At 36.9% G+C, this 72,089-nt stretch overlaps 1 long non-coding RNA gene across 1 annotated transcript; it reads left to right on the forward strand.

The window, feature by feature from the left end:
• Positions 1-14,509: 14,509 nt before the first annotated feature.
• Positions 14,510-54,952, forward strand: LOC145539503 (uncharacterized). Its single transcript, XR_014077864.1, has 5 exons — positions 14,510-15,983; positions 21,128-21,184; positions 44,740-44,778; positions 50,825-50,987; positions 52,195-54,952. It is a non-coding gene; the product is annotated as an uncharacterized LOC145539503 (long non-coding RNA).
• The last annotated feature ends 17,137 nt before the right edge of the window (positions 54,953-72,089 follow it).

The following is a 72,089-nucleotide window of genomic DNA, read 5'->3' on the forward strand; positions in this document are numbered from 1 at the left end:
AGACATTAAAACAATACAGAAGGCAATGTGTTTATTACGATAGTGGCTAAAGGAAGATTCTCGTAAAGATACTATTTCTCTTGTTGCAAAGAGGCTCTCAGGCAGAAACAGAAACCTTCTCAGAAAGGTATATCATACCTGTTCCTGTTTTCAACAACCAGGGACCCGAGGCCAAAGAACAGAAATAAATTTCATAAGGTCACAGAGCTAGTCACACAGAGAGCCTGTGTTTGAGGCCAGATATACTTTTTTTTCCCAAGGCCACACTCCTTATATGATTTGTTGCCCTCTAGTATTTCTCAAACCTTTAAATACAAGTGAGTTTCAAAGCTGTGATACAGGCAACAGCACCATATAGGGACAGGCTCCTTTGTGTCATTAACAATATGCTTATTTACCTTTACATTAGAGCCCGCTAATGGGAAATAGGGCACAATAAACTCCTTCAGATTATACACATAGGTCTGCTATGATCTTTGTAATAATCTAAATAACCCCACTGCTTCTCACTGTGTTGTCCTACATCCCAATAAATAATATTCAAGGTAAGCCTTCGAACATTTTTCCTTCAAGCTAAGAATTATTAAGCTAAATAAATAATTATGTTAAGTTGTTTACAAAATATATTTCCACTCTGTACCTTGTCAATTTTTACTCTAGAATCTCTTGCAAAGTAGCAACATCCATTAAGTCAATTGGGAAAAATTAATTTCAAATCATGTAGTAGTTTTCAGAACTGTATCATTGTGCTTACAATGGCATTGATATTAATATTATGTAATACAATCTAATGTATAATTTATATAATATAATTTATATGTATATGCATGCATGATATACATTTATTGTAAACATATGTATTTATAATTATTATCACCATCCTTGGTTTTATCATATATTTTATATATTATGTTTGTAAAACAACATTATATATTAGCATGCGTTTTATTGGAGAAGGAAATGGCAACCCATTCCAGTATCCTTGCCTAGAAAATCCTATTGACAGAGGAACCTGGGGGCTTCAGTCCATGGGGTTGCAAAGAGTCAGACAAAACTTAGTGACTGAGCATGGTATTTTATATATACTAATATAAAGCTTAAAATCATACTAATTCTAACAATTACTAGAAATTATAATAGATAGAGCTGCATAAGTTCACTAACAAAGACTATTGTTTGAGATCACAAAGGGAAGAATCTAGAGAAGAGACACAGATAAAAAAGCAAGACTGGCAGGCCTAAAAAAGCATGCCTGCATTTATCTGCCTAGGGAAAGGGGGCTAAAATAATGGAGTTAAGTAAAAGGTACAGCTTCCAAAATCAGATTTTTCTTTTATTTGAAAAAGATAAATCTCTACACAGTTAAACTGATACCTATCATAAAATTATTTTCACATAAATACCATGGAAGATGCATGTGCTTTCTCTCTATACAAATAACTGTTAGTGCCAAGAGTAACATGTACCAAAATAAGCAAGCCTCAATGGGTTTACTTATGCAAACTGACATTATAAGACTGCCAAGATGACTACACTCTTGTGTTATCAGAATTCATGAAATTCAGCCTTGTCTCAAGCTCCAGAGAACTCCTTCTACAGTTCCAAATTAGATTCTACTATTCTACTATGTAGATGCTTTGTTGAGCAAAATCTAAATTTACATTGTATCCAGTTTATAACCTTTCTTCTTCTTAAGAAAAATAAATGTTTTGCTAACTTATTCTTAAATCTTATTGAAAATATTGCATTACCTTTTTTTAAATTAATTTAGCATCAGCCTGATGGAATAGTCTAAGAACGTTACAGAATTTAATTGGGCTTGGGCTGCTATAATCTAATTCTGCTCAGCAATATAATATGCATCAAATCATAGGTTTCTGATAGGAGCAGTGAATCTAAATTCTCAGCTTATCCTCATTTGCATTACTCTGCACACTAAATTTTTAGGCTCTTTTTTTTTTTTCTTTTTAGACATCCACAATATCAATAAAGATGTCGAACACATACAGAACACTTCAGAAACAGAATACAGCTGGCATTTCAGCCAGAAAGACAATTTTCCTTAGGGGCTCTTTCATTGCTTTAACACTAATCTGTGACAAAAAGGTCTTGTCAGATTCTTATTGCGTTTAAGAAGCTTTTGGTGAGATTTGTATTGATCTGGAATAAAGCAACTGACAACATTGCAATAAATTTTTACTACTTAGTACTGATCAATATGTGTTTTCCCCTCAAACTTTTTCAGAAGATTGCCTTGAATTTCTTTTTTTTTTTTTTCAGATATGGCTAGAATACTTCTGAGATAATAATATTAAAAAGGTTGTACACCTTTTGAACCAGAAGAATCCATTACAGTAAGATCTTCATTTCTCTGGGATGAATTATATCTGATATGATGCAAATAAAATACACACACAGAGGAACACACACACACTCTACTAGGTACAGATAACACAGGAACCTATATATACTCTTTTTCAAACTGATCACATTATGTATGTATAAATTGTCTGCAGGCCATATCAAGATCATAGGGATTATCAGTATATGACACTGAGTTTCCGTCCCTAAGTATATGGTGTATAATTGAAATGAATGAATATACATACATAATAATTTTACTTAAACATAGATTTGAAAATGAATCCCTTCTCTCACGTACCTTAAATACTAGAGGTTTTGAACAAAGATCATGTGTTTTAATTATTGATTTTAACTATTTTCAGAAGCTTTTTTTTTGCACTTCCCTTTTCCTTTTGTTAGCTTGATTTTTATAGAACTTTTCAAACTCAATTCTCTATCAAATCAGATGCCAAACTATACAGATTCTTAGGCTAAACTCGAAGCAGGAGAAAGGTGAAAATAATTTTCTTCAACAATGTAGTGAGATAACTGACAGGGAGAAAATAACCATGATATGAAATTTAACCTTTAAATAATATATTTTTTAAGGATTTCTATTGCATATACAAACACCTTCCGGAATGTAATGCTTCAGTAAGAACTGTTTTGTTTGAGATGAATTACCTAGGTGTAAACCTTTAGAACAATAGTCTTTATAATTGTGGACACTGAAATCTCAGTGGAAAAAAAGCTATCAAATCCAATTAATTTCTTGAGAATGTATAAATGTAATCTATGTTTGAGCTCTATAGAGCAATCAAATATATTCCTATTTCTTACATATCCTAAAGAATGCTTTATCTAGTAAATCTCATATAAACCAAAATATTAAACTGAGCATTTTAATCACACTTTTTAAAAAGTTATTATATATTTCATGTATCTTTCATCTGTACATAGGAAAATCTTCAACTTAGGAAATTCTCTGTTTTTTTGTTTTTGTTTTTTAAAGTTTAACTCTGGCTCTGAGATATTTTTTCCTCTGTCCACTTTGTTTTGGTAGGAACAGTAGTCTTGGTTTCAGGCTGATGACTTACATATGAGACAGGATAGTCTTCAGTTAGCACTGCATTTACTTAGCTGTTAGTCATGTATGAATGTGAGAGTTGGACCATAAAGAAGACTGAACACTGAAGAACTGATGCTTTTGAACTGTGGTGTTAGAGAAGACTATTGAGAGACTCTTGGACTGCAAGAAGATCAAACCAGTCCATCCTAAAGGAAATCAGTCCTGAATATTCATTAGAAGGACTGATGCTGAAGCTGAAGCTCCAATACTCTGGCCTCCTGATGCAAAAAACTGACTCATTAGAAAAGATCCTGATGCTAGGAAAGATTGAAGGGAGGAGGAGAAGGGAACAACAGACGATGAGATAGTTGGATGGCATCACTGACTCAATGGACATGAATTTGAGCAAGCCCTGGGAGATGGTGAAGGACAGGAAAGCCTGGTGTGTTGGCAGTCCATGGAAAAGAGTCAGACACGACTGAGCAACTGAACAACAAGGAATGATTTGGAGCAAGAAATAACGTGGCACATACAGCAATATTATAGTAGCAATTTCATGACTGCCAGATACAAATTCTGATGTCAAAATTCCTCTACACTGGGTTGTACCCTGTCAAAAATATGGGACTGACCTGGCACAGGCCATTAAGTTCAGGAATGCTACGGCTCTTGGACATTTTTAGACATAGCTAATCCTGTACCCCTTACCCAGGGAAAGGATTTGCTCCCATTCTCAAACGCAGCTGATTCTCATCAAGGCCAGGTACTTGTTATTGAAAGTGCAAACTTGCTAACGAGAAAAAAGTGATTAGTCTAGAGATACTCCTTATCTGAGTTTTATTTAATTTCAGTCTGGTTACATGTATCTTCTTAGCAATTGTTTGAGTTAATGCCACAAGAAAGATTCAGACAAGGCTCAAAGCATCTGACCTATCTGAGGCTATAGAAATATTCTCAAAATTAGCTTATAACCCTAACTTTCTTTCAGCAATTCAATTTAAGTATCCTAATATTAATATAGAAAACATTATTGACCCTCTGAAATATAGAATTTATGATAATTATGCTCTAATAATAAAACACTGTGTCTTTATGTTGTGTCATTAGGCTTGCTAGATTTTTTGTTTATTTGTTTGTTTTTGCTTTAGAACTAAAACATGAAGCCATAATTTGTAGGCTTTTCTAAAAAGTCAAATGATTATATTCCTATGTGGAAATAGGCTATAACATTTTCTTGAATTGTTATAATGTATCTTTTCAAAAAGTTTATAAATATTTTACAAAAGAAAGTTCCTTTAATTAAATCTTCACATGGAGTTGTATTTAACTAAGTCATGATGGAAATGTTTGTAATTGTTTTTTAGATTCTGACAAAACTCTATGTATTTAGCACACCAAACATTTTTGGTTAAAATATGATTTAAACCATATTAAAGATCACATCCTGACCAGAAAAAAAAGAAAGAAAATTCAATAGAAACAAAAAAAAAAGAAAGAAAGAAAGAGAAAAAGAATCCTAAAGTCTACAGAATGAAGAAACAATGAGGTTGGAATTTGCCCTCAGTTAACTGCCGGTCTTGCTGGCGTATTGCATGGATTTTAACGAGTCACATGTCAGAAGTGGGAGGCAGTTTTGGAGTGATCGTGAAGGGTGAAAAACAGGATCTGAAAGTACTAAAGAAAGCCAGACTCCAAAACTGTGACATATTAAGCCTGAACTGGAGAGGACAGAAGAATCACCCAGTAGAAAAAGACACTGAGGAAACTTACTCTGTTAGAGCTTTGATATAGAGGGGTTTGAGGAAAAAGCAATTTTTAAAAAGTATTTCATGGTAATTCTTCAGTTCAGTTCAGTCGCTCAGTCGTGTCTGACTCTGCAACCACATGGTATGCAGCATGCCAGGTTTCCCTGTCTATCACCAACTCCCAGAGCTTACTCAAACTCATGTACACTGAGTCGGTGATACCATCCAACCATCTCATCCTCTGACGTCCCCTTCTCTTCCCACCTTCAATCTTTCCCAGCACCAAGGTCTTTTCAAATGAGTCAGCTCTTCGTATCAGGTGGCCAAAGTATTGGAGTTTCAGCTTCAACATCAGTCCTTCCAATGAACACCCAGGACTGATCTCCTTTAGGATGGACAGGTTGGATTTCCTTGCAGTCCAAGGGACTCTCAAGAGACTTCTCCAACACCACAGTTCAAAGGCATCAATTCTTCTGTGCTCAGCTTTCTTTATTGTCCAGATATCACATGCATACACATGACTACTGGAAAAAACAGAGCTTTGACTAGATGGAAATTTGTTGGCAAAGTAACGTCTCTGCTTTTTAATATGCTATCTAAGTTGGTCATAACTTTCCTTCCAAGGATTAAGCGTCTTTTAATTTCATGGCTGCAATTACCATCTGCAGTGATTTTGGAGCCCCCCAAAATAAAGTCAGCCACTGTTTCCACTGTTTCCCCATCTATTTGCCATAAAGTGATGGGATCAGATGCCATGATCTTAGTTTTCTGAATGTTGAACTTTAAGCCAACTTTTTCACTCTCCTCTTCCACTTTCATCAACAGGCTCTTTAGTTCTTCTTCACTTTTTGCCATAAGCATGGTGTCATCTGCATATCTGAGGTTATTGATATTTCTCCCAGCAATCTTGATTTCAGCTTGTGCTTCATCCAGCCCAGCATTTCTCATGATGTACTCTGCCTATAAGTTAAATAAGCATGGTGACAATATACAGCCTTGACGTACTCCTTTTCCTATTTGAAACCACAGGCGCGATGGCTCCAACAGTGCAGGAGCAGTGGCTGCAAGGGCCCAGGAGCAGCTGAGAGGAGCTACCCCACATCCAAGGTAAGGAGCAGCCGCTGTGCTTTGCTGGAGCCACCGTGAAGAGATACCCCATGTCCAAGGTAAGAGAAACCCAAGTAAGACGGTAGCTGCTGAGAGGACATCAGAGGGCAGACAGACTGAAACCACAATCACAGACAACTAGCCAATCTGATCACATGAACCACAGCCTTGTCTAACTCAATGAAACTAAGCCATGCCATGTGGGGCCACCCAAGACAGACAGGTCATGGTGGAGAAGTCTGACAAAATGTGGTCCACTGGAGAAGGGAATGGCAAACCACTTCAGTATTCTTTCTAGTGTGTGAGATGAGTGCAATTGTGTGGTAGTTTGCCTGGAGAATTCAATGGGCAGAGGAGTGGGACAGGCTGCAGTCCATGGAATCGCAGAGTCAGACACACTGCGGTTTAACTTTCACTTTTGCTTTTTGAGCATTTTTTGGCATTGCCTTTCTTTGGAATTGGAATAAAAACAGATATTTTCCAGTCCTGTGACCACTGCTGAGTTTTCCAAATTTGCTGGCATACTGAGTGTAGCACTTTCACAGCATCATCTTTTAGGATTTGAAATAGCTCAACTGGAATTCCATCACCTCCACTAGCTTTGTTCATAGTCATGCTTCCTAGGGCCCACTTGACTTTGCATTCCAAGATGTCTGGCTCTAGGTGAGTGATCACACCATAGTGATTATCTGGGTCGTGAAGATCTTTTTTGTATAGTTCTTCTGGAGAAGGAAATGGCAACCCACTCCAGTATTCTTTGGAGAAGGAAATGGCAAACCACTCCAGTATTCTTGCCTGGAGAATCCCATGGACGGAGGAGCCTGGTAAGCTACAGTCCACGGGGTCGCAAAGAGTCGGACACGACTGAGCGACTTCCTTCCTTCTTTCTTCCAGTATTCTTGCCTGGAAAATCCCATGGATGGAGAAGCCTGGTAGGCTATAGTCAATGGAGTCGCAAAGAGTCAGACATGACTGACTGATTTTACTTCTTCTGTGTATTCTTGCCACCTCTTCTTAATATCTTCTGCTTCTGTTAGGTCCATACCTTTTCTGTCCTTTATTGTGTCCATCTTTGCATGAAATGTTCCCTTGGTATCTCTAATTTTCTTGAAAAGATCTCTAGTCTTTCCCATTCTATTGTTTTCCTCTATTTCTTTGCATATTGTTTTCCTCTATTTCTTTCCTCTATTTTTTTGCATGTGGTAACTCTTACCCTCAGGGAAAAATTAGTTATGAGAGAGCCCAAAATTTACAATGATTTGATGATCTTAAAATACCTAAGCATAAAGTATAAAGTGGTCCTTCATCAGTGTTTCCAGGTTCATGCCAAAAGTAAACAAAATTCCTCTCTGAAGAATTTTAATCCAAACCACCAAGAATATCTACAGAGAAAAATTCAAGGAAAATATGATTATAATAATAAAAATATTCCAAACATTTGAGAAAGTAAGCTAAGAGTTGAAGCAGAAGTAAAACCCTACACAATCAAACCCACAAATAATGCAGAATTATGACATGCAGAATCTTAAAAAAAAATAATATATTTAAAGTAATTAAGAATAAAATTTTTGAAATGTTATGAAACCAAACTTGGGTTTGCTCATTTGCATACAGTAAATCCAATCAGCAGACATTTGGTGGTGGTGAAGGAAAGTGCTGAGTTTACTGTAGGGTGACGAGCAAGGAGTCCTGAATAACTAGTGCTCAAACAACCAAACTCTATTAAGGATTTTAGCAAAGCATTTTTAAAGGAAACATGAGGGAGCAGTATCCCTGTGTATATGATCAGCTTATACACAATTCTCAGATCAGTTGATGGTGAAGCAACAAGCCTATGTCACTGGGGTTAACATTATCAATCCATAGGTGTTATTAGGTCTGGGGGCTACTACTCATGGTCATCAAGTAGTTAATGTCTTCTCTTTGGTGGGGTTTAGCATCTGTAAAAAATTCAGGAAATGTGTATCTGATACTATTATCTAGGTACTTAAAAGAGGAGCTAAAGCAGAAGGTATGAGGGAGGGATCTGTCCCATGTAGGCCTCATAGGCTCCTGCTCAGTTATAAAAATATACAAGAAAAGCAGGTTACAAAATGCATAAGATGAATTTGAGAAAGTGAATTAAAAATTGTAACTGAAGTGAAAATAGAAAAAACAACAACAACAACAAAAAACGAATGCTGGTTGGTTCTGTTAGGTAGTTAGAATAGGAAAAAGGAGTCCAAAATGCCAATGGCTAAAAGTCAAAGAAGGGAAAAGCCCATGGAATTAGAACAAAGGAAGATCCCAGGATCAGACTGAGGACCTCAGGTAAAACAAACAGCCCTCCTAGCTAGCCCAATTTACATAGGGCAGTCTCGGGGGAGGAGAAAAAAGCATGCAAAAAGAGGAGCCAAAATTGAGCCAAGGGCTTCTCTTCTCTTCGCATCTTTTGGGTCAGCCCACCCTCATGCCTTGAGGATGTATTTTCCTTTGTTTGCCAATAAAACTGAGCTATAACACTGGTCCGTCCATCACTTCAAATTTTTGCTGCAGTGAGTCAGAACCGAGGAAATTACAAACTCCCCCGACAGTTCTTTCTGTTGGAATTAAGGACTAATTTGTTTTGAACCATTCCTTTTGCTGAGAACAAATACAAAAATTGAACAGGAACAAGAGCAACCCAAACAACAAATATTTGTGAGGCCAAGATCCTGGAGGGACAGAAGTCCAAGAGAAGTTAGCTTCTCTGACTCCATAAAAACTATTACAACAAAATGCTGCAGACTGGGTGTCTCTTATAAACCACAAAAATTTATTTCTCACATTTCTAGAAGATGGAATCTGATATTACAGTATCAACCTAGTCAGAGTCTAGTGAAGGATCTCTTCCGTGTTGCAGACTGCCAACTGCTTTCTATGTTCTTACATAGTGGGATCTCCCTGGAGCCTCTTTTATTCAGCTGATAGTCCAGTTCATGTGGGTGGAGCCTTCATGACCTTACCATCTCCCTAAAGCCCTATCTTCATGAAATGAAGTATTTTCTGCTCTAATAGGAAAAAAGCCTTTTCCAAATGCAAATATCAACATTTTGGCCACCTGATGCAAAGAACCAACTTATTGGAAAAGACCCTGATGCTGGGAAATATTGAAGGTGGGAAGAGAAGGGGACAACAGAGGATGAGATGGTTGGATGGCATCACTGACGCTATGGACATGAGTTTGAGTAAGTTCCAGGAGTTGGTGATGGACAGGGAAGCCTGGCGTGCTGCAGTCCATGGAGTTGCAAGAAGTTGGACACGACTGAGTGGCTGAACTGACTGAGGTGAAACAAAGCCAGCTATTTGGGAGCCATCAGTTACTTCCTCCCTGGTAACCTCTGAGGAGCTTAGGGGGTGTGAGAAGTGGCTACCAGCCACATTCACCATCGCTTACAGTAAACAAGGAATTAGTATATGAACAATAAAGAAGGCAGGATTGGTCCCAGATAGCTAGATAAATAGGAAAGGAATGATTTCAGCAAGGCTAGATGCTTGCATCTTCCTATACACAGAAGACTGCTAAATCTCTTCATGTGAGAGGTTTGGCTTTTCTTAATTAAGATTAATCTTTTAATATTCAGATTACCTGCCCTCTTGCTACAAATTTGTATATAACCTGGCTCCTCCCCTTGGAGTAGCTCTCTCAGGGTCACCAGAGATACTGTTTCCCAGGCTTGAGTCTAAAATACCCACCAAATAAAACCTAACTCTCACCTTCTAGATTGCACGCATTTTTTTTTAGTTGACATCACCATCTTTAGAGGTTAGAATTCTGCATGTGAATTTGTAGAGGACACAAACATGAAGATCATAGCAGAACTAGCATGTGATATATTTTTCCCTCAAGTCTTTTCCATTTTCTAAATAGTGTCAGGCTTTCAAAAGAATCACACAACCAACATTGGAATTCAGTTTCCAAGAAGGAGACATGACCCTAGAACAACAAAGGCTTTCTGCTTTACTGCTGTTTGGTATTAGCAGCTGGATTGAAAAATCTAACAATAAACTGAATACGAAACCCAGAAAGAAATCCACAAATCCTGACACCTCCTAGAGCTGGTATTGCTAACAAGTGGAGAGAGGATTGGAAATTCACTAAGGGCAGGTGGTGGGAAAAACTGTTTATCCATATGGAGACATAGAAAACAAGTTTCCATCCTCCCTTCTTCTTAGGCTTTGTAGCATAGGCTAATAGCTTTAAAGTCACTTTCTTAATACTGTCCCTTTGGCCCTTATTCTAATAAATTCTACTTTCTTTAGATCTCTCCTTAGGTCTTTTAAGGATTATCAGTACACACATCCAATGAGGGGGGGGGATCAGTTACATATGCATTAGCAAATTACTGTGTAAGACTGGAGTAGGAAATGACAACCCATTCCAGTATTCCTGCCTGGAAAATTCCATGGACAGTGGAACCTGGCAGGCTACAGTCCATGGGATTGCAAAAAAGTCAGACATGACTGAGCATGCACGCACACACACACATATACATTGTATAAGGCAAAATTTAAATATTTTGGAAGAAAACACTGAAGTTTATCTTCCGATCTTGGATGGTACATATTTTGTACCTCATTACAGTGAGGTACAAAAATTTAAAGTTAAACAAATGTGATAAATTTGACAAATTGTGACATCCTTAATTTTAAGAAACAACATAAAGGGAGTGGACAAAAAACCCACACACATTGGGAGATGCAATATTGTAACTGTAAGATACAGAACATACAAACTATTCATAAAATGTATAATTTAAAAAAACAAGGAAAAAACTGGCCACAAAACAAGGATAAATATTTCACAGGTCAATTTCATTAAAAAAAACAGGAAATGTAAAATACTTGCTGTACCTTAATTCTTTTAAATTTACAAAAGTTAAAATGTCTAAAAATTCCCAGTATTGCCAAAGTTTTGGAACAGTTGCTGGGAATAAGCTGTTGCTAGGAATGTAACTTAGTACACTGCTTTGAATAAAACACATAGGCAGTAACTATTAAAATTGAAACCACATATATCCTATGACACAGCAATTCTGTTCCTAGTGGAAATGTGACTTAGATTCTAAAGAATCAGCAAGCACAAAGTCTATAGAAAGACTCCCATATGCTATGAGGCTCTTCCAGTAGAAACCCACTTGCAATGCTGCCTGCCTACCAGGAGGCATTATACTAGATTGGTTATAAGGGATGGTACCAATGATTCAGAGTCTGAAAATCCCTCTGCCACTATACCTGTTCAGGAAAGCCAAGTTCCCTGTGCTTGGCTGACATAGCATTGCTCTAATTTCTGTGTCCCAACAGTTAATGGCAAATAGATGGGCAAACAATGGAAATAGTGAGAGACTTTTCTTGGGCTCCAAAATCACTGCAGATGGTGACTGCACCCATGAAATTAAAAGGTGCTTGCTCCTTGGAAGAAAAGCTATGACCAACCTAAACAGCATATTAAAAGGCAGGGACATTACTTTGCCAACAAAGGTCCATCTAGTCAAAGCTATGTTTTTTCCAGTAATCATGTATGGATGTGAGGTCTGGACTACAAAGAATGCTGAGTACCAAAGAACTGATGCTTTTGAACTGTGGTATTGGAGAAGACTCTCGAGAGTCCCTTGGACAGCAAGGAGATACAACCTGGTGCTGAAGCTGAAACTGCAATACTTCGGCCACCTAATGCGAAGAATTGACTCATTTGAAAAGACCCTGATGCTGGGAAAGATTGAAGGTGGGAAGAGAAGGGGATGACAGAGGATGAGATGTTTGGATGGCATTACCGACTCGATGGACATGAGTTTGAGTAAGCTCTGGGAGTTGGTGATGGACAGGGAAGCCTGGCATGCTGCAGCCATGGGGTCTCAAAAAGTCAGACATGTGTGAGTGACTGAACTGAACTGAACTGAACTGAATCAAAGCTATTGTTTCGCATAGCCATGTATGAATGTGAGGGTTGGACATAAAAAAAAGCTGTGAGCCAAAGAATTGATGTTTCTGAACTGTGGTGTTGGAGAAGGCTCTTGTGACCCCTTGGACTGCAAGGAGATCGAATCAGTCAATCCTAAAGGAAATCAGTCCTGAATATTCATTGGATGGGCTGATGCTGAAGCTGAAACTCCAATACTTTGGTCACCTGATGGGAAGAACTGACTCCCTGAATGTTGGGAAAGATTGAGGGCAGGAGGAGAAGGGAATGACAGAGGATGAGATAGTTGGATGACATCAATGACTCAATGGACATGCATTTGAGCAAGCTATGAGAGTGGTGATGGACAGGTAAGCCTGGTGTGCTACAGTGCAATGGGTTGCAAAGAGTCAGAAATGACTGAGAGACTGAACAAAAATGAATTTCAGTGTTCAACTTTTGAGCAGTCGAGGTCCCTTTGTGCTGTTACTAAATAAATTTCAGTACACATATAAAAATTTCTATTCCAGTGTATATGCCATAGAAATATTTGCACTGGTGCACCTGAGCAAGCTTGTTCAATAACAGCAACAATTTGAAAGTAGCACAGGAATCCATGTATAGTAGCATGGATAAAGTAATTGCTCCATATCCATTCTATAACATACTGTGATGATGTAACAATGAAGAAAGTTCAGATAATGAATTTACCTGAATGAAAATTATAAACATAAACTGCAGAAGAAATAATAAAGTCACAGATAAATATATGGCAAGAAAGAAAGACACATGGTTTATTTTTTAAAGGAAAATACACTAACTTAGCTTTATAATTTTATTGGGGGTCATCAAGGAGGGTTAGAAAGATAAAAGATGTACTGTGTGCATTAAAAATACAACAGATGTTATGCTCTATTTCTTAAACTGGCTGGGTCTCATAGATGGCTATTTTAAAACCATATAGTCTTTCAAATGTATGTATATCATTAGAGGAAAATTTTAAGCTATGCTAATTTGAAATTAGGTGACATATAGTAAAGCAGCTATTCTCAAGGCACATTTCCTTTTATTACAAGTATAATGTATCCAGCTTTTGCCTAGATGTTATTCTAGGATTATCCAATGATGTGACAGGAGTATGATACATTTGAAAAAGTAAATCTGACTATATTTTTCTCATTGTTTACCTAAAGAGAAATGAAAATGCATACAAGTATTACTTTGGTGTTTTTTATTTTTAATTATGCTTTCCAACACTCACATGCCTCACCAGAAGCACAGAGTGTAACTCAATTTGAAACCACACAAAAAGGAGTACAACTATCTCGACTGATAGAGACTTTTTATTTCCTAAAAAAGCATACTCATGCTTTTTGTTAAGTAAAATAGATTTTTTTTTTTTTGGTCATCATCTTGGAGACAAGCACAGTTTATCTTCTGAAATGGGGACTGATGTTAATGATGAAATTTAAATTTAATATCTGTTATTTCAAGCTTCACATTCATGTTTAAGTATTTATTCTACCAAGAGAAAAAGGAAGCAGATAAAAAATAAGTACCTATTTCACTGTCTGAATAATAGAAATTGGTAGAAATCCTTCACAGAATAAGTGAACAATGACTATAATGACAAAATCTGAATTAGTGTTCTTAATTCAGACTTAAATTGAAGAAAGTAGGGAAAACAGCTAGACCATTCAGGTATGACCTAACTCAAATCCCTTATGATTATACAGTGGAAGTGACAAATAGATTCAAGGGATTAGATCTGATAGACAGAGTACCTGAAAAACTATGGATGGAGGTTCGTCACACTGTACAGGAGGCAGTGATCAAGACCATCACCAAGAAAAAGAAATGCAAAAAAGGCAAAATGATGGTCTGGGGAGGCCTTACAAATAGCTGAGAAAAGAAGAAAAGCAAAAGGCAAAGGAGATAAGGAAGATATACCCATTTGAATTCAGAGTTCCAAAGAAAAGCAAGGAGAGATGAGAAAGCCTTCCTCAGTGATCAGTGCAAACAAATAGAGGAAGACAAGAGAATGGGAAAGACTAGAAATCTCTTCAAGAAGATTAGAGATACCAAGGGAATATTTCATGCAAAGATGGGCTCAAAAAAGGACAGAGATGGTATGGACCTAACAGAAGCAGAAGATATTAAGATGAGGTGGAAAGACTACACAGAAGAACTATACAAAAAAGATCTTCATGACCCAGATAATCACACTGGTGTGATAAGTCACCTAGAGACAGACATTCTGGAATTTGAAGTCAAGTGGGCCTTAGCAACTATCACTACAAACAAAGTTAGTGGGGGTGATGGAATTCCAGTTAAGCTCTTTCAAATCCTAAAAGATGATGCTGTGACAGTGCTGCACTCAATATGCCAGCAAATTTGGAAAACTCAGCAGTGGCCACGGGACTGGAAAAGGTCAGCTTTCATTACAATCCAAAAGAAAGGCAATGCCAAAGAATGTTCAAACTACCACACAACAGCACTCATCTCACACGCTAGTAAAGTAATGCTCAATATTCTCCAAGCCAGACTTCAACAGTATGTGAACCATAAACTTCCAGATATTCAAGCTGGATTAAGAAAAGACAGAGGAACCAGACATCAAATTGCCAACATTCATTGGATCATCAAAAAATCGAGAGAGTTCCAGAAAAACATATACTTCTGCTTCATAGACTATGCCAAAGCCTTTGACTTTGTGGATCACAAGAAACGGTGGAAAATTCTTAAAGAGATGGGAATACCAGATCACCTGACCTGCCTCCTGAGATATCTGTATGCAGGTCAAGAAACAGCAGTTAGAACTGGACATTGAACAACAGTTCAGTTCAGTCGCTCAGTCGTGTCTGACTCTTTGCAACCCAATGAATCGCGGCACTCCAGGCCTCCCTGTCCATCACCAACTCCCAGAGTTCGCCCAAACTCATGTCCATTCAGCCGTTGATGCCATTCAACCATCTCATCCTCTATCATCCCCTTCTCCTCCCACCCTCAATCTTCCCCAGCGTCAGGGTCTTTTCCAGTGAGTCAGCTCTTTGCATCAGATGGCCAAAGTATTGGAGTTTCAGCTTCAACATCAGTCCTTCCAATGAACACCCAGGACTGATCTCCTTTAGGATGGACTGGTTGGATCTCCTTGCAGTCCATGGGACTCTCAAGAGTCTTCTCCAACACCACAGTTCAAAGGCATCAATTCTTCTGCGCCCAGCTTTCTTTATAGTCCAACTCTCACATCCATACATGACCACTGGAAAAACAATAGCCTTGACTAGATGGACCTTTGTTGATAAAGTAATGTTTCTGCTTTTTAATATGCTGTCTAGATTGGTCATAACTTTCCCTCCAAGGAGTAAGTGGGTTTTTGTTTCTTTTTTTAGCTTCATGGCTGCAATCACCATCTGCTGTGATTTTGGAGCCCCCCCAAAAATAAAGTCAGCCACTGTTTCCACTGTTTCCCCATCTATTTGCCGTAAAGTGATTGGACTGGATGCCATGATCTTAGTTTTCTGAATGTTGAGCTTTACCAACTCTTTCACTCTCCTCTTTCACTTTCATCAAGAGGCTCTTTAGTTCTTCTTCACTTTCTGCCATAAGGGTGGTGTCATCTACATATCTGAGGTTATTGATAACAGACTGGTACCAATTTGGAAAAAGAGTATATCAAAATGTATATTGTCACCCTGCTTATTTTACTTATATGAAGAGTACATCATGAAAAATGCCAAGCTGGATGAAGCACAAGCTGGAATGAAGATTGCTGGAAGAAATATCAGATATGAAATATCAGGTAAGAAATATTAAATATATCAGGTAACCTCAGATATGCAGATGATACCACACTTATGGCAGAAAGCAAAGAACTAAAGAGCCTCTTGATGAAAGTGAAAGAGGAGAATGAAAAATCTGGCTTAAAATTCCACATTCAGAAAACCAAGATCATGAATCTGGTCCTATTACTTCATTTCAAATAGATGGGGAAACAATGGAAACACCAAGAGACTTTATTTTCTTGGGCTCCAAAATCACTGCAGATGGTGACTGCACCCATAAAATTAAAAGGCGTTTGCTCCTTGGAAAAAAAGTTATGACCAACCTAGATAGCATATTTAAAAGCTGAGACATTACTTTGCCAACAAAGGTCCTTCTATTCAAAGCTATGGCTTTTTCAGTAGTCATGTATAGATGTGAGAGTTGGACTATAAAGAAAGCTGAGCACCTAAGAATTAATGCTTTTTAACTCTGGCTTGGAGAAGACTCTTGAGAGTCCTTTGGACAGCGAGGAGATTCAACCAGTCCATCCTAAAGGAAATCAGTCCTGGATATTCATTGGAAAGACTGATGCTGAAGCTGAAACTCCAATACTTTGGCCACCTGATGCAAAGAACTGACTCATTTGAAAACCCTGATGTTGGGAAAGATTGAAGGCAGGAGGAGAATGGGATGACAGAGGATGAGATTGTTGGATGGCATCACCAGTTCAGTGGACATGAGTTTGAGTAAGCTCCGGGATTGGTGATAAACAGGGAAGCCTGGCGTGCTGCAGTTCATGGGTTCACAAAGAGTCAGACCCAACTGGGCTCAACTGAACAAAGTATGTTTAGAAGTGAAAAATTTTATAAGCAATCAATTAAGGATAAATTAGTTGCAAAATAACATATAAGAACAAATACTACCTTGTAAAATACCTCAAAACAAACTCTGAGCTCTTTAAGGATAGGGACCTCTTGAATATATTTGAAATCCTACATAATATTAGAAATTCCATGGACAGAGGAACCTGAAGGGCTACAGTCTATGGGGTCACAAATGTTGGACATAAATTAGTGACTAAATCACCACCACCAATATTAAAGCAATTTCCTCAACAGTAATTACTCTATAACTGATTATTGATTTATGAGCTATTCAACAATTACTAAAACTCTATTACTAAATGCTTACATTTTAAATTATCAATCACATCTAAGAGTACGTTCAAATTAATGGTAGTGCTAAATATAAAATAGCTTACCACTATTAATTCCTTAATGGCATACAGAAAAACAAGAGTTGTTTTCCAAAAATGTAGGCATATGTTTTACTACTTCTTAAATTTCTTTGTATCTTTGTCCAAATAGCATGATACATGATTTGTCATTTAGCATTTAGACAGATTCATAGATTTTTGAAGTAAGCTGCAGAATAAATAAATAAATAAAAGATTGCAGTTAAGGCTAGGATATGAAATAAAGGTCAGAGATGCTTCACTATCACTGAAATAGTAGTAAGAAAGAAATACAGATTAAGGATAGCCAAAGGATAGGAAAGAAAAATTCAGGCTGTAAATTTAGTATGAGATAAATTTCTCTAATTTTTGCCACGCTAAAATAAAATATTCCAGTGAGTATACATTTTGTAGTCCAGGTTCATAAAACAGACTTAGAAGAAAATATTTCAAAATTATTTATTGGCAAATTATATAATGATATTATCAATTATTAATGATAATTATTTCTATCTCAACAACCAGTAACGGAGTGATATCGTCAGACAAATGGTATGGGGAACTGAAAACGGCCTTTCTTACCACAATTACTTTTGGTCTCCCTCGAGTCAATTTTGTAAAGTGGTGATGGCTTTCAATAGTTTGGTTTATAGAATGTTAGATGTTATTGATCCCGTGCTATAAATCAGCAACTGGAGACCAAGATATGTCTCAAAGCAAAGCAAACTTTTAGTTTGGACAGGATCAGGGTATATCTAAATTAAAACAGCTATTATAACGCTTATCTAGAGTGGGACATGACTGAGAGATTGTGACTTTCACAGTCCACATTTACACAAACAGCCTACATTTTTTAACAATACTAGAATTTAGTATAAAATAAAGGGAGTGGGTAAGTCTTTTGTAGCTTTTTTTTTAATGCTTATTTTTTATTTGAACATAATTGCTTCACAGTGTCGTGTTAGTTTCTGTTCTACAATGAAGTGAATCAGCTATATGTATACATATACCCCCTCCGTTGTGAGCCTCTCTCCATCCCACCCCTCTCTGCCATCACAGAGCACCGAGCTGAGCTCCCTGTGCTTTATAACAGGTTCCCACTAGCGATCTATCTTACATATGGTGGTGTATACATTATCTCCCAATTTCTGATCTCCCAATTTGTCCCACCCTCCACTCTCCCCCCTCCCCACAGTGTCCCCGTACCCATTCTCTATGCCCACATCACTATCTCTGCCCTGGAAATAGGTACATATGTGCAATAAAATAATACTCAGCCACTGAAAGAAACGAAATAGGGTCATTTGTAGAGATGTGGATGAATCCAGAGTCTGTCATACAGGGTGAAGTAAGTCAAAACGAGAAAAATAAATATCATATATTAGCACATGTATGTGGAATCTAGAAAAATAGTACAGAGGCAAGGGTAAGTTTTGATATATCTCTATGGAGTTTCAACAGAAATCTTTCTTTCTCTCATTTGTTACATATTGTGAAAAATATTATCCACATCTCAAATTTGTATATTTTTAACAAGTTGGCACTTGTTGTCAGAGTGATACATTGATTTTACAATATTTCTCACTGTACAATAAAGATGAAAATATTCCTTCAGTTCAGTTCAGTCACTCAGTCGTGTCTGACTCTTTGCAACCCCATGAAACACAGCACGCCAGGCCTCCCTGTCCATCAACAACTCCTAGAGTTCACCCAAACTCATGTCCTTTGATTCGGTGATGCCATCCAACCATCTCATCCTCTGTTGTTCCCTTGTCCTCCTGCCCTCAATCTTTCCCAGCATCAGGGTCTTTTCAAATGATTCAGCCCTTTGCATCAGATGGCCAAAGTATTGGAGTTTCAGCTTCAACATCAGTCCTTCTGCTTTAGGATGGACTGATCTGCTTTAGGATGGACTGGGTGGATCTCCTTGCAGTCCAAGGGACTCTCAAGAATCTTCTCCAACACCACAGTCCAAAAGCATCAAATTTTCTGTGCTCAGCTTTCTTTATAGTCCAACTCGCACATCCATACATGACTACTGGAAAAACCATAGCCTTGACTAGATGGACCTTTGTGGACAAAGTAATGTCTCTGCTTTTTAATATGCTGTCTAGATTGGTCATAACTTTCCTTCTAAGGAGTAAGTTTTTTTTTGTTTTTAGTTTTTTTATTTCAAGGCTGTAGTCACCATCTGCAGTGATTTTGGAGCCCAAAAACATAAAGTCAGCCACTGTTTCCACTGTTTCCCCATCTATTTGCCATGAAGTGACGGGACCAGATGCCATGATCTTAGTTTTCTGAATGTTGAGCTTTAAGCCACTCTCCTCTTTCACTTTCGTCAAGAGGCTCTTTAGTTCTTCTTCACTTTCTGCCATAAGGGTGGTGTCATCTACATATCTGAGGTTATTGATATTTCTCCCTGCAATCTTGATTCCAGCTTGTGCTTCTTCCAGCCCAGCATTTCTCATGATGTACTCTGCATATAAGTTAAATAAGCAGGGTGACAATATACAGCCTTGACATACTCTTTTTCCTATTTGGAACCAGTCTATTGTTCCATGTCCTGTTCTAACTGTTGCTTCCTGACTTGCATACAGGTTTTTCAAGAGGCAGGTCAGGTGGTCTGGTATTCCCATTACTTACAGAATTTTCCACAGTTTATTGTGATCCACACAGTTAAAGGCTTTGGCATAGTCAATAAAGCAGAAATAAATGTTTTTCTGGAACTCTCTTGCTTTTTCCATGATCCAGTGGATGTTTGCAATTTGATCTCTGGTTCCTCTGTCTTTTCTAAAACCAGCTTGAACATCTGGAAGTTCAAAGTTCACATATTACTGAAGCCTGGCTTGGAGAATTTTGATCATTACTTTACTAGCATGTGTCTTACCCATTATTAATTCTGATGTTGCTTAAGCTATTGCTAATCATAATCACCCAGCATTCAGGACCTCTTAGTTGCTTATAAATATGTCTATCAACCTTGCAATAGCTGACTCATCACACCAAAATACAAAATAAGTGCCCTCCCAGGATTCACCTTGCTTTCCTGAGCCAATCGATTTGCGAACTATCTAAAAAAAAATTAAAGATAAAATACTTGAAAATTATTATGTGCAATAATTGCAATATTTCTAATTCTCAAGAGTGAAGGGACAAAGACATAATTCAAATACGTGTTTTATCACTATTCATCATTATCATCTCTATGAATCTATTGCTATTTTAGTGAATGGAGATTTTCTGAATGATATCCTGAGATGTTTAAATAATATATGGTTGTGTCTGTATGGGGGCTTCCCCGGCAGCTCAGCTGGTAAAGAATCCTCCTACAATGCAGGAGACCCCGGTTCAATTCCTGAGTGGGGAAGATCCCCTAGAGAAGGGGTAGGGTGGGGGTAGGGTACCCACCCCAGTATTCTTGGGTTTTGGCTTGTGGCTCAGAAGGTAAAGAATCTGCCTACAATGTGGGAGACCTGAGTTCGATCCCTGGATTGGGAAGATCCCCTGGAGGAGGGCATGACAACCCATTCCATCTGGTATTGTTACTTGGAGAATCCCCATGGACAAAGGAGCCTGGCTGGCTACAGTCCTTAGGCTTTCAAAGAGTCAGACATGCCTGAGGGACTAAGCACAGCACAGCACAGAGCCTTCAGAAGGATGCACTGTTTAGGTATCTGAGAGCCAGCAATTATTTTTTTGTCTCCAAATTAGCTAAATTGTATAGATATTTTGTGATGTATAGTATTCTTAGAAATGTTAACTGGTTCCTTATTCTTTTAATAAAGAATCATTATAATGAAATCTACTTTCCATTCTTAGAGATCCATAAAGATTATTAGCATCTATTAAAAAAAAATCGCAGGAGTCTTGCTGTTATATTTAATTGTATTAATATTTGTTTAGGGCAGCAAACACAATAATAACAGCAATTTTTTTTTTTCCTACAGTGTGTCAGTTAATATATCAAGAAATAAAAAGATTCTGAGGAACACTGATAGAAGCACGTAAGGAGAGATCTTTTTGTTCTCTGGGGTTCCAACAAAAGATTGTAAAGTGAACTGAAGCATATTGGTGGGGGAGAATTGCTTTTTTTTCTCTTTATTTATTCTGGTTTTTAATATCCTCGCTTGCTTGTGTTTAACTCCACTTTGTGTGGAAAAATGACAAAAAACAGTCAGTATTATTGTTAGAACTGATTGGCATTTTTTACTTCATAGGTTTGAAATAAACACAGCCATCTTTAACAAAAGAAACAGAAGTGTTACTACTGTCAGTAGAGTATATATGTATACCTAATACACATTGTATGAAATATACTGTAGAGAGCCAGTTTTATTAAATTTATTACTTGATCCTTTGAAAATAAGAAAAATAAAATGTGCTAATAGACTTCTTATTTTATTAGTAGCAAATTATTATAACTCCTCTAATTATTTCAAGACTTCATTAAAGTGTGCTTTCATGATCATAGATTATGCTTTATGATAATTTTGTGTCTTTTTTAGAAGGAATTAATGTTTTTAATAGCACCTTTAACCTTCCATGAGTTAATTCTGTATGGTAAACAATATAATAACTATATTTGAAAGCATACTTTAATTGGCCATCACACTAATTCTTTTGTAGAGTAATAAATTGGGCAAGTCATTTCTATTATTTGTCCTGTGTACAAGGCAATTACATTTTCAGCATATTTGAAAAAGGAATCTTAATGCTTAAATTAGCATTGTTGCCCTAAATTAATTGTAAAATACTTAAAAACAAATGCCTACCTCTGGCACTCTGGCATTGCACTTTTAATTCAACTGTGTGCTCTCACATGAATACACTGTGTGGAACTTATAAAGTGGGTGTGCTCTCTAGTTGGATAATAGACAATGATAATAAAATGCATGAGATGTAAAACTAAAAAAAAAAAAATCCATAATGCATGAATGCTACATAATGATATGTTTACTTGGAAATTTGACAACCTCTTCTGCTGAAATGATTTTAACAGAGTTTGGGATAGAGACAGGCATTTAAATTCCTTATATTTTAGTAGATTACCAAGAGCTATTCAATATATTTTTAACTGACTGTATGGGGATTAAAGTTAATTAACAAAATAAGCATAATGCTTTTTACAATCAATCAGAGAGCTTGACACAGACAAATGATGCAACTTCCAATTACAGAAACTGAAAGGCCATCACTCTATTTCCTCATGGAATTTAAAAACCTAGAGTAGTGAGGTGTGGGTGGCCAACAGAAATGGAAACAATCAAATCTCTAATTAAAAGTAACAAAAAGAAAATTCACATATGCTCATAAAAATCTAAGGCACATTAAAATATTCTTTTATGAAAAACACGCTATTGGGAACACAGAACAATAGAATATTAAGTGTGAAATTACACTGAGATATATTTGGTTCAGGTTTAAGAATAATAGAAAACAAAAATGGGTTTTGAGGAAAAATATACTCTTGTTTTCAACAACAGGGAGCTAAATCATTTATTTTTAACTACACTAAATTCATAAAAAATATGTTTAATGATACTAAATCAATTTGATAGAGAGGTTATTTCATAATTTGAATAGTAAAATACCACTAGTATAAAGGGGTATGTTGTGTTTCATTAATAATAACATGATTTTTTTTTCAGTTTTAGCATATCTGAATTAACAATATATCTTATAACATTAGGATAAGAAGTAGAATTTGAAATGCAAGTTGCTAGGAATAATAAGATAAATTGTCGTATATTTACAGTCAAGTTAAGCAATAGAACGGAGAAGGCAATGGCACCCCACTCCAGTACTCTTGCCTGGAAAACCCCATGAACAGAGGAGCCTGGTAGGCTGCAGTCCATGGGGTTGCTAAGAGTCAGACACAACTGAGAGAATTCACTTCCACTATTCCCTTTCATGCACTGGAGAAGGAAATGGCAACCCACTCCAGTATTCTTGGCTGGAGAATCCCAGAGACGGCGGAGCCTGGTGGGCTGCCGTCTATGGGGTCGCACAGAGTCGGACACGACTGAAGCGACTTAGCAGCAGCAGCAGCAGTAAGCAATAGAATATTATCCTTATTGCAGATCTCTTGTGCATTCAGCTGTAGCATCTTCCTCTTACTACAGTGAAGGTTGGCAAATATTGATTTTATAATTTTCCTTCTTTCATTATAGTTTAATAAATGTATTATACTATGTATTACATATAAAATATTCTCCAAATAGATAGTTTGGTAATGTATGGTTTTTAACTTTTTGAAATTTTTTTTAATAATTTTTGCAACTTTTTCACTCAATGCTCTGGTTCTGAATTTCATTTATTTAAATGTCTGTAACAGTAGTTGATATGGATTGAAGTGTTTCCTCAAAGCTCACATGTACAGCACTAACATCCAATGTGACTGTATTTGGAGATGGGGCCTTTAAGGGGATAATTAGGTTAAATGAGTTCATAAGGGTAAAGACTTAATCCAATAGGACTGCTGCCCTTATAGGAGCAGGAAGAAACACCAGAATTCTCTTTCATTTTCCTGCCAATAAGACCAACAGGAGAAACCAATAGACTATCTAGTTTTGGAAAAGTCTGAAAATCTCTGTCTGAATACTGAGCCCTATTTTTAAGCAGTTTTATTTAGAAAAGCTGCAGTGATTGTATGTTAATTTGAATATCTGGATTGTACAATAATTAATTTGAAAATACCCTTCTTGATGTCCTCTAAGACTTGGATTCCATGTATATGCACGTTATTCTTTCTCAGACGTCTAACTTCAGACTGGAGTTGAGCAGAAATATGGCTTACACTTTCTCTCAAATCATCCTTGAAGTCCAGACAGGTGACCTTTGAGATAACAAGTAGATTATTGGTAACAGTACCTCTTAAATCTGGAGACCTTACAGTGGTATACAGGATAAAGGTGCTCTACTTTTCAACTGCTTTCAATTTCAATTGCTTTCAATTTCAATTTCTTTCCAGAAATTTGAGCCCAGGTAAATCAGTGGGCATCGTAGGAGAGATCCATCTATCATCATCAGAATTAACCTTTATTTACTCCAGAGTTAGTTGCGTTCTTCAGGATTGGTGATGAGATGCTGGAGCATCAACATAATGCTGAATTGCGGAAGGATAGGTCTTGCTCCTTTCTCTGACTAGTAAGCTCTTTTGAGCAGAACTGCATTCCAAGAGAGTGCTTTTCAATTCTTCAGTGTTCAAATGTGCACTTGAACGCTTAGACAAGAGGACATTAGGTTATTTTGCAAATGCTTTGTTTTCTGAAGTGACAGCCTGATCACTCTTGAAGGAACTAAATCTTTTAGTGAATATGTCATACTCACATGAATCAAATGAATGTTTAGAGAAGACCTAATTCAGGCAGTATTCTGTCTCAGTAATTTTTTTGAATGAGTGGGTTCAGTTCAGTTCAGTTCAGTCACTCAGTAGTAACGAACACTTTGTGACCCCATGAACCATAGCACGCCATGCCTCCCTGTCCATCACCAACTCCCAGAGTTTACTCAAACACATGTCCATTGAGTCGGTGATGCTATCCAACCATCTCATCCTCTGTCGTCCCCTTCTCCTCCTGCCTTCAATCTTTCCCAGCATAAGGGTCTTTTCAAATGAGTCAGCTCTTTGCATCAGGTGGCCAAAATATTGGAGTTTCAGCTTCAACATGAGCCCTTCCAATGAACACCCAGGACTGATCTCCTTTAGGATGGACTGGTTGGATCTCCTTGCTGTCCAAGGGACTCTCAAGAGTCTTCTCCAACACCACAGTTCAAAAGCATCAATTCTTCAGTGCTCAGCTTTCTTCACAGTCCTACTCTCACATCCATACATGACTACTGGAAAAACCATAGCCTTGACTAGATGGACCTTTGTTGGCAAAGTAATGTCTCAGCTTTTTAATATGCTATCTAGGTTGGTCATAACTTTTCTTCCAAGGAGCAAGTGTCTTTTAGTTTCATGGTGGCAGTTACCATCTGCAGTGATTTTGGAGCACAAAAAAATAAAGTCTTCCACTGTTTCCATTGTTTCCCCATCCATTTGAAATGAAGTGATGGGACAAGATGCCATGATACTAGTTTTCTGAATGTTGAGTTTTAAGCCAACTTTTTCACTCTCCTCTTTCACTTTCATCAAGAGGCTCTTTAGTTCTTCTTCACTTTCTGCCATAAGGGTGGTGTCATCTGCATATCTGAGGTTATTGATATTTCTCCCGGCAATACTGATTCCAGCTTGTGCTTCACCCAGCCCAGCATTTCTTATGATGTACTCTGCATATATATAAGTCCTTTAGTGTAGATATAGATAATCTTTATTCTGGGAGTAGTTTAGCCCTGCTCTCAGGTAGGGCATTCTAAAGACTGTTAAATGTCCCAGGGGTTCAATGGGGTCACTTTACTCTTTAATGGAACTCAGGTGTCTCAAAACTCTAAGTACTCCCTATAGCTGTTCTTTTCATATTATTATTATTTCTCCAGAGTCTCTTCTTTGCTTGCCTCATGAAGTCTCAACCTATGACTACACAGCTTAGTGGAAAACAATAGTTGATGGTCTCAGATGTCACAGTGGAAAGAAAAGCAAACTAGCTGAAGCCTATAATTTCCTGAGCTGCTTATTTGTCTGAAGGTACATTTCCACTTCAACTTAGAGACAGAATAGAATGCAAAAGAAGATGAATGTCTCATTAACAGATATTAGATAAGATGTATCAGAATTCAAGAACATGAAGGAAGATGAACTTTACAGAACAGAATAGAGAAAGAGACCCAGAGGAAAATTCCAGAAATGTGCCTAATGATCTCTTCAATTTTGGTCACATATTAAGTGTAGAGGAGGAAAAATAATTTCCCTTCTGCCCCTTTAGGTTCTTTGCAGAGACCTCCTTATAATATGAGACAGATTAACAGGCGAAAAACAAATTAATTATGTGTGCATGTACTTATGGCAGCCCTACAATGTTATGAGGCTCACAATTTACTGAATCCAAGTTTGTATGACCCAGGCACAGTAAGGCCAAATGATACTGAAACTTCAGGGTTTGGGACAGAGAAAGGTTTATTGCAAGGCCATGTGAGGAGAACAAATGATTCATGACCAAAAAACCCCGAAGTCCCAGAAAAATTTCAAAAGCATTTTTAAGGGCAAGTTTAGGCAGGGGTATCCCAGAGTATGTGATCATCTCCTGCACAATTCTCTCATTGATTGATGATGCTTAAGGTGCCAGAAAGTCTGGGGACTATGGTATTCATGATCATCAAATAGAGAATCTCTTCCATTGGAGACAGTTTTTAGCACATGAAAAACCCAGTAACTATGCATGAGATTATTATTATGTATATACTTCAGAGAGTAGCTATGGCAGAGAATGTGGGGGAAGAGTCTATCTAGGAACACACCATAATATTCTTCTAGGTTATGAAAGGCTGCTAGATGATTGAGGCTTCCCTCAGTTTAGGAAAGAGATAGGGACCTGGGGCTTCAAAAGGAGGAAGGAATTTCATGGGAAAACGTGAAGAGGAAATGTTTGGTAAGTAAATGTTGCCTGTTTTGCAGATAAGTCTCTCAGGTTAAAAAAAGAAAAGATCTCTAGTAATAACTTATTTCTGATAAAAATCCCCTTTCTCATGTACATTTTCTTTACAAAAATATAAATTCTGAAAAGATGATGGTGAAAGAGGAGACTGAAAAACTGGCTTAAAACTCAACATTCAAAAAACTAAGATCATGGCATCTGGTACCATCACTTCATGACAAATAGATGGGGAAAAAGTGTAAGCAGTGACAGAATTTTCTTTCTTGGGCTCTAAAATTCACTGTGGATGGTGACTGCAGCCATGAAATTAAAAGATGATTGTTCTTTGGAGGAAAAGCTATGACAAACCTAGACAGAATATTTAAAAGCAAAGACATTACTTTGCCAACAAAGGTCCAACTTGTCAAAGCTATGGTTTTTCCAGTAGTCATGTGTGGATGTGAAAGTTGGACCGTAAAGAAAACTGAGCCCAAAGGATTGTTGCTTTCAAATTGTGATGCCGGAGAAGACTCTTGAGAGTCCCTTGGACAGCAAGGAGATCAAACCATTCATTCCTAAAGGAAATCAGTCCTGAATATCCACTGAAGCGGAAGCTCCAATACTTTGGCCACCTGATGTAAAGAGCTGACTCATTAGAAAATATCTTGATGCTGGAAAAGATTGAGGGCAGGAAGAGAAAAGGGTACAGAGGATGAAATGGTTGGATGGCATCACAAACCCAATGGGCATGAATTTGAGTAAATTCTAGGAGACGGTGAAGGACAAGTAAACCTGGTGTGTTGCAGTTCACGGGGTGCAAAGAGTCGGACATGACTTAGTGATTGAACAACAACAATTTTGTTTTTAGAGTCCCTCCTGTGTCTGCAGTTGCTCAAAATAATCAGCTCAAAGTAATTCACTTGTCAAAGAGGCATATTTAGGGGACATAGTTCCTTCTATCTAACGTAAAGTATACAGCAAGAGTGAGGTGACCTCATTAAAGATCTGAAACATTCCAGAAGGCCCTATCTTGAAGCTAAACTACTTCTAAAATAAAGGATACTGTATACTCATGCCAATAAAGCTTAGAAACCTATCTATGGAATATGCTGAACTATCATTAAATTAAACACCTGTCAGAACAACACTCATTAAAGAATGTTTTCATAAAAGGAAGAAAACTCTAGGCACTCAAAAATATAATATCTAATATGTCTCTTAGATTTAACCAAACATTGTGCACTGTAGATATTAAATTTTTGAATATTAATTACAATTTGGAACAACTAGAATTCTCGTACCCTGTAGTAAGATTGCAAATCAGTACATCTCATCAACTTAATCATATGCTTACTCTGGCGCTGGTGGTTTAGTTGCTAAATTGTGTCCAACTCTTGCAACCCCTTGGACTGTAGCCCACCAGGCTCCTTTGTCCATGGAATTTCCCAGGCAAGAATACTGGAGTGGGTTGCCATTTTCTTCTCCAATTCTTACCATACAACTTAGCAAACCCATACCTAGATGTTTACCCAAAGGAAATATAGATAGATGTCTACATAACAACTTGTACAGGAATTCTTATCAGTTTTATCAGTAATGTTACTAAAATGGAAACATTCCAATCCCCCAACAATACGTGAATGGTTAAACAAATCGTGGGATATTTAAACACTGTACCCAGCAACAAAAATGAGCAAACTGTTGGTAGGTGAAACATGGATTAATTTAAAAAAAAAAAAATAGTGCTGAACAAAGAAAGCCAGACATCTAAAAAATGCCTACTGAATAATTCTATATATAGTAAGCCCTAGAAAATGCAAATATATAGTAATAGGAAGTGGATAAGTGGGTACTTGAAGCCATGAATTGAGAAAGGGATAGAGATGTGCTGCAAAAAAGCAAAAAGTAAATTCTAGAGGGAGATGGAAGCACTCCATGCCTTGATTCAAGTAGCTGTTTCGAGAAAAATAATTCATCAGACAGAGAATGATACAAAATGAGAAATTTCTATGACATTGCTTATACACTGAGGATTAAAGACAAACAGGTCAAATTCAATTCCTTCCTAATATTGTTGCTATGATTCTTTGAGGACTGTTACTGAAATCATCATTTTCTTTTCTGAAGACTTAAAATGTTGACACAGGAAATTCTCAAACCTGAGACATTTTTATGAAACTCAAAAGCACATTTAAGAAAAACAGCATAGCTTTAGATCCAGTTGGCTTCTTTCAGCATATTTATTCCTCTTCATTAGTGAAATCCTAAAACAGACCTAGTCTTGGGGTTTGTTTCCAGATTGTGCAGTTTGTTCTATTTCAAAGCAGGAGCTTTTAAAGCTGGACAGCTGTTTCATGAATGCCTCTCTCTAGTCACAGGAGGATGCTGCGACCATATGGACAGATGAGCTAAATCCCTTCAGTATTGAGAAAACAAGTAGTTGTGCGTGGCCTATAGATGGAAATGTCTTGTTCAGAGCATTACAAGAATATTTATGAATAGCAAGAGGCCTGGATCTGTGTTTGTATGTGGATTAAATAGAAGGAAGGGGAGAGAAAGGCTTCTTTTCTATGGAAAGTATGTGAATCACAATACCTATTGGGTCTGCCCAGTTCTGAACTCTTGAAGTCAGTGGTATCTCTTCCATACATAGGAATGCTGGAGAGAGGTATCCTTGGAGTTGCAGAAACAAGAAGGGTATTTGCACCAGGCAGCTGGAGGTTATATAGCTGAGGAAGTTATCCAAGTTCATTGCTGAAGGGCACCAAGATCACATCAAGAGGAACAGGAAAGATGCTCAGTTTCAAAGGATAAATTATAGACCACAATTAAGTCATATGTCTAAGGGGATTAGAAAGAAGGAGTTAGGAAGTACATGAAAGTCTTGAGAAAGTGATTTAGAACTATGATAATAAGTAGGGAATGTGGAATAGGCTTCCCCTTTTATAGAAAGCATTGCAATTTGTTCAGGAGGATGTGGTTACTCAAAAGAGTTGTATGTTTTTGAACAATGTTAACATAATCCTATGAGTCTAATAGGAAGGAATTATGTGACAAGCTTTATTGTTGTTGTTCAGTTGCTAAGTTTTTTTCTGAACCCATGGCTTCATAGCTGTATAGTAAGGAGGAAAGGAACAAAAGTTCTCTACTGTTATGGGCTAGTGATTAAAAAGGAAAAGCAATGTGTCCTGAGGGGCAAGAAGCAGTGTGAAGCATCTACAATTTCATAAATAAATAGGAATTTTGTATAATTGAATTTATGTAGGCTGACTGCTCTGTTTGGTAACATCAGTAGGTTATCAGCAGATATAATTTGGGAGTGGCATTGTGTTTGCTGCAAGCTGGTCCTGCCAAGGATTTCAGAGTATAGCCTATGGGGAAGACTGCTCTCAAAGGGCCAATTAAATGAAAGGGTTGATCAAATGAACCAGATATTTGACTAGGGCTATTATGATAAACCAGGAGCACACATTCACGTGTAGTCTAATAAAATAAGGTTAACTTTGGTGAATAAACTACCTTGGTCTCACTTCAAAACAGTGCATCATTGTGAAGAAAGGAAAACACTGAACAGACACAACTACCACAAGGGATGTTAACATGAGGGTTATGCCGTGACGTCTTGTCAGGAACAGACTGCCATCAAATCATCTTCACATTTAACTTACCTAATTTCACTTGTACCAAATCTCTGTCTCTCTCTTTAATTTATACAATTGTAGATGCTGTAAAATTATTTTGAATATAAACTCTTTATATGTTATGAATTAGAGTACATATTTTCCATCTATATACACATTTTACTGGGCTTCCCAGGTGTCACTAATGGTAAAGAACCCACCTGCCAATGCAGGAGATGTAATTACAGCAGTTTTGATCCCTGGGTTGGGAAGATCCTCTGGAGTAGGAAATGACAACCCATCCCTGTATTCCTGCGTAGAGAATCCCCTGGACAGAGGAACCCAGCAGGCTACATACAGTCCATAGGATCGCAAAGAATGGACACAACTGAAGCAACTTAACACCACACACACACACACACACATTTTACTATCCAGAGTTTTCTACTCTAAAATCAAGATTAAATCATTATATGCTTCTAATAGCAGTTAAAGAATATTTGGAAAAAAAAAAAAGCTTTGAAAATATAAGGGATTTTATTCCTCTAATCTCTAACTTTAGGAACAAAGTCAAGAGGGAGATAATAAAAAGAAAGAAAACACTTCAGTCTAATGAGAGAGAAACCAGTCATTAATTAAGGAAGACACAGAGAATAGCACTAGAGCTGCACAGTGGCAATGAGTATGAGGGTTTTTAGGTTATTCTCAGGTGTCATAACCTTAGGTTGCTGAGTGACAGACGTATTTATCAATTATCTCCTCAGAGTTTTATCCTTCTCTCATTTAATGTAAATCCTTAAGTACATACCATGTGTCAAGCTATTCTACTCTCTTGAGATACAATATTCCCCTGTCTTCTTGAATGGAGATATATGTTAAATAAAATCACACATCAAACAAACTATGATGAGAAATAAAGAAGATACAGCGTGGCAGCATGTTTGGCCAGAGAAGACTTTCTCAGGCGATTGTATCTGAGCTGATATCTGAATGAACTGAAGAAATGGGGCACATAACTATTTCCAGGAAAGGGTACTCCAAGAAAAAGAAATCACAAATGAAAAGTCTCTGGTGTAGAAATATTTTTGCTATGTTTACAGAGCAAAAGTGAGGCCCATATGGCCTCTGTAGAATGGGTGAAGAGCAGATGGGCAGAAACTGGGTTTAGGTGGCATCAGAGGAAATGCCAACCCACTCTAGTATTCTTGACTGGGAAATCCCATGAACAGAGGAGCCTGGTGGGCTACAGTCCAAAGAGTCACAAAAAGTTGGACATGACTGAGCTGCTAAACATGACACAGAGGCCATAAAGTAAACAACTATGTAGTCATGACAACTGCTATGGGTTGAATTGTGCCCCCTCCACTCAAACCCCTAATATCACAGAACGCACCTTCTTTGGAAATAAGGTCATTGCCAATGTAATTTGTTAAGGTGAAGTCACATTGGAGTAAGGTGGGTCATTAACCCATTATGACCAGTGGCTTTGTAAGGAGACATTCGTGTGAAGACAAAGGCAGAGGAAACAGAGATCAAATCGCCAACATCCATTGTATCATCGGAAAAGCAGGAGAGTTCCAGAAATGTTATCTACTTCTGCTTTATTGGCTACACTGAAGTCTTTGATTGTGTGGATAACAAGTAACTGTGGAAAATTCTTAAAGACATGGGAATACCAGACCACCTGACCTGCCTCCTGAGAAATCTGTATGCCAGTCAAGAAGCAACAGTTAGAACCGGACATGGAACAACAGATTTCAAATTGGGAAATGAGTATGTCAAGGCTGTATATTGTCACCCTGCTTATTTACATCATATGCAGAGTATATCATGTGAGATGCCGGGCTGGATGAAGCACAAGCTGGAATCAAGATTGCCAGGAGAAATATCAATGACCTCAGATATGCAGATGACACCACCCTTATGGCAGAAAGTGAAGAAGAACTAAAGAGCCTAAAGGTTGGCTTAAAGCTCAAGATTCAGAAAACTAAGATCATGGCATCTCGTCCCATCACTTCATTTCAAATAGATGGGGAAACAGTGGAAATGGTGACAGACTTTATTTTTTGAGCTCCAAAATCACTGCAGATGGTGACTGCAGCCATAAAATTAAAAGACGCTTGCTCATTGGAAGGAAAGTTATGATCAACCAAGAAAGCATATTAAAAAGGAGAGACATTACTTTGCCAACAAAGATCCATCTAGTCAAGGCTATGGTTTTTCCAGTAGTCATGTATGGATGCGAGAGTTGGACTATAAAGAAAGCTGAGCACCTAAGAATTGATGCTTTTGAACTGTGGTGTTGGAGAAGACTCTTGAGAGTCCCTTGGACTGCGAGGAGATCCACCCAGTCCATCCTAAAGGAAATTAGTCCTGAATATTCATTGGAAGGACTGATGTTGAAGCTAAACCTCCAATACTTTGGCCACCTGATGGGAAGAACTGACTCATTGGAAAAGACCCTGATGCTGGGAAAGATTGAAGGCAGGAGGAGAAGGGGACAACGAAGATTAGATGGTTAGATGGCATCACCGACTCAGTGGACATAAGTTTGAGTAAACTCTGGGAGTTGGTAATGAACAAGGAGGCCTGGCATGTTGCAGTCCATGGGGTCTCAAAGAGTCAGACACGACTCAGTGACCGACCTGAACTAGACTCAGCTGGTCTCCAGACCCTTGTGAAAATAAATTTCTGTTTTATGCTTCCGAGTTTGTGGTATTTTGTTACAGCAGCCATAGGAAACTAATATAGTGCCTTTTAGATATGTGTGTATACAGAGACCTCCAGATGGCACCAGTGGTAAAGAATTCATCCATGGATCCAATCCCAGGGTGGGGTAGATCTGCTGGAGGAAACGGCAACCCACTTGAATATTCTTGTCTGGAAAATTCCATGAATAGAGTAGCCTGGTGGGCTACACATTCCATGGGATTATGAGCTTCCTTTGACCTCCAATGAAGAGAAAGGCACTAGAGACTGAGTTAATAGTCATGCCTAAACAAAGGACCCTCCATAAATACTCTAAACAACATGGGATCAGGCATCTTCCAGAAGTGTGGCATCCTCTGCTATGACAGAAGCTCCTGTCTGAATACCCATCAGGACCTCTCCCTCCATTTCTCTTCCTCTGGCTGTTCATTTGTATCCTTTGCATATAAAGAGAGAGAGAGAAACTTTACATTTTAGATAAGTTTTAGATTCAAACAAAATGAGGTAGGAAATAAAGAACATCCATATGTTCTCTGTTCCACACACCCACAGCCTTCCACATGTTCAATACCCTTCACCAGAGAGGCATACTTTTTTCAATTAATGAACCTATAGTGACACATCATTATTATCTAAAATCCATAGTTTACCTGAAGTTTCACTCTTGACATTGTACATTCCATGGATTTCAACAAATGGATAATGACATGTATCCACCAATGCAATATCATAGTCTGACTGGCCTAAAAATTTTCTGTGGCCTGTCTCTCCATCTTTCTCCTTCCCATAATCCCTGGAAACCATTTATCTTCCTACTGTTTCCATAGTTTTGCCTTTTTCAGAATGTCATATAGTTGGGATGTTCATTTGTAATAAATTTCCATAAAAGGGTTTCCTAACAATGGCACTTTAAATGGTCCAGGCTGGATACTTATGATTGTAGGAGACTGTCCTATGTTTGTTGAATATTTATCAGCAGCATCTCTGACCTTTGCTTTCTACATGCTAGAGCAACACTTCACCCTGGTTGTTGACAATCAAACTTATCTCCAGACATTATCAAATGCCCTCAGGGTAAATTCAAGGTCATCCTGTTTGAGAGCTGCTGATCTATATTAAGGACTGGATGATTTATAGGTTATTATAAAACTATGGTTTTTGATTTGTGTTAAAAGGGATTCTAAAATGCTGAGGAACTGCTTTGAAAAGAAAAGAATTACTATCTGAGTGGGCAGATATTTAAGGTAGAACAACAAAGTATTAATTTATTTTACAGACTATTTTTTTATGTTATTTACTATTAATTTTATTAATTTACTATTAGTTTTTATGTTATTTACTATATGCAAAGAGTCAGACACGACTGAACAACTTCACTTTCACTATTAATTTATTTTACAGACAATTTATTTTATGTTATTCTTCCAGTTAAGGTTTAATTGAAGAAAATGTTTCACAGCTAAAGCATTAAAAAAAAAAAAACCTCTGAGAAATTATATAAGGCCAAAAATCATCCGTAGCCAAAAATCATCCATAAGTCATTTAGTTTATTTTGTGTCCATAGAGGGGAGGAGGTGGAATACCGAAATTTAAGGAGGAAAGCACAAACACAAACTAAATTTCTGGTATTTATCTAATCTAGTGAAAGCAATAATTAAATCTTTTTAGTTTCCCTGTATTTCAGATGTTATTTCAGTTTCTGGGGGAAAACCAGAATGAAAGAAGAAATGATAAGTTTTCTGCTTTAAGGATAAATTTATAAAGATAATGTCAATTATATAAATAGTATCATTAAAACAGAAATTACATTTGACCAAAAAAAGAGATCTAACATGAAAATAGAAAATGATCTTAAATGAGATTTTTAAAAGAAGCTAGAGATTTTGTTATAATTAAACTTAAAATGCTGTCTCAAGATTTGATTAAGCTTAATAAAAATTCAAAGAATAAAAAAACTTTTAAAACAGTGTATGTGGCTTTGGGGTGGGGGTAATAAAGAATATATTTTCAAAGTTTCTTTAAGAGAGTAGATTTTATTAAAATATATTAAAAAAAAGAATTTTGATATTCATGTATAGCCTAAAGAAAAAAGAATGAAAGAAAAAAGACAACTTACTATGTATACACCTTCTGCTTACCGAACTATATGCTACATTATCTCAGATTATAGAGTTAAATTTGAAGAATTTTTGGAAATAAGGGGAACTAGAAACCTCAAGTGAAAAGAACACTGTTTATTGCATTTTAGCATGCAATATAGCTCTAGTGGCTAGTATCTTAGTAGTATATTAGCAATTATAGAATTTACTATGCCCATGACTCAGATTCCCCATCTATACTTCTCTGTCTCTAGATTCTTAAAAATATCAATACACTATTAACCACAGTACTATCTTCTCCACATAACAGCCTTTGATTTTCTGCATTTCTAATGCTTCATGTATTGTGCTTATTTTAGTCTATGTGTTCCATCTTCCACCAAAACTATTAGGCTGTATTGCTTAGAAAAATATATGATGGGTTTTATCAAGTGACTCAAGAACAACAGCACTCTCCAGCCACACCACAAACTTTTGAGACTTGAGAGAAGACAACAACCAAAGATTGATTAAGGTGTATTTAGTGTGTAGTTTCACATAGGCAAAGTATGGTTTATGCATATAGAATTCACTAGAATCATGTAGTAAGACTCACACTTTTTAGAGGAAGGCAATGAAAGTAAAAGCCTTTAATCCCACCCATTACTCCACTGAAATTATATCAGCAAGAAAAAGATGATCTCTTATTATCATCCTTACAAAAAAATCCTACTCAAAAATAAATGGAAGCTTCTCCAAAGGTTTTAAGTATTTTCACCTTGCACAAGAATATTAGGTAATCAGTCACTACAAGGAGATCAAACCAGTCAATCTTGAAGGAAATCAACCCTGACTATTCTATTCATTGGATGGACTGATGCTGAAGCTGTTAACTCCAATACTTTAGCCACTTGATGCTAAGAGCCAGCTCATTGGAAAAGATCCCGACTCTGGGAAATATTGAGGGCAGGAGGAGAAGGGGGTGACATATTAGATATCATCACTGACTCAATGCGCATGCATTTGAGCAAACTTTGGGAGACAGTGGAGGACAGAGGAGCTTGGTGTGCTGCAGTCCATGGGGTCACAAAGAATAGAACATAACTTAGCAGCTGAACAACAGTCACTATGTCATTCATTGGATTTTTTAACAGCTTTATTGAGATACAATTCACATATCATAAAATCCATCTTCTACAGTGTATAATTCAGCCCTTTTAATTTATTTATTTATTTATTTTTGGTATATTTCACAGCATTGTGCAATTTTTTTTTTCTTCCATTTTCATGTTATAGCTTACCCATTAGCAACCACTTTCCACTCTTCCCTTCCTCTTCATCCCCTAGAACTACTAATTCAGTTTTCATCTTTTTGAATTTGCCAATTTTGGAAATGTAAGTGGAAACATATGGCGTGGAATTTTGTGACTGAGAAATTTCTTATCATTAAATATGTGTTTATGAGTATGGCAACATGAAATAGAATGGTTACTGACTTTTTTCATTTACTATAATATTTTCAAGGTTTATCCATGTTGTAGCATATGTTGTTGTTGTTCAGCCACCCAGTTGTGTCTGACTCTTTGCGACCCCATGGACTGCATCATGCCAGGGGTTTTAGCATGTACCATTATGCTATTTTTAATGCTAATTGTATTTAATTATATGTCCTGTGCTCAATTGTGTCTGACTCTTTGTGACCCCATGAACTGCAGCTCACTAGGCTTCTCTCCCCATGGGATTTTCTAGGCAAGAATTCGAGAGTAGATTGCCATTTCCTTCTCCAGGGGATCTTTCATACCCACATCTCTCATGTCTCCTGCATTGGCAGGTAGATTCTTTACTGCTAACACCTCCTAGGAAGCCTATATTTAATTATATGGATATATCTTATTTTTATCCACTCACTAGTTAATAAATATTTGAATTGTTTTCATTTTTATTAACATTAATAGTTCTGCTATAAATATTTGTGCTCAATTTTTTTTTTAAGAATGTTTTCATCAAATTGAGGTATATGTCTAGAAATGGAATTGCTTGGTCTTACAGTTTAACATTTTGAAGAATGGTTAAAATGTTTTACAAAGCAGCTGTATTATTTTACATTTCCATCAGCAAAGAATAAGGGTTCCGTTTTCTCTGTTTCCTTGCCAAAACATTTGCTATATTTTTATTTTTTATTCATTTTAGTGCACGTGAAGTGGTATCATTGTTGTTTTGACTTGCATTTCCCTAATGACTAGTGATTTCAAGTATCATTTCATGTGCTCACTGGCCATTCATATATCTTTCTTTAGTAAATATCTAATATCCTTTTCTAATTTTTAAATTGGGTTCATTTTTTCTTCTTGAGTTGCATGTGTATATGTGTGTGCCTTTAATGTACACTGGGCAAAAGTTTTTTTTATAAGATGTATAATTTGAAAATATTTTCTCCCATTCTGTGAGTTATCTTTTCATATTTGATGTATTTTTTTTTTAAGTTTCAAAGTAGTCCAATTAACATTTTTGTCACTTGTGCTTTTAATTAATGAACACAAGTCACTAAGACCTGCTCTATGCTTTCTTTCAAGATTTCTTACAGTTTTAACCCTTACACTTACCTGTGTGATCCACTTTGTATTAAAATTATTTCTTTGATTTTAAAACCGATTCACCTTAGTGCCAATTTGAAAGTATAGATTGGATTTTTGGAAACCTTTAAAATGTTAAATATGACTGATAACATTATGACATAAAACATATATTATTACAGGTTTTACAGTTGTTTCTCAGAAAGTATCAATTAAATCTGTGTCAATATGCTCTCAAATATATCAATAGTAAAGACACAGGTAAGTTAGAAAAGAAAGTGGCAGGATTTTAAATAAAGCAATCACATGACTAAGATATATAGTCTTTGGAAGTATTTGTATCTTTAGTGTTAAATTTCTTAGAAATACATTTTTACAAATATGGAAACATTAAATAGAATGGTGGTCTCATATAATCTTACAATCAAAAATTTATGTAATCAACATCTTGATTAAGTTCAGGTAAAAACACTTATTGTATTTTAGGGCACATAAGAGCAAAGACATTTTATTTTTCTATTCACTTATTGATATATGTTCCACCTAATATGTTAGCTATCATAAAGTATCTGTGGATACAACATTGAACAAAACAGACAAAAATCCTTGTATGGGAGATAGTCAGTAAATCAAATAACTAAGGAATAGAACAATCCATGAGAATATCTAGGGTAGAAAGAAATCCAAATACCACGGTACCAATATGGTGACAGTCCCACTTGAAGAATAATAAACAGGCCAGTCTAGCTAGAGTGGAGTGAATGAGAAAGTCATTAGTAGTTAAGATCTGAGAGCTGAAAAGGTGTTCAGTTATACTAAAGCTTGTGGGTAAGGTTTTTTTATTCCATATGAAAGGCAAAGTCCTTGAAGGGTTTTGAGAGGACTCATAATACTGTAATATTTATCTTTTAAAGGATTACTCTGCATATCATTTGAAAATAAACACTTGGAAATCAGGTTTAAACTAAAAACTGAAAATAATATCATGACTTTAATTATAGATAGAATAGCTATAGTATAAAAATACATTAAAGTCCTTTAAGAAACATTAATGCTGCAGCCCCAGAACTAAAAGAATAATTATAAATAGTATTGATTTTTTCAGATAAAATGGAAAAATCAATTGAATTATATTCCTTTCTCAGTTATCATTTAAAATAATCTAGGCATAATCATGTATGGATGTGAGAGTTGGACGGTGAAGAAAGCTGAGCACCGAAGAATTGATGCTTTTGAACTGTGGTGTTGAAGAAGACTCTTGAGAGTCCCTTGGACTGCAAGGAGAGCCAATCAATCCATCCTAAGGGAGATCAGTCCTGGGTGTTCATTGGAAGGACTGACATTGAAGCTGAAACTCCAATACTTTGGCCACCTCATGCAAAGAGTTGACTCATTGGAAAAGACCCTAATGCTGGGTAGGATTGGGGGCAGGAAGAGAAGAGGATGACAGAGGATGAGATGGTTGGATGGCATCACTGACTCGATGGACATGGGTTTGGGTGGACTCTGGGGGTTGGTGATGGACAGAGAGGCCTTGCGTGCTGCAATTCACGGGGTCGCAAAGAGTGGGACACGACTGAGCGACTGAACTGAACTGAAATGAGACATAATCAGACATCCTGAATTAGGATATCAGCAGTAGGCTCTGGATCTGAGCACATGTTTTTAGAAAATGCTCCATGATTGTTTCTGATATATGACACTAATTTACAAATATATCCACAAATTTATACCAAGAATTACTTATTCAGCAAAAAAATTCATGTAATAGCATTTTCATCCCGGCAACATTTTAGATAATCACACAAAACATTTTGATATCATTCTTTGCCAAATTATTTGCCGAATTCAAGATGTTATGAAATTTGTGTCCCCCTAGTCCACTGGCCTGATGTATACCACGATGAAAATGGAAAAGCAATTACTTTCATATGATTTTCACCATGTGAATTCGTTTTGGAGCCTAGTGATCAACAATATAGTTGTGAAATGTTCACAAACTGTGTGATATACAATCTGTTTTAGAATTTTGCCAAAACTGCATGTCTAGCATTTCGGCTAAGTGGTACGTAGTTTTAGAATCCCCTTACTTCCCATTGTGGAAAACTGAAATAATGTTTGTCCTCATTCTTTCGGCATATCTTCCCTTTGCTCTCAATGACTATCGATTTGAAAGTACACATGCAAGAGCCTTCTGTACTTCCGAACTGCAGACACAGACTCTCTTACAAACGTTACATTATTTTTACATATTTTCCCCCACCTCTGCATCCATATTTGTAATAAGCTTTTAAATATACTTTCCCATTGTTAACAATTTAATTGCATTCTTTTTTTCTGGAGATGGTGAAATAAATTAGAGAGAAGCAGGAGCATGCCCTTGCTCATCAACTTGTATTTTATTATTTATTTGTTCAATAATGTCTATTTGCTTACTCTAAAATGTATTCCATTTTTATTTATTTTTGCCTTATCAACTCCAGTCATTGCTTCCATGACCTGTTAAGAAATGCCCAATTAATATTTTAATATCTCTAATTTTCCTCAAGCTATTTAAATTATGATCTTACAGAATTTGAATTCTGATTGTGGATTTTCAGATAGCAACCCTCACAGGAGTATAAACAACAAAAATAGCATTTATTAAAATTTATAGTTGCTAGACTCCAGGTACGAAGAAGGCAATGGCAACCCACTCCAGTACTCTTGCCTGGAAAATCCCATGGACAGAGACTCGGCAGGCTGCAGTCCATGGGGTCACTACAAGTCGGACACGACTAAGCGACTTCACTTTCACTTTTCACTTTCATGCATTGGAGAAGGAAATGGCAACCCACTCCAGTGTTCTTGCCTGGAGAATCCCAGGGACGGCGGAGCCTGGTGGGCTGCCGTCTATGGGGTCGCACAGAGTCAGACACAACTGAAGCGACTTAGCAGCAGACTCCAGGTATATATATTATTTTAAGTGTTTTATCTCCTGTAATATTTAGGATATTTTAATTACTTCAATATATTATGTAAATTTCCTAGAGATGTGCAATAATAAGATGCAGAGGTAAGAGTTCTCATTTTTTTTCTTAAATTTGTTTCTGTTGTTTTTCTTTTTTTTTTTAATTAATATTTTTAGTGCATTTTTTTGTTTTTTGTATTTTTTTTCTTTTTTCTTTTTAATTGGAGGATAATTTCTTTACAATATTGTGCTGGTTTCTGTCATACAACAAGGTGAATCAGCCAGTGCAGTTTTAGGTTCAGAGGAAAATTGAAAGTACAGAAAATTCCCATAAGCTCCTCTCGCCCTCTCCAGTCTCCCCTACTAACATCCTGCACATGTGTTGTACATTTCTTACAATTGATGAACCAGTATTGAATCAATATTATTAAATAAGTATATAGTTTGCACTAGAGTTTACTTTTCATGGTGAAAATGTTATGTTTTTTTAAAAAACATATGTTTTTTTTAAAAAACAACAGAGTGATATATATCCACCATTACAGTATCTTACAGAATAAATAGTTTTACTGCCCTAATACAAGCCCCTGTGTTCCACCTATCTATCCATCTATCCTCTCTCCCTGAGCCCCTGCTGCTGCGTTGCTTCAGTTGTGTCCGACTCTGTGCGACCCCATAGATGGTAGCCCACCAGGCTCCGCCGTCCCTGGGATTCTCCAGGCAAGAATACTGGAGTGGGTTGCCATTTCCTTCTCCAGTGCATGAAAGGGAAAAGTGATGAGCCCCTAGCAACCATTTATCTTTTTACCATCTCCATAGATTTTCCTTTTCTCAGAATGTCATACAATGGGAATCATGCAGTATTTAGCATTTTCAGATTGCCTTGTTTCAGTAAGCAATAGGCATTTAAGCTTCTTCCAAGTCCTTGTGTGCCTTAATGGCTCATTTCTTTCCAGTGCTGAATAATATTCTGATGTATAAATGTACCACAGTTTGTTTATCCATTCATTCACTGAAGACCATCTTGATTGCTTCCCAGTTTTGACAGTTATGAGTAAAGCTGCTATAAACATTCATCATGTGTAAGTTTTGGTGTGGATGCGAGTTTTCTATTCTTTTGGGTAAATAACAAGGAACATGATTACTGGAAATTATGGTAAGAGCATGATAACATTGAAAGAAAATGCCAGACTGTATTCCAAAAGTGTCTGTAGCATTTTTCATTCCAATCAGCAATGAATGAGAGTTCCTGTTGCTCCATATCCTTGTCACGATTTGATGTTTTCAGTATTTGAGATTTTAGCCATTCTAATAGATGTGTGACATTGTACACCAGACAGGGATCAAGACAATCCCCATGGAAAAGAAATGCAAAAAAGCAAAATGGCTGTCTGAGGAGGCCTTACAGATAGCTGCGAAGAGAAGAGAAGCGAAAAGCAAAGGAGAAAAGGAAAGATATTCCCATCTGAATGCAGAGTTCCAAAGAATAGCAAGGAGAGATAAGAAAGCCTTCCTCAGTGATCAGTGCAAAGAAATAGAGGAAAACAACAGATTGGGAAAAACTAGAGATATCTTCAAGAAAATTAGAGGTACCAAAGGAACATTTCATGCAAACATAGGCTCGATAAAGGACAGAAATGGTATGGATCTAACAGAAACAGAAGATATTAAGAAGAGGTGGCAAGAATACACAGAAGAACTGTACAAAAAAGATCTTCATGACCCAGATAATCACGATGGAGTGATCACTCACCAAGAGCCAGACATCCTGGAATGTGAAGTCAAGTGGGCCTTAGAAAGCATCACTACGAACAAAGCTAGTGGAGGTGATAGAATTCCAGTTGAGCTATTTCATATCCTCAAAGGTGATGCTGTGAAAGTGCTGCACTCGATATGCCAGCAAATCTGGAAAACTCAGCAGTGGCCACAGGACTGGAAAAGGTCAGTTTTCGTTCCAATCCTAAAGAAAGGCAATGCTAAAGAATGCTCAAACTACCGCACAATTGCACTCATCTCACATGCTAGTAAAGTAATGCTCAAAATTCTCCAAGCCAGGCTTCAGCAATACGTGAACCGTGAACTTCCAGATGTTCAAGCTGGTTTTAGAAAAGGCAGAGGAACCAGAGATCAAATTGCCAATATCCACTGGATCATCGAAAAAGCAAGAGAGTTCCAGAAAAACATCTATTTCTGCTTTATTGACTATGCCAAAGCCTTTGACTGTGTGGATCACAATAAACTGGAAAATTCTAAAAGAGATGGGAATACCAGACCATCTGACCTGTCTCTTGAGAAACCTGTATGCAGGTCAGGAAGCAACAGTTCGAACTGGACATGGAACAACAGACTGGTTCCAAATAGGAAAAGGAGTACGTCAAGGCTGTATATTGTCACCCTGCTTATTTAACTTATATGCAGAGTACATCATGAGAAAAACGCTAGGCTGGAAGAAACACAAGCTGAAATCAAGATTGCTGGGAGAAATATCAATAACCTCAGATATGCGGATGACACCACCCTTATGGCAGAAAGTGAAGAAGAACTAAAGAGCCCTCTTGATGAAAGTGAAAGAGGAGAGTGAAAAAGTTGGCTTAAAGCTCAACATTCAGAAAACTAATATCATGGCATCTGGTCCCATCACTTCATGGGAAATAGATGGGGAAACTGGAAACAGTGTCAGACTCTTTTTTTGGGCTCCAAAATCACTGCTGACGGTGATTGCAGCCATAAAATTAAAAGATGCTTACTCCTTGGAAGGAAGGTTATGGCCAACCTAGATAGCATATTGAAAAGCAGAGACATTACTTTGCCAACAAAGGTCCATCTAGTCAAGGCTATGGCTTTTCCAGTGGTCATGTATGAATGTGAGAGTTGGACGGTGAAGAAAGCTGAATGCTGAAGAATTGATGCTTTTGAACTGTGGTGTTGGAGAAGACTCTTGAGAGTCCCTTGGACTGCAAGGAGAGCCAAGCAATCCTTCCTAAAAGAGATCAATCCTGGGTGTTCATTGGAAGGACTGATGTTGAAGCTGAAACTCCAATACTTTGGCCACCTCATGCGAAGAGTTGACTCATTGGAAAAGACTCTAATGCTGGGTAGGTTTGGGGGCAGGAGGAGAAGGGGATGACAGAGGATGAGATGGTTGGATGGCATCACCAACTCGATGGACATGGGTTTGGGTGGACTCCGGGAGTTGTTGATGGACAGGGAGGCCTGGCGTGCTGCAATTCATGGGGTCGCAAAGAGTCAGACACGACTGAGCGACTGAACTGAACTGAATAGACGTGTACTAGTATCTCATTATGTTTTGATTTTGAATCCTCTAATGATATATGATGGCTTTCCAAGTGGTACAATGGTGAAGAACCTTCTTGCCAATGCAGGAGACACAAGAGATATGGGTTCAGTTTCTTGGGGTGAGAAGATCCCCTGGATTAGGAAAAGGCAACCCACTCCAGTATTCTTGCCTGGAAAACTCCATGGACAGAGAAGTCTGGTGGTTTACAGTCCATGGGGTCACACAGTTGGACATAGTTGAGCATGCCTCTCTCTTCTTCTTCTAATGACATGTGACATTGAGCACATTTTCATATGTTAATTTTCCATTTGTATATCTTCCTTGACAAAATTTCTGTTCAGATTTTTTACCCCCATATTTTAATTGATTTGTGTGTTTTCTTGTTATTGAGTCTTAAGAGTTCTGTGTATTGGCTATACTATTCTACACACTTTAAGTATGCCATATCAGTTACTTGAAGTTTTAATATATTTTATTACCATTTACCAATTTGAATTTAGAATTGTATGATAAGCAGAGTATCTCTGCTCTTAGCAAATCTTTCAGTCAATTATCAAAGATAATTTTAGCATCTTTCATATGTACTTTCTTTTACAATTAAAAATATAATTTTTTATATTGAAATGACTGGTAAGGCATATCAAATGAAAATTTTGAATTAAGATATGCTTTCATAGATATATACTTGTGTACACATTCAAATTATTGTAACAAGTTATTACCAAGTGACAATCTTTGCCAAATAAACAAGTATTTTTGAACAACTTACAAATGTGGAACACGAGATTTTTTTTTAAGTACATTTTTCTTTTCTTTCAGAGAACTGAGGCTGTAGGGCATGAAGAAAACCATTACCTTGTAGGTATCATGGGTGTTTGTTTGTTTGTTTGTTTCCTTTAAAAGTGGTTTCATGTTGGAAATTCTGGGGAACATACTTTTCCCTCAAATTAAATTACCCCCTTTTATTTTATTTTATTATTTTCCTACATTAACCTCAAAGGACTTCCCTGGTGGCTCAGACAGTAAAGTGTCTGCCTACAATGCAGGAGCTCCAGGTTCAATCCCTGGATCGGGAGGATCTCCTGGAGAAGGAAATGGCAATCCACTCCAGTATTCTTGCCTGGAAAATCCCAAGGTAACCTCAAAGATACCTTTCAGCCTAAAGCCAACCAGAAATTTAATAAATTCTGTACTCATGGAGCATAAAATAAATTTTCTCAAATATAATGCCGTCTATAGAAGAAAATAATCAAGGAAAAAAAGCAACTGCTAACTCTAAACCTAGAGAAAAAAAAGCCTTTAAGATATATGTGTTTATTTATTTTGAATCTTGGTTTCATTTCTTGACTAATTGTTAAAAACATGATCTAAGACTTATATAATAAAACCAATAGAAATGATACTGAAAAATTACCTAAACTTACTTGTAAATTGCACTTCTAATAATAGTTTTGTTTTTTCCTGAAGCAACTTTCTTCAAATAGCAAATAAAATTTTCTAAAATCAATAACAAACATTTTATTTAATTAAATTGATTCATATAAATATTTTAGCTATGATCAAGTGTGTTAAGTGGCAAATTTGAAAAAGGTACAAAAATATTTGCTTAGATAAAGCTGTTGTTTCCCTTCATCTCCTCTAGCTCTCATTAAAGGCAGCATGAGATTTAGCATAAAGAAACTGAAGTATATTTGTCAAAAATAGAGAGATAATATTAGCTTTGTTAATACATCATCAGTATTCATTGGTAGACAACTCTGATTTCCATCCTCCTTTCTTGCTTTGTCAGTTCCATGCTGAATAAGTTGCATTTCCTGACTTGAGATGTCTACTCTAAACTCCAGACTTATACTCTCCACAGCTATGAAATTTCTTGTTGGATGTCTCAGTGGTATTTTGAACTGGAATTGCTTCTGTTTCCACTTTCCTACAGTCTCTTCCTAACCAGTTTCATTTCTGCTTTCTGCTTTCCTCATCATACTCTGCAATCAATCCATTAGCTTCTTTTACCTATCCTCAAAAATTATCTTCAATCTTTCCAATTATCAACTTCCAAATTTGCTTCCTAAGAATTCATCACCAGTGAGTTTCTCATGACTTTCACTTAAAACCTTCTAATAGGCACACATGACAACTGGAATTTACGATAGTATACCAATTCTTATAGAAACTGACAGTGTAAGCTTAATTCTCTACCACTAGTCTTGATCAATGAATACGTTCTAGTACTTTTGAAAGTGCCATTCATTCCAAGCTCACTTTAGCCTCAAGTTTTTTTTACATTTCTTGATCTTTAAAAGCAGTTGTATCCAGCCATATGCTTAGATAATAAATTCTGGGTACCTTGTGGATTTGAGTAGACAGGATTTGCGAATGAGAACAAACTGCAAAAGCAAGTGTTTTTAAAATTATGCAAATGCTATAATATTCACCTGTCTTACTTATCATTAGACTATTTTTGTTCCTTTATGTAATATTCTTAGAAATCCAAAAAGTTGCTTTATGTTTCTTAAACATATGACACTCTACATTTTGCCAAGCATTTGCAATATTTGCCTATTTTAATTATAAATTTTAGGTTATTTGAGATACAGTTTTACTTATCTGTTTTTAACTCTTTTACATTCTGAAAATTCTATGAACCTTTTTAGCTTCTGAAAATATTATGCACCTTCATTTGAAAAGCTTGTTTATTAACAGTTATAGCCATAGTATTCTTCTGTTATTAGTTTAAGAGACATAATTTACTTATTATAGTATTTCCATACTGATAGCCATGCTTTTGATTGGCATTTCTAACCATGCATTATGTAGAATCAATGCCACTTAGTGAATTATTCTTCCTTTTGAATGTATATTTGTCTAATAACAAGTAAGAGGAGAAAATGATGATTAAATGCTTATCTGAGACATCTGAAATCATCATTATCTCTGCCATCATCTCCAAACAGGTAACACATTTGGGTCATGAACATTATGTTATCATCATCCTTAATGTATTCTCAATATCGACTACAGGACAACACTCTTCATGGCTGCCTGCTTTAAGACACTTTCCCATCATGCTTAAATGTAATCCCTTGGAGTGATTATGAGTGAATAATTCAGAAAATTGCACTATGCTGGGGATTTCAAAGCCACATACTGAAATCCAATATGAGCTTCATAGAGTTGGAGCCAGTGTACTATATCTACTTTGGGATATCCTGAAAAATACAACTTTAGTGAGTTCATATTTCTTGCTTATACTTTCAGTGTCAGGCAAATAGAAAACCGTCTTAGAAACTTAAATATCATATGTGAATGATATCCCCAGATATTCAGCAGAAACAGAATTAAACTCAGAATAACATACAAGTATATAGAAGTATAAATGTATCACTGGCACCAAATTAACCAGCAAGTCGCTATATGTACCTAGAAAATTATCAGTACATATGTTCTTATATATGTGTGAAACTGTATGAGTAATATGCATACTTCCATATGAACGGGCTTCCCAGGTGGCTCAGTGGTAAAGAATCCACCTGCCAATGCAGGAAGGAGATGCTTGTTCCATCCCAGGGAGAGGAAGATCTCCTGGAGTAGGAAATGGTGACACTCTCCAATGTTCTTGCCTGGAAAATCCTAGACAAAGGAGCCTGGCAAGCTATAGTCTATGAGGTCACAAATAGTCAGACATGATGAGCATGAGCACACAAGCCCAAACATATATATAAACATATGTGTATAATATGCATAATAAATTATTTTTATTGATTGATGTTTCATGGCTATAAAGTTCTATACTATAACAAAATATCAATATCTAAGAAAATGATTGTTTGAAGATATTTATTTATTTTCTGATGTGACATATTTGTATCTTTTCCCCTTACAAGTAGCATTCCTTTAAAAAAAATTCCCCAAGTTTGAAAAAACTCTATTGTAAAAGGAACTCAGAATTGTGCTCCTTAAAATTGTAACTGTGAAGAGTGATTCATTTCATCATACAATTGGGATGAATATGAATAAGTGCTGATCAAGGGTCCAGTTCACAAAAGTTTCAACTAGAAAATTGTTTCAATCCAAATTTGGTGAGCTTGAAATTGCTACACTGTATTGGGACAGGCAATCCAACATGGACCCTTCCTTATAAATGAAGTTCAGTTGAACATAGCCAAACTACACACTCCTGTGTTTAGGTTATTGTCCACAGCAATTTTTGCACTGAAATAGCAGAGTTAAGTGCAGGCACACTTTGGAGATATCAAAGGTCTGATTCCAGACCACCTCAACAAAGCAAATGAGCAAGTCAAAAAATTTTTCAGTTTCTCACTGTGTATAAGAGTTACCTTTACAATAAACTATAGTTTATTAAGTGTGCAATAGCATTATGTCTAAAAAAATAAATAATGTACACACTCTAATTTTAAAGTACTTTATTGCTAAAAAATGCTAACGATCATCTGACCTTTCAATGAGTCATAATCTTTTTGCTGGAGGAAGATCTTGGCTCCAGGCTGATGGCTGTTGGCTGATTAGGATGGTGATTCCTAAAAGTTGGGGTGGCTGTGGTAATTTCTTAAAATAAGGCAACTATGAAGTTCGCTATATTGATTGACTCTATCACTCATGAAAAAATTTCTCTGCAGTAAGAGCATTTTATCTACCGTATAAACCTCTTTCAAAATTGGAATCAGTTCTCACAAACTCTGCCTCAGCTTTGCAAACTTGATGTAATCTTCTAAATCTTTTGTTGTCATTTCGACATCTTCACAGGATCTTCACCAGGAGTAAATTCTATTTCAAGAATCCTCTTTCTTTGCTCATTCATAAGAAGCAAATCTTCATCCATTCAAGTTTTATCATTGGATTACAGCTATTCAGTCACATCTTCAGCCTCCACTTCTAAATCTAGTTCTCTTGCTATTTTCAGCATATCTGAAGTTGTTTCTGGAAGTTTTCAACCTCCCAAAATCATCCACTAGGGTTGGAATCAACTAACTCATGTTAATATTAATAATTTACCTTTTTCCCATTAATCAAAAATGTTCTTAATGACATCTAAAATAGTGAATTATTTCTAGGCAGTTTTCATTTTTTTTTTCCCAGATCCATCAGAAGAATCACCATCTATGGTGGCTATAGCATTATGAAGTGTAATTTTTCTTTAAATAAGACTTTATTTCATTCTACAACCAGATTAAGCTCAATATGAAATTTGTCTTAATATACATCAACCAGTAATTTGGGTAACATCAGAAAATCTAGAAGATGTATTATATTAAAGTAATAAAATATGATATCCATAAATGAAAATTCTGGTTATAATGTCTTGTTATATAAGTAGTAAGAATTATTGTTGGGACTTGGGAAATCTATTTTTAAAAAATGTAATTTGAGCATAAAGTTTAAAAAGGTGCATAGTGCTTATGAGACTATATCTGTAAGCAACAATAACAATGACAGCAAAAATCTGTATGATTATTAGCCTTAGATTTGAGAGTCTTGATAATGATTCTGAAGAACAAAATGATTAGAAAGTAGTAGAGGATTTTAATTTAGCAACTAGTCTCAATGGAATAATCATTCAAAGAAGCAAGATTAGAATCTGGATCAATCGTAAAATATCTTATGGAATGACTCAAAACCCTTCTAATTAGTACTAATACTTAGTGACATCCTGAATTACAGTAAAAATCAAGAGACTTCATAAGCATTGAGAAGTTGGATATATGTTACCTTATGGGAACCTTGTATTTCAGAGATAAAGGGAATATTGCTATTTATATAGCTGCTGCTCCATAAATGGCTATCTTCTAATTTTTGAGGAAATTTTTGAGGAAAGTACGATTCTGTCAAAGATAGAATACCTATTCTATTTGCTTTGATATCATGGATAAGTAAATACTGCAAAGAGTCATGACATTGAAATAAAGAAATGTGACACTGACTAGCCATTTCTTCTGTTGTTTTAAATTAAAAAAATTTCCATGAAAAAATGTGTAAAGAAAAATTTAATTTAAAGTTTTAATGTAACTCCAGCTGTCGGAGAATAGATACACACTAATACCCAATTAATGCATGAATTAGCTGCTAAGGTATGTGAGCATATTTTCAGTTTTATAAAAGTCATGATCATGCTCATCAGAAAAATAAAAAGTGTTAGCTTACCACTACAATTATAGATACTCATGGAAAAAACATTAAACATATTTTAATATGTGCTTAAATTGGTTATTATTATATTATTATAAAAATATCATTTTATCATTATAAAATAACATCATTATTAGGTCATCATGTTAATGACAGCTGTAGAGTTAGGAAATCAACACTACTTGGGAACTTACTGTAGGATGAAAACTAATATTTACAATGCGATTATCTTATATCTATGCATCTTATAAATTCTTAAAAACTCTGGGATTATGAATGTAATACATCACTTGAAAAACTTGATCCTCACATGGAAGTTCAGTTACTTGCCACCTGAACACAAGTATTTGTGATTGAGCAAAGCCACATATGCCTGATTCTCAGGCTCTTTCCTGCTTTTCCTCTAGAAAGTTCCCCCTTGGTTAGTTGGTCTGGTCTTCCTATGCAGAATATGTACTTTAACAGATTTTCTCCAGACTACCTGCTTAGGAGACATTTAAGTAACTTGTTACCAGTGTGAATTTAGGTGGTAATATTGTGAATATCACCTAAACCATGCTAACATTTCCTTTATTCTTACACAAAGTCAGAAATATGTGAATGATTCAAGATGATAACAGCATAACAGAAAAGATGATCAGAAATAAGTTACATTCATGGAGTTATCAAAAGACTGGATTACAACAACACAAATCTAGAAAGAGTGAAATAGCTTCATATTCTCTCAAGAATAACAGAATGCATTGTCTGATTTGGATCTCAGGACCACATAGAATTACTACCCAGTCCAAGATTCTACTGTTCACTACATGGCAGGCCAATAAATTGAGAGAGAAGTTGTTGGAACACAGAATAGCAACTTTATTCAGAAAGCCAGAAGACTGAGAAGATGGCGGACTGATGTTTCAAAGAACCATCTTGCCGGGGTTTGTATGCTACTGTAATTTGTAGAGTAGAGAGAGAGGTGAGGAGGTAAAGTAAAAAAGGCATTAAATTGTTCCAAATATCCCGTTAGACTCTGGAGGATATGTGCTAATTTCTTCTTTTCCACAGTCACTCACACGAGAGCCTGGTCAGATATTTCTGTAAGCCTAACAAAGGTATTTTAGTTTAGCACTCAGACATAGGAGGCAGGTTTCCCATAGACAGGCCATTATGTCTTAAGTTATAGGCAACATATCTTTAGTGATTAATTGATAGAAAAACATTTGAATACAAAGTAATCTTAAAGTAAAAGAGACAAATCCAATATAGTGTCAGATTTGTTCTTCCCTGTTACAGTCTTAGTCTGTTTAGAGTGGTTGTCTGTAGAAGTGACTTCAGAGATCTTGAAGCAATTGGAAGATTTTTCTTTATATTTTCTTTTCATTTCAAATACTAGAAAACACACAAACACACACAATATGCAAATATTGGTAGTGCATATCTCATATCTCACATCTTCCTAGTTGTCTGAGTAAAATCAATTAGCACTAAATTATGCTTAAAGAATTGGAAGAACTCCAAGATAAAACTCTAAAATAAAAGTATTCACAAAAATCAGAATGATAAAGTCACATATGTCAGTAAAGGAAACTGTTAATTAGTTAATTTTCAGCTAAATTAACTGTTAGCAGTGTCATTTAGATAAAATGGAGAAACTTTTTCTCAAATAATTTGCCTAAATTTGAAAAAAATAATCTCTAGGGATAATCACTCAGAGAGCAGCTTCTAAATTTATTGCAAACTTTAGTGATGAATATGCCCTTCCTTTTCTTAAGTCTCGTATTTACTATAAAGTTGGAAACCCCTAAGAATAATTTATATCAACAATTCTAATCAAGATTATCTCAATTTATATTAAGTGATACAGATTTATGTATAGGAGCTCACTTTCTGATATTTCAAATAGTAAACATAATATAAATTCATCTTGCACCACAGTCCAAGTAAATTATGACTACTAAACATAACTGTGTCAAGAAATTTGTAGAAACAGACATAAACAAAAATTAGAAGAACAAAGTCAACAACCATTAGTCTTGATACTGTGATTTTGTTTATCCAATGGCATAAAGCCTTTAAAATTAAAAAGAATGCTTAAATATATTCATTTGGAGAAGCATTAAAAGCATCCTTTTTCTTTCTTTCCAGGCTGCTGTCAGAACAGATTTCCTCAATATATTATAGTAAGCACAACTAACTATAATAACATTTACTTCTTTCCAGTGTGCTAAGATAAACTAACTTTGCTCCAGGGGCTCCCTGGTGGCTCAGGGGTAAAAAATCTTCCTTCAAGTCAGGAGCCACAGTAGATGCAGGTTTGATACCTGGTTGGGAAGATCCCCTGGAGGAGGTCATGGCAACCCACTCCAGTATTTTAGCTTGTATTATTCCATGGACAGAGGAGCCTCATGGACTATAGTCCATAGGATTGCAAAGAGTTGGACACAACTGAAGTGACTTAGCATGCACACGGTATTGAGAACCTGAATGGTGTATAGCAGGGGTCCCCAACATCCCCAGGGCTCTACAGCAGGAGATGAGTGCCTGGCAAAAGAGTGAAGCTTCATGTGTATTACAGCTACTCTCCATTGCTTGCATTACCATCTGAGCTCTGCCTCCTGTCCCATCAGTGGTGGTATTAGATTTCCATAGGAAAATGAATCTTATTGCATTTCAGTCACCCCAAGGTCATCCCCACCCTTGCCTCTCAGTCCATGGAAAAATTGTCTTCCATGAAATGTATTGTTGTTGTTCAATCACTCAGTAATGTCTGACTCTTTGTGACCCCATGGACTACAGCATGCCAGGCTTCCCTGTCCTTCACCGTCTCCCAGAGGTTGCTCAAACTCATGTCCATTTAGTCTGTGATGCCATCTAACCATCTCATCCTCTGTCGTCCCCTTCTCCTCCTGCCTTCAATTGTTCCCCGCATCAGGCTCTTTTCCAGTGAGTCAGCTCTTGGCATCAGGTGGTCAAAGTATTGCAACTTCAGCTTCAGCATCAGTTCTTCCAATGAATATTCAGGACTGATTTCCTTTAAGATTGACTGGTTAGATCGCCTTGCAGTCCAAAGGACTCTTAAGAGTCTTCTCCAGCACCACAGTTAGGAAACATCATGAAACCCACCTCTGGTGCCAAAAAGTTTGGTAGACCTCTGGTCTATAGCACTCAAGGATGCTGGGTCTACAAAGGGAGAACACAGTATTTAAACGAAACTACTTGTCTCCAAGTTCTGTATATATTAGGAGATATTTTATATCAGCAGCCTCACCAGGCACCAGCATAAACAGAGAAAAGAGTGGCAAAATTAATTTCAAAAAAATTAATTAAAATTAATCAAAATTCAACAATTAGGAAAACAACCAAATGGGGAAATTAAACTGAATAAAGTACAATTTAGAATTTAGAAAGTCAATTACCATAAAAAGAGACAGAAATTAAGGCTGGATTTTAATCCAAAGATGATATAATGCCCATACCTGTCGGGAGCTGCGATAGGCATTACTGACAAAATGGAGGCATGGCCCCAATCCCCTCTCCTCATCCCGCAGTCATGGTCCCGGGATGAAGGAGTTAGGTCTTGTGATTCTGACTTGTCCTTTCTTTCCTCCGGTTGAGTTGGCTGGAAAGAATTTTATAATCCATAAAGTTAACTATTGACATTTGTTCAAGGATCTTTACAAAGAATGTTCCAGGATGAGCACATAGGCTGCAGCTTGAGGCCATGGGAAACATTGTTATCTGAAACCTGCCTGTAAGGGAAATGTTTATGGCAAAACAAGTTCGCTGAGTTTAGGGGTTAGGAATAATTAAGAATAGTTAGAAGCTAAAAGTTTAAGGTATGTTGTAGTATTTTACTATAGCTTATAGAAACTAGGAATTTTAGAGATACTAATAGCTAAAGAAGTCTTTTTAGGAGTTAATGAGCTCAAGCAGGATTTAGAAAGATAAGAAATATACTGAGGAATGTGATATACAGCCCAGAGACAAGCTTGAGTTACAATGTTATCACAAGGACACTTAAGAGGGAACTCTGAAGGACAACAATGATTTATGGAGACAGTAAATATGGGTGAGGGGAAACTGAAGATGTCATACCTCTGACCTAATGCTTTTGTAAAAGTATAAAAGAAAACCTGATGGTTAAAATAAGCATGCAGCCCAGTGCTTTGAGCGAGAGACTGCATCATTTTCTCCGCCAACCCCGTTGATGCATTCCAAATGAGTGAGAGGCTGCATCATTCGCCGACCCCGTTCGTCCCTTCAGGGCGATTCCCCGGCTGCGGGAGCTGGACTCCAGCACATACCTATCATATCTATCCAGTGACATGTGCCATTTTCTATAGGTCATTTTTGTGCCATAGCTATGCATATAAATTCCTGCTTGGTAGACAGATATTGTGAATGCCAATGGCTCCATCTTATCCATTCTTTTATTCACTACCACTCTACTCATAGGTTCTTAATCAGTGCACAATTATTTGGCTAAACCCCCTGAATAGAAACACTCCAAAAAGTAGTCAGTAAAAGGCCTTATTAACCTGGTTGATTAGTGAACCTGGTTTACTAGTGAGTATACAGTTTTGTGTGCAATTTTTAAGGAAGAGAAAGGAAATAACCAATGAAGTGAGGACACCCAAAAAATAGAGATTGAAGTAGAAATGACCAAAACATTAAGCTCACATTTTATCTTGTCCTGAAGTGCTGAAAGTTGTCCAATCCACTGCATGGATTATTGCTATTATTAGCAGGTTGTAGTTTCACAAAGAGTATGTTACAGAAGGCCTTAGCAGAGCTCATTTCCAAGGAACTATTTTCTATAGATTACTAATATATAAGGGAAACTGGAGTAAAAATAGAACAACATGCACTGATAAATGCTGAGTAACTAAAAGTCACAACAAAATATACACTGAAGCAGTTGAAAAATTGAGAAGTAATATTTTGATACAAAATATTAATCAAAATAATGGATGCCAGCATGGGACAGGGAAAATCAAAATAAAATTTAGCCGAAGCAGAGGATTCAAAGATGATCTTGACTAGAATCATTGCTTTAGCATTTGTCAGCCACTGATTTCAATATTTTAGTTATTTGGAGGTATTGCTTATGGTGAAATCCATCAATAAGAAGTCATCTCATCTTTGCCCTTTAATATTCCAGAGCATTTAAAAATTGTGATATTTTTGCACATGGTGTTTTACTTTTTTAGTATACAGTTCTGTGTGATGTAATAAGCCATAGTATCATATAAATATGATCAAAGTAAATTTACATCATCCATTAGATTTGTCCTGTACCCATTTGTGTTGAGAAGTATAATAATTTCACAAGATCCAAAAAAATCACCAAAATTGTCCTCTAATTTGCTTCAGTTAAAATTTTGCTATGCTTAAACTAATGGATGAATATTAAATTGTCTTCATATTGTTGCTCCTGACATACTGTATTTTCTCACATTCTTATGCTAATTTTTTGCAAATTATTTATAAGAATAAAAAGGGCCATGTATATTATATTTTTTAAAAGATTAGTTGGAGGAATAACTTTAAAACACTCAGAGTAATATGTTATATTGATAAATGAGAGTTTTGCATTTTACTATTATTAAAGATATATATATATACATATATATATATATACACACATATATGTAAAAGACAAATGAAGTACACTTTTCATTTAAATAATTTTAAAAATCAAGGTAGTATTCACTGAAATCTTAGGGATTAATTTTGTAAGTATTGACCTTAACTGCCTATTTGCTTCAAAGTTAAAAGTTACATATATCTCCCAATTCCATATAAATCACTGATTCAGAAAAATAAATACCACTTAAGAAATGATGTCACTTATATTAACAGAGCAAATAGGAATGTTCACTGGTTCTAAGTGTTGCAATTCTATTTACTGGATTGAATTTATTATTAATAGATAGAAGCTATGCCTAGTTTGTTGAAATTTGTATTATCACGTAACTATAGTACTACTGAAATAAATAACAGTTTATTTAATCCTTACCTTAAGTGTTTTGCCTGTATTATATCATTCAATCATCACTATAAATATACTTAATATGAACTATTAGCCCGAATTTGCAAGAGAAATATGAGGCAGAATGTTTAAATAACTGTCCATGTCATATAGTTAATAAAAAATATAGCTCAATTTAATTCAGTCTAATTTTAGAGGCTGCACTTTTCACTGTTATGCTTGAGACACTGTTAGGAACATTTGAAAATGCTTAAAAAATTTACTGTGATAATTAAGCTTCAAATTTTCTACAATTTTTTCATGCAATAGCTATGATTACCAATAATGCCTTCTCTGTTTTAGCGTCAGAGGATGAATTGACTATCTGTCATTCCATATACAGTACCTCTAGCTTTTACATGACTTATACTTAACTATATAAAATAAACTTGTACAAAATGGAGCTTAAAGCAAAAATCGTTAGTCAGGCTGACTTATCTATCAACCACTGTTTGTTGTTTGTTTAGTCACTAAAGTGTTTCTGACTCTTGAGACACTCTGGTGGTTTGTAGTCTGCAAGGATCCTCGGCCCATAGGATTTCCCAGGCAAAAATACTGGAGTAGGTTGCCATTTCCTTCTTCAGAGGACCTTCCTGGCCTAGGAATCAAACCCAAATCTCCCACATTGCAGGCAGATTCTTTATTGCTGAGTCACCATGGATTAGGAGACTTACCCCATGTGCTGAACTTACTGATGAAATAAAGTGTACTCTGACACCAGTGCTTGGGATAACTAGAATCTGTGTATCTTGGGTATCTATTAGTGACAGAAACATTCAATACGATTACCCAAGCTGGGCATTCTATATGCTAGCCAGGTATCCTGTGGCCCCATCAGGCATATAATCCAAGAGAGATGACAAATTACATTATAAAATAAACTTTTGTGAAATATGTATGGAAAAAAGAGGCCAAATAGTCCTGGCTTACAGTATATAGGAAATAACAATAGTATGATCTCTTTAATTATAATAGTTTTGTCATTTGTTTCATGGGTTGATTCTAAACTACTTATTAATTTTATTCACTGGGATCATTTTTTAATTTTTTAGTATAGCCTTCAGAAGCAATGAGCACAACATACCAATATAGTTTACCCTGATGTTGGTGTTGTTTAGTCACTAAGTCACGTCTGACTATTTTGCAAACCCATGGACTGTAGACTACCAGGCTCCACTGTCCCTAGGATTCCCCAGGCAAGAATACTGGAGAGGGTTGCCACGCCTTCCCCCAGTTGATCTTCCCAACCCAGGGATCAAATCCACATCACTTGCATTGGCAGCAGATTCTTTATCACTGAGCCACCAGGGAAGCCCAATAAATTTTATACTTAACAAAAAATCAAGAACTAATCAAGAACTATGTCCCTTTCATCCACTCCAGTATTCTTGCCTGGAGAATCCCAGGGACGGCGGAGCCTGATGGGCTACCGTCTACGGGGTCGCACAGAGTCGGACACGACTGAAGCGACTTAGCAGCAGCAGCAGCAGCATGTCCCTTTCCCCCCACATATTAAAAATAAATAAATAAATTTGCACAAAATATTTACCGACATTGACCATCTACTATCAAGTCTCTGTTGGTATCTAAAGTTATGTGCAACAATATGAAACACATATGCCAGAGAAACTTCAGCGTTTATTCAAATTCAAGTGACTATTTAGGAAAAAAATTGCCTGTAGACCTGTTTGACTTATACATCTGTAGAATGGCGTTTACATATTACTCTGTGAAAGGGGACTTTTAATTTTGAACAAATATTTTCCTAAGTTAATATGGCTCAATTTCAGGCTTTTTCTAAATTAATTTGGCACATACAATCAGTCAAGTGAAATTTGAATATTTCATCTCCATAAGAATTTAGTGATGATTATATTCTGCCGATTTTATATTATGCCCATCAAATAGAAAATCTGCTAGATGAATTCCATTAAGAGACCTTTACTTTGGTTCAATTTATGAAATCAATATTTAGAGTTTTGAAGTTTATTTTTTGAAGGTGAAATATCAGATACAAATGTTTTTACAAACTATGTTGAAAGTTCAATATTGAAGAAAAATTGTTTCTGTGGTGATAATGTGACAAAGATTTTGATGGAGCACAACATTGTTGTTTCTGTAAAAGCACAATGCCCTTACTAATTTTGGAAAACTATGGAGCAGAAACATATTTATACTTGATTGTAGTACATACATAATTAATAATTGCATCTGAACAGCCTGGGTTGTTCTGCTAACTCAAAATGATCAACTGACAAAATTTGTTAAAAGCAAGACATATATGTTCATATGTATGCATGTGTCTATATATGCATATGTACAAATATACACATAAAAAAGAAACTACAAATCATTTATAGAAATGCTTATTTTGAGTTAAAAAAGAAACATTTCAATAAACACTTTCTTGGATACCCTCCATCAATCAGATTCTAAGAATGTTTGGGAGTTAAAAAAGTAATGTAATTCAAATTGTGTCTAAAATGCTTTTGATATTTTTTGTAACATTTGTCTCTACAGTTTCTTGTATTTTATCCAAAATTATTGGATAGCCTTCAAAATATTCAATGTTAAAGAAAAAATGTACAAATATTCTATAAACTCTGAAATTTAAAGAGGAAGGAATACTTAAAACCCATACTAGCAGGTCAGCATTAATCTAATACCATAATCTTGCTCCTTGGAAGAAAAGTTATGACCAACTTAGACAGCATATTAAAAAGCAGAGACATTACTTTGCTGATTAAGGTCTGTCTAGTAAAAGCTATGGTTTTTTCAAGTAGTCATGTATGGATGTGAGAGTTGGACCATAAAGAAAGCTGAGTGCTGAAGAACTGATGCTTTAGAACTGTGGCGTTCTGAGAAGACTCTTGAGAGTCCTTTAGACTGCAAGGAGATCAAACCAGTCAATCCTAAAGGAAATCAGTCCTGAATATTTATTGAAAATACTGATGCTGAAGCTGAAGCTCCAATACGTTGGCCACCTGAGGCAAAAGACCGTGATGAAAAAGACCATGATGCTGGGAAAGATTGAAGACAGGAGGAGAAGGGGACGACAGAGGATGAGATGGTTGGATGGCATCACTTAGTCAATGGACATGAGTTTGAGCAAGCTCTGGGAGCTGGTGATAGACAGGGAAGCCAGGCATGCTGCAGTCCATTGGGTCACAAGGAGTGGGACACAACTGAGATATTGAAATGAACCGAATAATCAAATGATATTAGTAGAAAAGAGACCAATATTTATCATAATATACGTGTAAATTGCTCTATACTATATTATCAAATAAAATATGTTATCAATATACATAATATCTTAATTATATATTTCATGATATATAAATAAGCAAAAATAATAATGCCTGACAACCAAGTAGCATTATTCTGAAAATGCAAGAATTATTCAATATTTCAAATGTAATCTCTGTATTGACATGGTAAAGAAAGAAAACATATTAATACAGAAGTAAATGCCTTTAGCAAAATTCAGTGTACATTCATTATAAACATTATCACATTATGAATAAAAGAGAATGTTCCTAAGTTGGTAAAGGGTGACTACAAAAATCCTCTGATAATATTACACTTAGTGAAATACTGAATCCTTCTGTATAAATCTGGGAAAAAGCAAATAATTGAGAATTTACAGATTTTTGTAAACAGCAGATTTAGAGCAGTAGGAATTCTAGAAAGACAGAAATATTTTTTTTTATATAGGTACAAGAAGAAAATAGTAAAATTATACATAAAAACTGTATTTGATCCTTGATAAAGTTCAGAATATCCAAGTATCTTATTCTATACCTTACAACCATTGTTTTTATATAACTACACGTAAATATAGTCTATCTTGAGACTTTTTGAAGTTCAGAAAATTAATATTTTATTCTGGAATGTCATTTTTAAACTCTGAAAGCCTTATATTCTTATTATCATTTGCAGCTTTACACAAATGATATAATAAACTTTGAAAATAAAATGAATATATGAACTTTATTTATCTGTGTTACAGAGAAAACTAAACAAAATAATCTCTAGTTTTTATCTGCTTGAACAAAAGATAAAGCAATATATCAATGACTCTAGTAAATTTATTATCTTGAAAATTACATTTCTGAAAGACTGAGTTCACACCACACTTTAGAAAGTACATTATATCACTTTTGATTGCCCTTCTGCTTTTTTGTTTGTTTGTATTGAAATTGCAGACATACACTGTGATATATTGATGACAGAGGTATATGTTTGGGAAATAGCATTTTGCCTATCCTAATTTATTAAACCCTGTTTAATTGGCAGGCTGGGCAGTAGAACTGAAGGACGTTTCTACCATCTTTTAGCATTTCAATTTGTTTGCTTTCTGTTTCCATTAGCAAAGGAGGGGGGAGTTATTTTTTATTACAGTTTTATGGTCTTTATTCTTATGCTGCTGCTGCTGCCGCTAAGTCGCTTGAGTCGTGCCCTACTCTGTGCGACCCCATAGACGGCAGCCCACAAGGCTCCCCCATCCCTGAGATTCTCCAGGTGGGTTGCCATTGCCTTCTCCGCTTTATTCTTGTAGTGAATTTCTATTTTATATCATATACTGTCTATTTGATGCTTACGGAAATGTACACTGTAAATAGTAGAATAAATGTTTTATCGATAAAAATGCCTACCTTTCATGGAATGAACTATCATTGCAATTTCTTACTTTAATTTGTATATTTGAAAACCACTTTATCCAAAAGTGTTTGAGGTCGACATCAGCAACTCCTAATGTCCTTAAAAACAGGATGACTTCATTAAAATTTATAAGCAATTAAGCTGATGTATTTTAAAATATTAACAAATAAAATTGTATTTCCATAATTCTGAATAAGAATGTATTGAAATGATATTTTTCAAACCTAAAATAGTTTTTTTTCTACTAAAGACTAATTGGATTATATCTTTGGCTGAATATTTTATACTGTAACGTACTTAATTATAAAAGATCATTGATAGCTTTACAGTTGTATAAAATACAAATAACATGCTAATTTAAATTTACTATGTTAGCTTTCAGTAATAAGGATCTAGAGAAGCATTAAAGATTTCAAAGGCAAAACATAGCTTGTAATATGTTATCTATTCATTACACAGTCATAAACATTGTGAAATTTTAAATGTAAAGAAAAGGATTGGTATTTATATGGTATTTTCCCAATCTTTCTCTCTCCCCAACACACACACACACTCACACACACATATGCACACATGTGTGCTTAGTCACTTAGTCACTCTGTGACCCCATGGACTGTAGCCCACCAGGCTCCTCTGTGCATGGGATTATCTCAGCAAGAATACTGGATGGGGTTGCCAATTCCTCCTCCAGGGGAGCTTTCCAACCCAGGTATCGAACCCTCATCTCCTGCATTGGCAGGAGGATTCTTTACCACTGAGTCACCTGGAAGCCCAGACTGCCACATTTGGTGTGCTGATTAGTTAATTAACTTGGAGAACTGCCACAAATATTATGTATCCATGTTTGCACTTTCAAAATGTTATTTACAAGCCATATTTAAAATTAACAATTCACTAGGACGAACTGCAAAAAATCAGAATGCTAGATTTATGCTCAGGAGGTAAAATAAAAATAAAATGCCATACACAAGATGGTTGTTAATTTTCAACCAGATATCCACCCATTAAACAGAGCAAATAATAAGAATTTAATTAAAACAAATAATATTGTTACAAAGTAAAATAAATTGAGTCTATGCCTTGGGGTATATGATGGCAGTGGGATGAATTTGAGAACACTTTACCTATATCTGTCAATTTTCTGCTTTGGTGACTAGAAGCCATAATTCTAATGTGAGTGAAATAATATGCTGGTACTGATGGCATTTGTATTAAATAACAGGAAGATAAAATGTTCCAGTTCAGTCAGTCAGTCAATCAGTTCAGTAGTTCAGTCATATCCAACTCTTTGCGACCCCATGGACTGCAGTACACCAGGCCTCCCTGCCCATCATCAACTCCCAGAGTATATTCAAACTCATGTCCATTGAGTCGGTGATGCCATCCAACCATCTAATCCTCATCACCTTCTCCTCCCACCTTCAACCTTTCCCAGTATCAGGGTCTGTTCAAATGAGTCAGTTCTTCGCATCAGGTGGCCAAAGTACTGGAGTTTCAGCTTCAACATCAGTCCTTCCAATGATTATTCAGGACTGATTTCCTTTAGGATAAACTGGTTGGATCTCCTTGCTGTCCAAGGGACTCTCAAGAGTCTCCTCCAACACCACAGTTCAAAAGCATCAGTTCTTCGGCGCTCAGTTTTCTTTATAATCCTACTCTCACATCCATACATGACTACTGGAAAAACCATAGCTTTGACTAGACGGACATTTGTGGGAAAAATAACGTCTCTGCTTTTTAATATTCCGTCTTAGGTTGGTCATAACTTTTCTTCCAAGGAGTAAGCATATTTTAATTTCATGGGTGCAGTCACCATTTGCAGTGATTTTGGAGCTCAAAAAAATAAAGTCTGTCACTGTTTCCACTGTTTCCCCATCTATTTGTCATGAAGTGATGGGACAAGGTGCCATGATCTTAGTTTTCCGAATGTTGAATTTTAAGCCAACTTTTTCACTTTCTTCTTTCACTTTCATCAAGAGGTTCTTTAGTTTTTCACTTTCTGCCATAGGGGTGGGGTAATCTGCATATCTGAGGTTACTGGTATTTCTCCCAGCAATCTTGATTCCAGCTTGTGCTTCATCCAGCCCAGCATTTTTCGTGATGTACTCTGCATATAAGTTAAATAAGCAGGGTGACAATATACAGCCTTGACGTACCCTTTTCCCTATTTGGAACCAGTCTGTTGTTCCATGTCCACTTCTAACTCTTGCTAAATAAAACGTTTAGTGATTAATAAAACATAACACTTTTACTGAGATGGATCAAAATTTTTCAAAAATATAGAAATCACACTTTATTTCAAATACATTGAAAACATTTATAAATAATATCAGTATAATTACACATATAATAGAAGTCATGGAGAAAGTAATTTGTTATTGTATAATTGTTCTGTTCAGATCACTACTGCTCACATCACAAATAATATATAATGAGGGCATTATTTCATTTGTGATTCTTACATCCCCAAAGCAAACCCCTCCCTATTTAGTTTAGGTTGAAGGGTTTTTAAGGAAATATTAAGCAATTCAAAACTCTATTCCATAAAGACAGAGTCATGCTTCAAGGGTATGATATGCTCCCGATAACATTGCTCCACCTTGTGTTCAGGTTGCCTGCAACCCTCTGCCACCAGAGCTCAGAGCAGAAATTCAGTCCTTGCTGCTCCTCTGTTCTCACTAAATCACAAATTCCAAGAGACCCTTGCTTTCTCACAGTGCTCTGCTCTGGATCAAAACTTTATTTGGGTGTACTTGATTGAGTTCCTCAGTTACCTGCCTGTGCCAGTGGTAAAAAATATGCCTGCCAATGCAGGAGGCAAGAGACACAGTTTCTATCCTTGGGTAGAGAAGATCCCCTGGAGAAGGAAATGGCAACCCACTCCCGTATTCTTGCCTGGAGAATCCCATGGAAAGAGGAGCCTGGGAGGCTACAGATGATGGCGTCACAAAGAGTCAGACATGACTCAGCCACTGAGCACGCTTGCCGTATCTTCAAATGATGTAGGAAAGAAATAGCATCAGCTTGTATTCAGGGTCGGAAACCCTTCATATGGCAGGATGTTCAAGGGATGTGAGGGGACTTCAGTCATAGCAGTTGTCCACTAAAGTCCAACATTCCATCTCATGGTCTTCTTCCATACTTATACTTCCAAACAATAATAACAACTATAACAACAATGAAACATGTATCTCCCTTAAGTATTATAAATAACACGTATAAACATATGAAAATAAAATACTGTTGACTTATCAGCTCACCGTGTTGAATATGTCTTAAATAGGGTGCTCTAGTCACATTTTATTTTATGTGGTAAAATTTACATATAATAAACTATAAAAGACATCAGGCTTCCCTGGTGACTTAGAAGGTAAAGAATCTGCCTGCAATGCAGGATACCCCAGTTCCATTCCTGGAGAAGGGCGTGGAAATCCATGCCAGTATTCTTGCCTGGAGAATTCCATGGACAGAGGAGCCTGGTGGGCTATAGTCCATGATGTTGGGAAGAGTCAGACATGGCTAAGTGACTAACACTTTCACTTTTCATAAAATATATCATCTATTTTTGCGTAGTGCAGTGGTTTTGATCACTCACTTTTCAAAGGCAACCCCAAACCTCATTTTCTAATTCAAAATTAAGTGTTGGTTTTGATTTCTCGGGGTTTCTGAGTCATATTCATTTTTTGTCTCATCCCATCCTAATTCTATCTTCAATTTATTCTATGGACAAATGTTAAAACTTGCACAATCAAAATAAATATCTAAAATAGCTAAAATATTTACTATCTAAATGAGTATCTAATATTAGCTATCTAATATCTATTTTAGATAGTTGTTTTACTTGTGTAAGTTTTAGAATTTGTCCATAGAATAAACTGAAGATAGATCGAGGGTGAAATGAGAGAAAAAATGAAGTGAACTGAGGGAAAGAGATAGTATCTAAGATTCAGGTATAAATATGTGACACCACAGAAGAAGTACAGCAGTAGATAATTCAGTACTTAAGTTTATAACTGGTCACATGACTGCGATTTGTTTTTAATGCCTATTCCTCCGCTATCGCACCCCACTCCAGTACTCTTGCCTGGGAAACCCCATGGACGGAGGAGCCTGGTAGGGGCTCTTGGGGTCGCGAAGAGTCGGACACGACTGAGCGACTTCACTTTCACTTTTCACTTTCATGCACTGGACCCACTCCAGTATTCTTGCCTGGAGAATCCCAGGGATGGAGGAGCCTGGTGGGCTGCCACCTATGGGATTGCACAGAGTCAGACACGACTGACGCGACTTAGCAGCAGCAGCCTCCGCTATCTTGTCTATACCCCTTCTGTTCACAGCTAGCACATAAGGTGATTGAAGTTGATTATTTGTTATCTGATGGAGTGACACAAACCTCCATACCTGAGGAATGTAAATCCATGCTAGTCCTTCCCGTTGGTGTTCACTTAGTCTTCCAGACACTTCCAAGTGTACTCTATTCCTTCATTATGTAGCAGCAAACATATTTGCCTTTATAACTACCTTATTCAACACTAGAAATTCACTTTTAACCACTTCAAACAGTGGCATCATGCATCCCAAAGTGGAAGATGATATTTCAACTCTTATTTCAGTGAAGTCAGTGAGTTCCCTGGCAAATGCTTTCAATACATTTCCACCTTAGATACCATGAAATCTATGGATAAGCAAACTGTTTCTTTAACAGGCCAGATAGCAAATATTGTATGATTGGTAAACCATATGATATCTTTTACAACTAGCATTTCTACTGTTACTGCCCCAAGTCAACCACAGACAGCACAGAAACAAATAGGTTTGGTTATATACCCATAAAATTTACAAAAGTAGGTTGGTGGACCAGGTTTGGCTCACAGGTTATAGACTGCGGATTCCCTTCTCTAAACCACCCAAACCTGAAGTCACAGAAACATAAACAAATAAATGTGAAATGAGATATTAAACTTTTTAGTGAAAAATGTGACTTTCAATTCCATGTTCTCAGTTCCTAAGCCTGTGTATCTGGACTATAAGTGACACATGACAATACATCATTTTCTGGTTCAAAGACTATAACACATGCAGTAAGATAGGAATCCAACTTGGCAAGATAGTGTCTGGGACTGTAACTAAATAAAGGTTTTAATTATTCTCATGGATAAGTTCGACAGTAATACCAAAGATTTCATTAGGTTTGGTAGCTGTGGTTAATTGCCTTAATCCTTTTGCTGCACACGGTCAGAAGCAATGTTTTATAAGTTTAACAGTGGGTAGAGTATTCAGTAATTCCACAGTTTGTTTTATTGGCAAAGACAGCTACTCAAGAAAGTCAAATAAAACCTAGAATAAAATTTAAATGAAATAAAATTGCTGCCCCTCAGTGGTTTAAGGATGTTACATTTTCAACCTGTCACCAGTTGGCTGACTGGTCTTCCATGAAAACAGTTAAGCATTGGGACTGAATGTACCACTTTCTGGAAGGTTAGACTGGCACGAGCAAAGTCAACTCCTGGTTTCTGTGGCTGGTAGCACCTTCATGCTTGGTGATGAGAAGTGTGTATTATTGTTCTGAGATGTAATCCCCAAATCTGAGAATATGACATATGATCACACTTTTACTTTTTCACACATCTGAGTGTGTTTTGGGATGACTCGGGGGTAAGGAGCTAAATTGATCAATATGATTATTGAAATGTATAGTTATTACTCTTTCCACAATACAGATTCTGTAATAAAATAGTTACATATACCTTTGGAAAAAATATGAAGAAAACATTACCACACGATGTTAGGTTTTTGTCACAGTATTTTTAAGTTTCCCATCCCAGTCTTTTTTTAAAGTGTTTTATTTATTTATTTTTTTTGTAAAAACAGGTACAAAGTTTATTATTAGAGACTGGGCTTATGGTTACTGGGGTTAGGTGGGGAGGAATAGTTTAAGAGTTTGGGATCCACATGTACACACTGCTATGTTTAAAATGGATAACCAATAAGGACCTATTGTATAGCACAAGGAACTCTGCTCAATATTGTGTAACAATCAAACTGGGAAAATAATTTGAAAAAGAATAGATACATGTATATGTATAACTGAGTCACTTTGCTCTACACCTAAAACCATCACAATATTGTTAATCAAGTACACTTCAATATAAAATAAAAAGTTTAAAAAATGAATAAACGGATGCTTCTATCCATATCTCCCATTCTAATCTTTAATTAAGGGGCCTTGGCTCTGTGATGTGATGGCATAAGTTTAAAATCACATGAGGATTCTTCATGTATATGTTGAGACTCAGTCTTTTTTTTCTGCAGATATAACTTTTGTTGTTGTTGTTAATTATACACATCCAGTAAGACTTCAATGAGATCTGGCATATTTTAAACTTAAGGACTGATTCTGGTATACATTCTTGCTACTATAAAAATTCAAGCCAGTCAGATCGCACCCTGTTCCTGGTGAATGTTACAATAAATATTGCCCTTGTCTCTGGCAGGTAAGTGAAATTACTTGGTTTATGTCAGCCCAATATCCATACACCCAGTGTATTGGTTTTCTATGCCTGGCAAAACAAAATCACCACAGACTTCACCAATGGCTGAAGTAACTGAAATTGATTTTCTTATAATTGTGGAGGCTAGAAGTCCAAGATCAAGTATAAGCAGGTTTGATTTCTTCTGAGGCTTCCTTCCTTTTCTTGCAGGTAGAAATTTCACTGTGTTCTTAAATGGTTATTCCTTGGTCTGTGAGTGTCTGTATTCACCTCTCCTCTTCTCATAAGTACACTAGTCACATTGAATAGAGACCATTCATATAAGGCTCATTTACCTTAATTATCTTTCTGATGTCTCCATTTCCAAGTGCAATCACATTTTGAGGTACTGGGGAGTTAGGACTTCAGTATCTGGATTGAGGAGAACAAAATACAGCCCATAAAACCATCCCAATTCAAATTTGATAATCTCTTCCAAGGGCATCTTCGCCAGCATCTTAAATCATAGAGAAGAACACTAGCATCTTTTTGATGTTGCTGATGTTTAGGGGAAGCACACTGATTGAAATCGCCCACCCTGGCCAGGCTCTCTAGTAACCATTTGCATGATTTGTTTTATGATAGGAGGGCCTGGTAAGGAACATGGAACTAAGACACCACCAACCGGAAGTGTTCGGGAAAGGTCAAAAGGAGACACCACGCGTCCGTCCACCTCCCAGAATCCCTCTCTCTAGCATCCATCTCGGCTAAGTGATGTGTGCGCCACCAGGAAGGACTCTTGGCCAGAATGATTGGCCAAAGACAACCTGGAAACTAACCCCATCAACATAAAACCCGTGACCATGAGCCATGTAGCAGAGCAGCTCTCCTGGGTTCCCTTATCCTGCTGCTCTCCACCCGGGTGCCCTCTTCCAATAAAGTCTCTTGCTTTGTCAGCACATGTCTCCTCGGACAATTCTTTTTCCAAGTGTTAGACAAGAGCCCACTCTTGTGGCCCTGGAAGGGGCCCCACTTTCTACAACAACTGGTAACCACGAAGGGATCCCCATTTTTACTGCAGCTTACATCTGCAGCTCTCATGAGTGCTGACAACTACTCGGGGTACTCCAGAACCAGCTCACCAGCTGACCGACCTGACCCAGCAGCTGCAACTGGGACCCGTTTGTCCCTGGTCTCCTCCTGATGTGGACAACTGGCCAGAGTGCACTGATCAGGTAAGGAACAAGAGATTTTGTTGACTACTTTTATCTCACCCCTCTTTTCAATCCCTCCTATCCTATCCTATTTTTTCCTGTTCCCCAGTCCTGGACACAAGAATCTGATCAAAGGTCCTCAGCCTGAGTTGAGGATTGGAGACTGATCACCTCCTCTTGGCAGAGAACTCAAATTTTGGTTCTGGTTGGGCCAAGTTCCAGTCCTCCTGTGGAGGCCAGGGTAAAGTCCCATAATGCCTGAGTATCTGCAGGTGGCAGGAGACATCTGTAAGGCCATCCCTTTTTTTCTCTTTCTCTCCCTCACTCTTAGACGTCTTTTCTCTCCCCATTCCTTCTCTTTCAACCTGGCCTCTTTTCCTCTCTTTGAAGACCCAAGGTATTTGTTTACTCTGTCTGTCAATACTTGGGCCTGAAGTTCTGGCTCTTTGTAAGAGATTTTCTGAGAGGCTACGCTCTCTCCTCCTCTTCATTTGTGCTTTCTGTTCTCGGGGAGATAATCACACGTTAGAAGCCCTCCATCAGGTGCCCTGTTTCTGTAAATTCAGTCATTTAATCAAGCATTTGTCTGAATGCTTCCGAGTAGAACTGATTGATGGGGTTCAGTATATTCACACCTGGTCTTTGGTGAAAATTAATACCCTTTTGGGACGAGTCCTACAGCCCCATTTATTGTGCTTACTACTGAACATTTCCTTTGGCACATATACAATCAGGCAATTTGGGACCAGGAGAGAGCTTACAATCTCTCTAGAGTCAGATATAGGGGCATCCACTTTAGTACTGGTGCCCTGGGAATGAGATATAAACTATACCACTGTTAAAATGGGAAATAAGCCTAGCTTCCCTTTAGACACCCTGCTGGGTTGTCTTTTGGCCCACTGGGAGGGATACCAACTGGAAGGGCTAAAAAAGAAAAAAAAAATTATCAAATACTGTACTCAATACTGGCCTACTTACTCTCTGGAAGGAGGGAAAAAATGGCCCCAGTTGGGGTCAACTGGACTCAACACCATTTTACAGCTCAGTCAATACTGCAAACACAAGGGTAAATATAAGGAGCTTCCCTATGTCCAGGCCTTTATGGTCCTTTACCAGGATCCCAAAAAAGAGAGAAAACATAAGCTTGAAGAATTTGATAAATGCTCTTTCAAAGTCCTTTTGGCAAGATCTGAAGCAGAAGATCCCCTTGACCTTCTCTTGACCTCCTCAGCTCGGGCAGAAGGTCACAGGGAAAGGAAGTTCAGACAAGCCTGGAAGTCAGGAGGCTAGGCCCAGAAGTCACAGGACCTGAAGGGAAGTCTCCTACAGTCACCTGGGCTCTGCCTCCATATGTCCCTTCCCCTATGGGATTACAATTAGAAAGTAAGCTTTGCTCTCTACAAAAGGAAAGGTCATCCTCAGACAAAATCTGTCCCCTAAGAGAGGTGCCATATGGGGAGGGGGGAACTATGCACATTTATATTCCTCTTCCTATGCAAGACATTACCCATTGTAGAGAGCCATTGGGTTTGTATTCTGAGAACCCCAAGAAATTTAGGGATGAATTTGAGCATCTTAGCTTTAACATCTCCCTAACCTGGAGGGATATAATGGTCATCCTCACCTGGTGTTGTAATCATGAGGAAAAAGCTAGAATCCTAGATCAGGCTAGATAAGTGGCTGATGAAAGACAGCGGGTGGATGTCAATCTGGCCCCTGTGGAAGAGGCAATCCCCTCTACAGAACCAGATTGGGATCCCAATACAAGGGCACGAAAGAAATCCTTAAGACACCTCACTGCTTGCCTACTACAGGGAATGACCTGGTGTGTCCAAAAGGTCATTAATTATAACAAGATAAAAGAGGTTACACAGGGAGAGAACGAAAATCCAGCTCTTTTTTGGGGAAGACTCACAGAGGCCTTTAAAAACTTTACCCAGGCAGATCTAAACTGTATGGAAGGAAGAGTCCTGTTAGCCCATTCCTTCATAACCCAGGCAGTCCCAAACATAAGGAGAAAATTGCAAAAACTGGGAAAAGGACCAGAGACTCCAATCTCCAATTTGGGGGAGGAGGCAAACAGGGTGTTTTTGAATAGGGACCAGGAGGAGGAAGCCTAAAAGGAGCAAAAGGAAGCCCAAAAGGATAGGAGAACTTCTGGTCTCAGACCCAAGCCTTGGCCCAACAACAGGCTAAAATCCTGGCCTTGATTCATCCTGCCACTATGCGAAAGTCACAGGGAAAGCAAGGAAGAAAAAAGGCTCTTAGAAATCCACCACAGCTGAGATGTGCCCAGTGTGCCTACTGCAGAGAGAATGGGCATTGGAAAAGGGAGTGCCCATATCTCCCTAAGGGAAGGCATATGGAGACCCCTACACCAGATCCCTCTGTGTTAGTCCTGGGCAACTGAGACTGATAATAGACAGCAGCTCGAGAAACCCTCGCAAATGGTGACATCCAGATCACTTTTCTCAACCCTTGGGTGACTCTACAAATAGAAGGTAAGGATGTGAACTTTCTTTTGGACACAGCGGCTGCCTTCTCTGTCCCTCCTTTCTGATTAGGACCTTTAGATTCTCTGACTAAAATGGTGATGGGGATAGATGGAAAACCTCAAAGCTGAAATTTTACTAAGCCCCTCCATTGTAAGGTAGGAAATTGGCAAGGAACCCACCCCTTCTTACACATCCCTCGTTGCCCTGCTCCCCTACTAGAGAGAGACCTTCTTTGCCACCTCCTGACCAGAGTGACTTGGGGAAAGCTAGAAGCCAATAATTTGCTTTGCCTAGTGTCTGAATATTTGCAGCCAGATGTAGAAAAACAAGAGTCTGTCCCTTTCTTAGATGAGGTCAATCTCTAGGTGTGGGATGTCTCTAGCTCTTGCCTAACCATTAATTTTCCAGCAGTGAAGACTCTTCTTAGGCCAAATGCTCCCTACCCCTGGAAAAGACAATATCCCTTAAAACCAGAAGCTCTTGAGGGTTTTAGACCATTAGTTAACAAATACTGAGATATTGGAATTCTAATCACCTGTGAGTCTCCCTGCACTACTTCTGTCTTGCCTGTTAAAAAACCAGATGGATTGTATTGATTTGTCCAGGATCTAAGAGCTGTTAATGAAGCTGTGGTTCCCATCCACCTCATAGTCCCAAACCTGTATGCCCTCCTATCCCAACTCCGGGGAAATGCTAAGTACTTCTCAGTCTTGGACCTTAAGGATGCTTTCTTTTGCATTCCTCTCCATCCTGATTCCCCAAAACTCTTTGCTTTTGATTGGTGGGACCTGGGAACAAGGGAGGCCATAGAACTTTGCTAGTGTCAACTACCACAAGGGTTTAGGGACAGCCCTCATATTTTTGGGACTTCCCTGGGGAGAGAACTAAGGGAATGAACTTTAACGAACAGTAATATAATACAGTATATGGAAGACTTGCTAGTCCAAATTTTACCAGCTCTCAAATGGATACTATTAAAACTTTAAATTTCCTGTATGACAAGTGTTGTTGAATATCCCCCCAAAAATCTCAGATTAGTTTAACCCAAGTAAAATACCTTGGATTTATAATTAAGGAGGAAAAAGAATGCTCAACCCCCAGAGGAAATCCCTCACCTTAGATATTCCGTACCCACAAATGAAAAAACAACTTAGGGGATTTTTAG

Source organism: Giraffa tippelskirchi, chromosome 2, assembly GCF_054371585.1.
Source record: "Giraffa tippelskirchi isolate mGirTip1 chromosome 2, T2T-mGirTip1v1.2.pri, whole genome shotgun sequence".
In the NCBI taxonomy this organism is placed as follows: Eukaryota; Metazoa; Chordata; class Mammalia; order Artiodactyla; family Giraffidae; genus Giraffa; species Giraffa tippelskirchi.